The 55,316-nt window shown below is 52.5% G+C and overlaps 2 protein-coding genes across 2 annotated transcripts; one reads left to right on the forward strand and one right to left on the reverse strand.

The window, feature by feature from the left end:
- The first annotated feature begins 692 nt into the window (after nt 1–692).
- UBALD1 (UBA like domain containing 1) lies at nt 693–5,889 on the forward strand. Its single transcript, XM_058570139.1, has 3 exons — nt 693–865; nt 4,375–4,437; nt 4,799–5,889. The coding sequence occupies exons 1-3, from the start codon at nt 746–748 to the stop codon at nt 5,150–5,152; spliced, it is 537 nt and encodes a 178-aa protein (XP_058426122.1). The 5' UTR covers nt 693–745; the 3' UTR covers nt 5,153–5,889.
- A 7,449-nt stretch (nt 5,890–13,338) lies between these two features.
- Nucleotides 13,339–50,981, reverse strand: C26H16orf96 (chromosome 26 C16orf96 homolog). The gene is made up of 17 exons (XM_058568882.1): nt 50,562–50,981; nt 41,613–41,717; nt 40,349–40,429; nt 40,047–40,133; nt 39,628–39,966; nt 38,529–39,528; nt 36,572–36,657; nt 36,095–36,205; nt 32,108–32,182; nt 31,508–31,672; nt 25,635–25,753; nt 24,833–24,895; nt 22,155–22,247; nt 20,979–21,159; nt 20,773–20,875; nt 14,618–14,698; nt 13,339–13,556 (listed from the first exon to the last, which is right to left on the reverse strand). The coding sequence occupies exons 1-17, from the start codon at nt 50,979–50,981 to the stop codon at nt 13,339–13,341; spliced, it is 3,327 nt and encodes a 1,108-aa protein (XP_058424865.1).
- Nucleotides 50,982–55,316: the final 4,335 nt, after the last annotated feature.

Below are 55,316 nucleotides of genomic sequence, written 5' to 3' on the forward strand. Positions count from 1 at the left end.
GAGAGCCAGTCGAGGTGGAGGTGGTAACACTTGCATCACGAGTGGGCGAAGTGAGCTTGTGCTCGAGGCGTTGGGGAGACCGGAAGGCTTCCTGGAGGCGGTGACATTGAGCGGTGACATTGAGCAGAATCCTAAAGGGCAGATTCATTCATTCATTCATTCACTGAGCGAGTATTTATTGGCGTCTACTGTGTGCCAGGCTTTCAAGGCCTTGCGTCCTAGTGCTTCCGATTTGTGCCAAAACTCCTAGGGCCCCTCTCCAAGGGTGCACCCACTCAACACAGAGGGATGCCTACCACACTGGGGTTCGAGGTCCCGGGGTCTCGGCAAAGACCCCTGTAGCCGGCGTTTGCGCCCATGTAGTCTGTGGCCCCCGCCTGCTGACCCTCATCAGTGCCAGGCAGGGGCGCAGGTGCCCCCAGAGCCGCGGGAGCGACCAGGACGTCCCCAGCTCTCGTCTCGGGCCTGGGCACGTGCGGCCCGGCTCCGCACACAGTGGGCCTCACGCTTCAGACACGCCCTCTCCCCAGCCCTGCCGGCGACAGCTCGCCCGCTCGGCCCGGCGCGGCGGAAGTGGCGGGACTACAACTCCCAGGGTGCCGCGCGGCCGCGCGAGGCGAGGCTCGGTGAGTCAGAGCCGCACAGTAAATATTTGTATTAGCCGGAGCCGGCTCGCTAATGGTGGACGCGTGAGGCGGAGGAGCACGGCGGGCGGGCGGCCGGGGGGCAGCGCGGCGGCGGCGCCATGTCCGTGAACATGGACGAGCTCAAGCACCAGGTCATGATCAACCAGTTCGTGCTGACGGCGGGCTGCGCGGCCGACCAGGCGAAGCAGCTGCTGCAGGCGGCCCACTGGCAGTTCGAGGTGCGCGGCCGGGCCGGGCTGGGCCGGGCCGGGGGGGCCGGCGCGGGGGTCCGTCCCGCGTGGCCGCGCGTGCCGGCTGGTGTGGACACGTGCCGGTGCGCGCTCCGCCGGAGCCAGGTCGGGCCCGCGCACTCGGCCGGGTGTCCCGGCGGCCGCGCGCCCCCGCGTCCGGGCTCCGGCGCGCACACGCGGCGTGCGGGTCGGGCCCGGCGGCGCGGCCGCGTCTACGGGGCCCCCGGAAACGCTGCCCGCGTGGGGTGGGCAGGAGGGGCGACCGGTCCCTGCCCTCTCGATTCCCCGCTCCCTGAGTCCCCAAGCGGTCGGGATGCGGCCGCCCCCCCCTTTTGTTCGGGTAACGGCCAGGGCGGGGTGGCGCAGCGGCCCGGACGGACAGTCGGGCGGCCGGAAGGAGGACGCCCCAGGCCTGGGCCGAGCTGGGCCTGCGCCGTCCCCACCTAGGGTGCCGCGGGGTGGGGATGAGGGGTCCCGGGGCCCGAGGGCGCAGCCGCCGCGAGCGTGTGGATCTGAGGGTCTGCGTGCCGGTGTGTTCACGTACATGTGCATTTGTATTTACGCACGCGCCGCGCTACGTGTGGGCATGTTGGCGTGTGTGTAAACACGCAGTGCACCCGGGCCGCGGGTGCGGCGTGTGTGCGTTCCGAGTACACACACGTCGCCGTTCTGCAGATGGTGCCCACGAGTTTGCACAGACGAGTGTACCGGTGGTGTGTTGGAGCCCCACACTACAGCTCCGGCTGTGCATCTGTGTACTCCGCTCCAGAGCCGTGTCCGGGTTCCCTCCTCGTGCTGGCAGGGGACTTTTCCCGCACGGTGCACGAAGTGGTGTACACGGTTCAGTAGCTTTCAGCCAGCTGGGCAGGAGGTGGGGCTGCCCCAGTCTGGCCCCCACTCTCCAGGCCTCCCTGACCCGTAGAGCTCTAGTGCCCACGGCTTGTGCTGCCAAGAGGCCACCTGGCTTCCCTAACTCAACTGGCCCCATAAATAACTCAGGGTGGTATCCAGAGATGAGGCCAGAGCTCCCTGAGCCCCACCCCTCACAGGTGTAAGGTCACAGCCCCAGCCGGTCTGTAGTGTCTTTGCGCAGCGGGGGCCCAGAAGCCGGTTTTACCGGTGGGGAGCCATCCCAGGGAAAGTGTTTGTGCCTGCAGGAGGTACCAGGAGCCAGGGCACTCTGGGGCTCAGCTTCCTGGGGGGTGGGATGGAGATCGCCAGTTCGGACAGCCTGGAGGAGGCAGTGGCCTGTCCACTCAGAGGAATCCTTGTATTCTTTTCTACCAGAGATCTTAGCGGAGACCAGCGGCCCTGTGTGGTCCTCCCACCTCAAGATGGGAGGCTGCTCTGTCTCTTTGGGCAGTCTCTTTCTCCTCTGGTCTCAGTTTCCTCCTCTGTACCTTGGGGGTTTGAGTGGACCTCTAAGGAGTGAATGGCCAGCTCCAGCCCCGCCATCCCCCAGGCTGGCAGCCCCACCCTGCAGGAAGCTCCCTAATCAGCCAGTTTGTCTGAAGGGCTGGATGTGGCAAAACTTGCAAAACCACATTCATGGCAGTTTGCTTGAGTCCCACATCTGCAGACATGGCCTCCCTGCCTGGGGCCGGGCAGGCAGGTGTCTGGTGGGAAGCGGCACTCTCAGCCCAGCCCACAGAGCCTGGCACCAGCCAGGCCATCGCTCAGGTAGCACAGGTTGGTGTCCTTGGTCCCAGGAACTGAAAATGTAGAGTTGAGGTTTGACATGCCTGGGGAAAAACTCTGTCCCCAGGAGGGGCAGGAACAGCCTGCAGACTTGGGGGCTCTGGTGGCCCCCGGGGTGGGAATCCTGTGCCCTGGGCTCCCTGAGCCTCAGTTTTGCCATCTGTAAAATGGAGGATACTAGGGAGGCTCACTTAAGGTGAAAATGGGTTATGAACCCCGAAACCTTAGGTCCCTGCGTGGGAGAGAGTGAGGGGTTCATGGAATCCTGTTGTCCATGCCCTCCCCCGCTGGCTGGCAGCATACAAGGGCTGAGGACTAACCCAGCCAAAGGCCCTGTTTTGGGGTCATATTCTCTGTGATTCAGGTGTTAATGGGTGCGGAAGGCTGCAGGGGGAGTGGACCTGTGTGCTTTAAAGGGTGGGGCTTTAAAACTGCAGGAGAAGGGCAGGCTCTTCTCACTGGACTCCTCACTCAAGGTGGCCTTTGGAGCTGCTGTTGGGGAAGGAATGGTTTGGGTGTGTCCCTTGGGGCCCCTGGGGGGAATCATGAGGAGGTGCTTAGAGACCAGCACTCCGTTTCCCCCCCAGCTCCCAGATCCCTCTCTGGGGACACTGGCGTAGGGCTTCTCCAGCAGGAAATTCCCAGAATAATTCATTTGAATTTAGTTTAATAAAATAACAAAGCCCCCGGGGCAAGCCCTGGGAGCCAGGCAGGGTTTCTGGGTGTGTTGGGGATGGGGGAGGGGATCAGGCAGCGCAGCGCAGGGCTGTGGTGGTGGGGGAGCCTAAGGGGGTGGCGATGGAGGACAGAGCAGCCGGGGCAGCTGGGGCTGGGCCTGGGACTCGGCAGGGCCTGGTGGACCCTTCACACACTTGACAGGCTCCCTCACTCAGCACTTTCGCAAGAGCAGCCGGTTCTCTTATTTTCCTTGATGCCGCTCCTGCAGGGCCAGAGCCAGGACATACCACATGCCAGCCCCTCCCTGGAGCCCCCTCCCCCCAGTCTCCCAGGACCTCGAATGAACTGGTCTTGGCCCCTTCCCACTCTCCTCCTGATAGTCATGGGTGCAAACCCCACCTCTGTCATCCTCTTGCTCCGCCACCTTGAGAACATTCCATGGGAGTCTCAGGTGAGCTGGGCAGTGAGTGCAAAACCCAGGCCATTCTACTTAATTCCGGCTTTCCCAGCTGGAATGTGGATCGTAGGAGGTCACTGCAGGGAGGGGAAACTGGAAGGCACCTACTCCAGTCTTCTTGTGGTGCAGATGGAGAAACTGAGGCCCAGACCAGGGTAGGGTCCCTTAGTCAGCCAAGGAGAGGGGCAGGCAGATCACAGATCTGACACCTGGGGGCCTTTGCCATCCCCTGGCTCATAGATGGGGAAACTGAGGCTCAGAGAGGAGTGGAGACTTGCCATCCATGGAGTTGGTGACATTTGGGCTAGAATCTTCTAAACCAAAAGCTGAAGTCTTTTGGAGGCCTTTTCCTGTGAGATGGGTGAGGGTACTGCCTGCTCCCCCATCATGGTGACAACACCAGGTATGTGTGAGCCGGGGTCATCTGGCAGCCAGGTGGCAGGCAGCATCATGAGGGTCTTCACCACTCACCATATTTGCCCGGGGGGTCCACAGCACCTCCTTGAGTGATGGCAAGGGTCAAGTGACAGGCACGCTGCCCTGACTTGCCTCTCCCACTCGGTAGCAAGGCCTGGGGCCACACCAGTCCCCAGAGAGCCTGGGAGGGAGGGCAGCTGCAAGCCACAGGGGTCCTGAGGGTAAGCATGGGCCTTTCTTCCCGCAGACGGCCCTCAGCGCCTTTTTCCAGGAGACCAACATCCCATACAGCCACCACCACCACCAGATGGTAAGTATCCCCTGCAGTGCCAGGGGCAGCCGGATGGGGGCTCCTGGTTCAGGGCAGAGGAAGCAGCCCTGGCGGAGGAAGCTGCAGTGGCTTTCAGCTGTGGAGGGGCCTCTGGCTCATGCTGGGATGGGACCTCCTTGGAGGCAGCCAGTGGGTGTGGCGGGCTAGCCCATCTCCGCCACCATGCCTTTCCTCTTTGAGCCCCTGGCTGGTGGACCATCTTGTGGGGTCAGGGTGCATCTGGGGAAGGAGCACAAAAGCTCCCGATAGTGGCGGGGCACAGGTCTCCTAGGAGGCAGTGGAGGCTGGGGGCCCTCCCTGAAAGGGGTGCTCACCCCCACCTCTGTTCTTCCCCCTGCAGATGTGCACTCCCGCCAACACCCCCGCCACGCCCCCCAACTTCCCCGACGCCCTCACCATGTTCTCCCGTCTCAAGGCCTCCGAGAGCTTCCACGGTGGCGGCAGCGGCAGCCCGATGGCCGCCACGGCCACGTCGCCCCCACTGCACTTCCCCCACGCCGCCACCGGCAGCTTTGCGTCGCCCAGCTGGCCAACCGCGGCCTCGCCCCCAGGGGGGCCACAGCACCACCAGCCACAGCAGCCACCCCTGTGGACTCCGGCACCCCCTTCCCCGGTGTCAGACTGGCCGCCCCTGGCCCCCCAACAGGCCACCTCAGAACCCAGGGCCCACCCCGCCATGGAGGCCGAGAGATAAGGGAGGCCCCTCCCCCCTCCCGGAGGCCAGGACCCCGTGGGGCGGGGGAGAGGATGTCTCCGCAGGCCCCCTTCACCCTCCTCTGTCTGCACCCCCGATCCCCGGAGCCCTGGAGGGGAGAGACCGGACCCTCGTGCCAGCACACAGGCTGCCCGTGCGCGTACACAGAAGCGCAGGCACGTAGCACCCAGCTTGCATGGATTTGGTTGAGTCGTCTGGGTGCTGGTGGACAGAACTTCAGAGACCAAGCAGCTTTCCCCAGAGGACTCACCTGCCCCACCCCACCCAGGGGGCTGCGGAGAATCGCCACGGCTGCGGAGACTCGGCTGGCTCCTGCCTTGGAGCTCCTTGGGGGCCAGCAGGCCTAGATCCCCACCCTCGGGAATGCAGAGCCTTCTCCGCATGCGTGCGTGTAGCTGTGTCTGTATTTATATGTATGTCGCTCTTCAAGAAGCAACCTAGTTTATGGGCAGCTGGACTTTGCATGTTAGAGTGAGCCCCCAGCCCCTTGCCCGCCACCCCTCTCCCCAGGGCCCTGCCCTCTCCCCTACCCCTCGCCAGCCAGCCTTGCTGTTCCCTGCAGAGATGAGAATTGTGGGAAACTCCAGGACTCTTCCAACCCATCCCCCAGCGCTTGCCTGCTGGGGCTGCCTGCATGCCTCCCCCAGAGCCCGGGGCTACCCCATACCCATTTCCTTTCCCCTTTGAACAAAGGAGAAGAAAGAGTTCCAAACCACCACCAGGCTCTCTGGTCTTGCCTCGTATCCTAAGCTTTGCTGCCAGCTGGCTCCATGTGGAAGGGAAGGGCACCAATGGAGCCCAGGACAGAGGGCCACCCCTACCCCCCATGCTGCCCGGCTCCACACTGCTCCTGTCTGTCGCTGTCTTTTCAACCACAACATGCTCTGGAATCTTCCTGCCCACCCGAGGCTTTTCCCATGAAGTTAGTTTCTGGCCTGTGTTCCCAGAATCACAGCCTCCACCTGCCCACCCTTCCCCCTGCCCGGCTGGATGAATCCGATCTCCAGGGCTAACAGCTGCCTTCCGGTCTGCCTGGGTTTCACATAAGGACCTTTCTTCCTGTCTCAGGGCCCCAGTGGCTGACAGCAGGCTGGACCCTCCCAGCCCAACCTCCAGCAAACATGCCGGGTGGGGCAGGGCCCTCCCCTGGGGAGGTGCAGGCCATAGCACCTGTAGTTAGATAGCAGGCTTCGGTGCAGAGCCTGTGGGGGCTAGCAACAGGGATAGCAGGAGGCCAGGGCAGAGTCCAGCCTGCGGCTTAAGCCTTTAGTCACTAAGGAGACCGGCCACCCAGGGGCAATAGACTGGACTCCGGGCTCTCCTGAGCAGGGCTGGGGCAAACACCTGCTCTAGCCCCAAGGGAGAAGCCAGGGGCGCCCCCTTGGCCCCTGGGCTGCCCACGCTGGGGGGAGGGGTCCCTGGGGCAGCTTTGGGAGAAGACAGCCTCGGCCCTGCGCCCATTGTGAGGGGCCTTGACGGCGCAGGGGGAGGCCAGGGCCTCTGTAGCGACCCTCAGGCTCCGCCTGCAGCTCCTAACCGGCAGACCTCACTCAATAACCTGGCAGCGCACCCACCTAGCGCCCAGCCCTCTGCGGATGGCACTTGGGTTGGAGAGTTTCTTCTATTTGGAAGGTCTCCTGCTTGACTGGCATCTCAGCACTTGCCATCCACAGTCCTGCTCTTGCTCCCAGGGATGGCGTTGTGCTTTCTTACAAGGATGCCCCAGTGTTGCAGTGCCCTACCCAGCTTCATCTCCCTGTTGGAACCTGGACAGGCTCTGTTGACGAGGCCCTCCTGGAACAACTGTTTACTCTCTGGTTGTCACTGAAGACTGACCACTGGGCCCCTGCTCAAGCTGTTGCTTATGTCCCAGACACGTCCTCACCTTGAAACCCACCAGAAGGGTGGGTGATGGTCTCTTGGAGTCCAGAGGGGGTGAGGCTCTGCCTGGGGCGCATGTGAGGAGGGGAGGGAGGGAAGGGGCAGGATAAGGGTGAGGATATCTCTGGCCTCCGGAATCTTCACTGCAGCTTCTCCATTCTTTTGGATGGAAGAAAATGCTCAGGAAACCCACACCGCCCTTCAAGCGGTAGGAAAAATGCTTTGCAGAGCCAAGTGTTTCTGGGTTATCTGCTGTGTGGGGATGAGTGTGCCTGAGCTCTCCCAGTGGGCAGATTACTGAGGTGGCCACACGTGTCAGAGACATCATCTACAATTTGCACTCCTGGAGGCAACGGGAAGGTCGACCCCGGGCAGGCCCCTGGGTGGCCTGTAAATGAACCATACCCTTGCTACTCAAAGTGTGGTCCCCAGACCAGCAGCATCATCCAGGAGCTTGTCAGAGATACAGGACCTCAGGCCACAGTTTAAGAAATGTCTCTACACGGCATCTTTACTAAGTGCTGACCCGTTAGACAAGAAGCCCGTTTCTTTTCTGGGGGTCACCGTGGGCTGAGCCTGGACATCTCAGGAGGTCACATTAGGCTGGAAAGGGCTTGAGCTTCCTGTAGACCCAGGTTTTCCAACCTGAGCACTGGACACCTGGGGTTGGGTCATTCTCTGCTGTGGGGGTATCCTGTGCACTGTGGGATGTTGACCAGTGTCTCTGGGCCCTACCCACTAGATGTCAGGAGCACCCCCAGTTGTGACAACAACACATGTCTATAGACATGGCGAAACGTCCCTGCTTTAGACCCAGGATTCCCACAACTGGCTGCACAGCAGAGCCTCCTGGGAGCTCAGTAAAAAGACATGCAGACCACAGACCCCTGGGCCCCAGGGCATGGGATCTCTGGGGAGAGGCCCTGAAAGCATGATTTTAAATGTTCCCCAGGTATTGGTGATCGACTTGTAAATAAACTAAAACCTACTCACAAATGATACACTTTAAAAGAGTGAACTTGGGGCTGGCCCAGTTGGCATAGTGGTTAAGTTTGTGCACTCCACTTCAGTGGCCCAGGGTTTGGCACAGACCTACACACCGCTTATCAAGCCATGCTGTGGCGGGTGTCCCACATATAAAGTAGAGGAAGATGGGCATGGATGTTAGCCCAGGGCCAATCTTCCTCAGCAGAAAGAGGAGCACTGGCAACAGATGTTAGCTCAGGGCTAATCTTCCTCACCAAAAACAAACAAAAAAGGTGAACTTTATAGAATGTCAATTATATGTCAAAGCTGGTATTAAAAGTGAAAAAGCTCCCAGGTGATTCTGACACCATCACCTAGCACATGCCCCTCGCAACAACTGGGGACCCCCAAACTTGTGGACCCTAATGGTCCCCTGGGTGTTTGAAGCTACTGTTCTGGAGGAGGGCCCAGGAATCTGATTTTTAATAAGTGCCCCCGGCAAGGTGGGAACCTGGAGCAGGAGGGGCAGAGGGCAGGGCTGGAGCTGGGCCTGCGGACTCGGGTACTTTGCAGCAACGCACAGGCCCTGCCAGGTGTGCTGGGAGCCCCTGGGTCCGAGCATCCCTCCAGCACGGGAAGGGCTGCAAAAATGGGCTGGACAAACTAGAGGGGAGTTGGAGGTGGGCCCCCACACAGGGTGCAGAGAACCTGGAACCCTCCTCAGCTGCCCCAAGCCTGGAAGCTCAGAAGCAAAACTGAAGGCGTCAGTACCCATCTAACACACATTCAAGTGTACACTGGCTAAAAAGCAAAGGTGCTGACGTACGAACAGAACAGATGGGCACAGCCATCCTCTGCCGTCCTTCCTCTCCGGCACTCCTGGGAGCGGCCCAAGCAGCACACTCAGGAAACCCAGCCTTATTACCTCAATGTCCAGCCTCTTCTGGGCTTGGTCACCCCCTACCTGACCACCAGACTTGAGCTCTAAATGGTTTTATTTCCAAAATTCCACTCTAAAAAACACCATTTAAACCCACGAAGTTGCTTCAAAGAATGTGATTTGAGTTCTGTGTCTCATTTCTGAAGAGTGGACATGGCAGCCTTTGGGAATGATAGTCTGGCCTCCCCAGGTGACAAGTGGTGGATGCGCCCTTATGGTCTGTGGTTAAAACATCAAGGCGTGGTTATCTTAGGAGTTTGTAAACTCGCACTCCCGGTTGGCTGGCAGGGTGTTTTATGTCTTTCTGACCTGTCTGCCAACATTTTAAAATCAGGAGGGTTTACGTGAAAAGCCTCGCTTCTGACGTATCCTGGAAATTTGTAACATCTGCCCAAGTTCCCTCAAGGCCACAACTGGCTGAAGCAACCATCACAGTGGGGACACAGTCTCACCTGCCCCAGCCAGCCAGCCCACTGCACTGGCCACCACGTACACCCACATGTCCAACTCTCATCTTGGAATCGACTGGAATCGCTGAAGGGGATCTTGCTTTTCACCAGGAGCCGTGGAAGTAAATGCTCTGCTCGGTGGGGTGGAGGGGGCACCTGGGGGACGCGGGCAGGCAGGGCTCCTCCTTCAGGCAGCTTTCAAAAGAGAAGAGTTGTTCTCTGGCCAGATTGTCTTAGATGAAGGGGATGCTCCCAGGGCCACTGAGGGTCCCCAGGGTCTTTCCAGGGTCCTCTGAGAACAGGTCGCGGCCGGCAGCAGAAAAGCATGCTGTTCCTGAGGCTGGCCCCTGAACCCGGCGGCAGGTGGGGCTGCTGTGGCCCTGGAGCCTCTGAGGGGCTTTTCATAGCGGGGCTCATCTGAGGATAGACGAGTGCTGTGACTCCGCGTCCTTCCTGGTGCCATTGTCAGGAGGCCACCTGAGTTGGCCGAAAGATCTTTTGAAGCATGACTATTTCCAATTCCTGCATCTGGAAATGTCTCTGGTTGCTTAGCCACAGCTCATGTTTGGGCAATATATGTATTTCCAGTGAGCCTTAAAATAACACAGCTCTTTTAGGCCTGGAGGGTGCTGGGTCCTCCAGGGGAGGGTGGGGAAGGGTCCACTTCCAGGATGGCGAGGCCTTGTCAATGGCACAGCACGAGGTGCTGGGAGCCTGTTGGCAGAGTTCTGCTCTGCTTCTTGAGACCATTTCTCTTCCCCTGGGGAATAACAGCTGTTATTGTATAATGGTGGGTTCATTTTCTATGGATCCTGGTGAAGCCATGAGCAAGAGAAGAAAGGGAGAGAGAGAAGAGAAGCCCTTTTCTGGCGGGGGTGTGTGTGTGTGTGTGTTTGGAGGGTCTCTGCCTAGAGCCCCCAAATCCATGGAAAGTCAGGGGTCAAGCTAGCCAAGATGGTGTGACAGGCGAGCCAGTGTGTGCTGATTTCAGTGGCTCTAAGAAGTCCCTGCACAGAAGGTCCTCCCTGCAGAGCCTCAACTTCCACCTTCTGGCAGCCTGCTGTTGGGTACTGGTGGTGCCTTTTTCCAATGCAGATCATCTTATTTGAGACACACATTTGCTGTCATCGGTTGTTTATACCTTAGTTCATGGTCTTTCAAAGGGAGAAAATGTTCAGTGACTGTTTCACTTGCACTGGTGGGTTGTGGGGCTGGGTTTAGGGGTGCCGAGTAGTCACCACACAGCATCTCCATTCCAGCAGCACCTCGAGGCAGGACCCTGGCTTGGCAAGAGGCATTTCCCTCCCCTTCCCGCCCTGCCCATCCATGTAGCCCCACACACCAGGCCTCCCTCTCCACCTGACCAATTTATCTCAGTCTTCAAACGGAAAGTTCCAGAGACCCCTTCACTCCCAGGCAGACAGGCAGTTGGTCACCCTACTTCCTGTCCAGCCTGGCCCTGCTGCTGTGTCCCAGGCCAGGAGCCGTGCCCCTTGCAGAGGAGGAGACTGGACCCTGTGCCTTCCGAAATTCCCACTCCGCTGACCTCATCCCTGCTTCTGTCGGCTCCCCAAGCGCCCTCCCCTGCTGAGATGGGGTGGGCCACCCTCCTGAGGCAGCGGCCCTGGGAGGAGGCGCAGCACCTCCCTCCCAGCTTCCAAGGGCTGCAGGTCCCACCCCTGGGGCTGGGAGCAGGGAAGGGGAGTTCTGCCTCTGTCCTTGGCAAGGATTCTGCTGCAGCTCCCAACTGGGACCAGGCCAAAGGCCGGCTTGCTCCCCACCCCCACCCCCACGGGGGACAGGACTGTCGTCTTCCGGGATTGCTCCTGACTGGCTGCAGTTGATCTGCAGTTCTCCACCTTCCAAAGCATGGTGGAGGCCTGTTGGAATGCAGATGGTTACACAGTGACCTACCTGGGCCTCACTCGCTCCCTGGGCTGCAGGAACCAGCTCAAGCACTGATTCCCTTTGTAAACCCGAGAAACGGCTGGGAAGCAGCTTGGAGGGGCCGAGTGGGGATTGATGTGAGGCACCGGGAGACTGGGGGCCTGTTGGGTCCCTGTGTGTTGGGCTGTAGGGGACAAGCCTGAGCACGGGTGGCATGGGGTGCATTCCCAGGAGCCCCCACCTCCCTGGTTTGCCTGAGCCTGGCCACACCTCCCTTTCCTGCTGGGGGAGAGGCAACAGAAGTCAGAGCCCTCACACCTGTGTACAGCACCCAAGAAGTACAGCCTCCTGGGTGGGGGGCGAGAGAGCTGAGGCCTCACGTTGTGGCCCTGGGTAAGTCACACCACCCCCTTGGCCCACAGACCCTGATCTGTCCAGCATAGAGGGCTGGGCCAGCTCGGGACACTCCGCCATGGTGGGAAGTGTGACGGAGGAGGGAAGGTTTGTTGTGATTCTCCGCTGAGGCAGCCACAGTGACTCTGGACAGTGGCTCTGGGAGGCTGACCCTGGGGTGGGGGCCTGAGGAGGGACCAACAGCTCTGCTCACCCATGTGGGACAGGCAAGGTCACCCTCTACAGAGGGGCCTGAGCCAGTTACCCTCATCCACAGTCAGAAAAGTGAAAGATTTTATTCTGAGGAGAAGTTGCCAAAAATACTCATCTGTGATAAGGGTGTGGGGGTGTGGGCCAGGGCTGCACTGGCCGGTCCCCACTCAAGGTGGTGTGGACAGGTAAGTCACCTGGGTCAGGAAGAGCTTGGCCTCATTTAGACACAGTCCTTGGAGAAAGAGAAGAGAAGTCGGGGCTGAGGGTGGTTGCCGGTGAGGAGCTGGGGGAAGGGGCCGAAACCATTAGGAAGGGCGTGGGCACACAGCATTCCTGGACTCCAGAGGCCGCCAGGTCCAGCGAGCCTCCTCTGTGCCAGCTCGCTGGCAGAGCCTGGAGCCCCCAGTCCTCTCCCAGGGCAGACTCCAGGCAGCTCATCCCCCACCCCACTCTCTGGCTTGCTCCTCCACCCCAGGGACCTCTAGTGGATGTTGGGGGGGTCATGCCCCAAAACCGTGCAGAGGGAGATGAGATAGTAGTGTCAGAAGTGCAAAAAGGAGGGAGGGCACAACTGGACAAGCTAGGGAACAGAAAAGGCAAGGGAGCGAAATTGAGGGGGAGAAGGAAGGACGAATAAACCGTCACAGGGAAGAAATAAAGCCAGGTGTGCGGGATGCCTGGAGGGAGGTGTGAGCTCTCTGCTCTGCACTCCAAGGCTGGCCACTAAAGTGCCAGGACGAGACATTCTGACCTCACGGTTTGCTCTCTGTGCCACCACGAACGTGGGCAGTTAGCATGAGAACCAGAAAGACATCCAACAGGCGTGCAGGACCCCGCCCTTGACGGGACGGAGCGGTCCTGGAGGATTCCAGGGCGTTGCTCCATGTTCCTCATGGATTAGCCACGGAGTAAATATAAACAATCAGGTTCTTTAAATATCCAATTCGTAACAGTAATTACTGGTGGAAATAAGCAACACGAAATAAAAAAGGATACATGCAGTAAAATTTGGTTCCCACGAGAAAATTGGTCTTGGTAGAAAAAATGGCCCCCGAAGAAAACTGCAGCGGCAGTAGCTGTAATTGGAACGGATTCTGATGAAATCATTTCAGCGAAATGAACAGGAAAGTGATTGTTTTTAAAACCACTTTAGTTGTGTTGTATTGAAAGTTGGTCAAGGAATTAAATTGGCTTAGTGGAGACTTCAATCTAGCAAGCTGTCTTCTCCGTGAAATGTAGGATAAGAAGGACTGTATTGTGTGTATTTATATGCACAGAGATCAAACAGCCACTGGGTCAAAATGAGGCCCTTATGGAGACCCCTCCCCTACGTCCAGGGCCCCTGCACCTTCCCCAGGCCAGGCTCAGGGCCCGGTCTTTGCTGGCCAGGGGAGTGGAGAGGACACTGGTGGCAGTGAGGGCACAGGACGCAGGGCTCACGGGTTGGCGGGCTCCTCGGCAGGCTGCGTGCTGGCTCGGGACACAAGGCGCAGAGGCCTCGGGTTCCTAGCGGGCTCTGGGGCCTGCTGGCGGTCCTGCAGAGATGGCATCACTGGTGGCAGCAGTGGCAGGGGTGGCAGAGACGGAGGCCGAACTGGCATCGTGGAGTGAGGGCCCGAGGCAGCTGAGGGGACGCTGGTTCGGGGGTGCAGGGCTAGGAGGGACAGGAGAGACCCATAATGTGTCCCAAGAACATTCCAGGGAGAAACTGGCCTGATGGGGTCACCCTTGCTGAGAAGAAGAGAAGCCCCAAGACTGGAAGTGCTTTACAGCAGCTTGCCCAGTCCCAGGCACCCCAGACATCCTGACGGGGGTGGTGGGGGACACCCAAGATAAAGGACACAGGAGCTAGAGTGGAGCTGAGCACCTTGGAGGACCCGGGGCTTGGAGTCCAGGATGTGGGCTCTGGTTCCAGCTCTGGCTTCCCCCTGCTCAGGTCATTATGCCTCAGCTCCCCACTCTTTCAAATGGGCAGTACCCACCTCACCCCGCTGGGGTAAGAATTGGATGGGATAAGAGGGGAGAGTGGGGGCCGCCCCATGGTGTAGCAGTTAAGTGCACGCGCTCCGCTGCTGGTGGCCCGGGGTTCCCAGGAGCAGATCCCAGGCGCGCACCGATGCACTGCTTATCAGGCCATGCTGTGGCGGCGTCCCATATAAAGTGGAGGAAGATGGGCACAGATGTTAGCCCAGAGCCAGTCTTCCTCAGCAAAAAGAGGAGGATTGGCATGGATGTTAGCTCAGGGCTGATTTTCCTCACAAAAAAAAAAAAAAAAAAAAAGAAAGAAAAGAGGGGAGAGAGGGGTCTTAAGACTGTAAAGTGCCCACAGATGCCTGGTACATGGCGATATGAATCAGGGGCGTCCTGAGCTCAGTTCCCTCAGCCTGGCTTACAGAGCCCCGGGCAGAGAGGCCCAGGGGAAAGAATGGGCTCCCTCATCCCACCCTTGCAGCTGGCTGGACACCTGGGGACAGATGCCTGGCCTGGGCCCCTGGGATGGCGCCCGGGCCTGGAAGCCCCACTGAAGGGTGAAGCAGGAGCCCAGGTCAGCTGGAGGCCCTGGCCAGGGAGCTGGGAGCCGGGAGCCGGGTAGGGGCCACTCGCGGGACCTTCTCAGACCCTGGCACTGATGGAGCAGGTGAGATGGACGAGGTGGGGCAAGGGAGTCCCTGCCGGGATGCCAGCTGGGCGGGGAGTTGGGGGGCAGGTACTCACGGGGGTAGATGGCACCAAATAAGGCACTGGGGCGCACACGCTCATACAGGTTTCGAGTCGGGGGGCGTGGAAACTTCACAGCTTAGCAGAAAAGAAAGGGGACAAAACCAAAATGGGAAGGTGTGGGGGCTCTTGCAGACTTCCGCCCACCCTGGAGCCCCCTCCTGTCTTCTGGCCCCTGCAAAGGCCTTCACTCTGGTGGATAGGCCCACCCCACCTCCTCCATGCACCCGACCCCCACAGTCGTTCACAGAGGAGCTTTCCTCCCTCCCTGCCTTCTCGAGTCTAGAGCTTCTCAAGGGTAAGATATGAGAAAAAGTCTTTTCCAAAGTAACTCAAGGCCAGCAAGGAGAGAGATGTTATTTTAGCATCATAAGACATAGGTGAACCGCCGGCAGGCCTAGTTCCAGGTTAGACGTCTGGCAGTTCTTCTTTCCCACAGGGGGCCAGACTACCATAGTGCCCCCACTTCCACCTTCCTGTCCTTCATCTTCTGTTTGTGCCCAGTTTTTGGCGGTAAAAGTCACATAACATAAAATTAGCCATTTAAGGTAAACACTTCAGTGGCATTAAGTTCATTCACAAGGTTGTGCAACCACCATCTCCATCTAGTTCCAGAACATTTTCATCACCCCAAAAGGAAACCCCGTGCCCATGAGGCAGTCTCTCCCCATTGTCCCCTTCCCAGCCCCTGGCAACCACTAATCTGCTTTCTGTCTCCTTGATGTGCCTGTTCTGGACATTTCACAGAAGAGAGATCATACGATATGTGACCTTTTGAGTCTGGCCCCCTCCTTCACTTTTGAACCCAAGGTGTCCCCTTCTCCCCATCCAGCCAAGAATCACCATGACTGGCCACCCAGACCAAAGGCTGCTGCACAAGAAGAGGTGGGAGCGTGAGAGCAAAGAAGAAGGAAGAGGAGGAGAGGGGAGGGACTTGCAGGCAGCAGGGCAGGGCACAGGAGTCTGGAGGTGAGGGTCCAGGCTTGGTGCCCGGGATGAGTTATGGGGCCACTAGCTCCTTCTCCATGCAAGACATCTGACTGTTCCTCCTGCCTGGATGGCTGTGTCCTTCCCTAGCTATGTCCTGATGATTCCCGCTTCAATGTCCCTTCTCAAAGAGTCCTTTAGACCACCCGCTAGACAGGGACCCCCACTGGTCATTCTCTCCCCTATTCCTATGTTTCATCTTATTCACTCGCTGAACTTATTTATTTGTATTTTACTGTTCTCATGGAGTAAAAACTCTAAGGGGACAGCAACTTTATTTTGACCACATTAAGTCTCCCCAGTGACATCTAAAACACACCTGGAACCAACAAAGGCTTGAGAATGACCAGCTGAATGACCAGGGCCATGTGGCAGCAGGAGGTGCCTCGTGGATCTCCCTTCAAGAAAGAACTTGCTGTTCAGCTGCTGGGAGTACAGGGACCTGACAGCCTCCACCTGTTAGCATCTCAGGCTCTGTTGGCACCTCAGGCTCTGTTAGCATCTCTCTCAGGCTCTGTTAGCACCTCAGGCTCTGTTAGCATCTCTCTCAGGCTCTGTTAGCACCTCAGGCTCTGTTAGCATCTCTCTCAGCATCTGTTGGCACCTCAGGCTCTGTTAGCACCTCATGCTCTGTTAGCACCCCAGGCTGTGTTAGCACCTTAGGCTCTGTTAGCACCTCAGGCTCTGTTAGCATCTCTCTCAGGCTCTGTTGGCACCTCAGGCTCTGCTGGCACCTCAGGCTCTGTTAGCACCTCAGGCTCTGCTGGCACCTCAGGCTCTGTTAGCACCTCAGCCTCTGTTAGCATCTCTCTCAGGCTCTGTTAGCACCTCAGGCTCTGTTGGCACCTCCGGCTCTGTTAGCACCTCAGGCTTTGTTACTATCACTCTCAGTCTCTGTTGGCACCTCAGGCTCTGTTAGCATCTCTCTCAGGCTCTGTTAGCACCTCAGGCTCTGTTAGCATCTCTCTCAGGCTCTGTTAGCACCTCAGGCTCTGTTAGTATTTCTCTCAGGCTCTGTTGGCACCTCAGGCTCTGTTAGCACCTCAGGCTCTGTTAGCATCTCTCTCAGGCTCTGTTAGCACCTTATGCTCTGTTAGCACCTCAGGCTCTGTTAGTATTTCTCTCAGGCTCTGTTGGCACCTCAGGCTCTGTTAGCACCTCAGGCTCTGTTAGCATCTCTCTCAGGCTCTGTTAGCACTTCATGCTCTGTTAGCACCTCAGGCTCTGTTAGTATTTCTCTCAGGCTCTGTTGGTACCTCAGGCTCTGTTAGCACCTCAGGCTCTGTTAGCACCTCAGGCTCTGTTAGCATCTCTCTCAGGCTCTGTTAGCAGCTCATGCTCTGTTAGCACCTCAGGCTCTATTAGTATTTCTCTCAGGCTCTGTTGGCACCTCTGGCTCTGTTGGCACCTCAGGCTCTGTTAGCACCTCAGGCTCTGTTAGCACCTCCAACCAGTGACAAGAGCACAGGGCCTGGCCACCTGCTGGGCAGTGTTTGCTCAGAAGCTCCCCATTGGGCTGGCCTGGACCTTCTCAGGTCTGCACACGATCTGAGGGTCTCTGCCTGCTCCCTTACTTTCCTTCTCTTTTTTACCACACCTCCCAAAACCTCTTGCATTCCTAACTCTGTCTCAGGGTCTGTGCCCTGGAGGACCCAACTAACACAGGCCACCACCCTGATTCTCCATTAGCTTTTGGGGTCCATATAGCTCAGATCATGTCCCTTGAATCTGAGCCAAGAACTACTTCCCATGTGCTTTATGGGTTCTTCGAGAGAGCACATGCCCAGCTGAGGGGTGGTCCCTGGCCCCCACTCTGATCCCCACTTGGCACCTGAATCCTTCCACAGGTCAGACGTGGGACCTGCCAACCAGATGACCAGTGAGACTGTCCCACTCCTTCCTTCCAAGCTGAGGGATGTGGGCCCAGGGTACAGGTTCAAAAGTGAGACCCAGTGAGGACTGGGAACCCAGATCTGACCCAGCACTCTCCTTGATGTCCTCCAGGCGCCTTGGACTCTACATGTCCCAACCCAAACTTGCCACCTGACCCTAATACCTGCTCCTCCTGGGCTCTCCTCCATGGTTCTCCTACCTCTGCATAAGCCAGAAGCCGAGGAGCTAGAAGGCTCCCAACGGGAGGGGACACCTGAGCCCTGGCAGAGAAGAAAGGTTCTCCAGGGCTTCCAGGCCAAGCACACAGCGTGGACAGAGGCCCAGAGGTGGGAGCCTGGCTCATTGAGACAGCAAGTGAGTAGTTCTGTGAGGCTGGAGGGAGGAAGCAGACGAGGCCAGGGGGACCAAGGAGTCTGGACTATGACGGCAATGCCCCTTCAGATGTCCCCGTCCTAATCCCCAGACCCTGTGAATATGTCACCTTACATGGCAGAGGGAACTTTGCAGAGGTGATCAAGTTAAGGATCTCAAGACAGAGAGATAAACCTGGATTATCCGAGTAGGCCCAATGTAATCCCAAGGGTCCCTACAAGAGGGAGGCCGAAGGGTCAGAGTCAGAGAAGATGTGAGGACGGAAGCTGAGGTCGGAGGGATGCAGTTTGAAGATGGCGGAAGGGGCCACGAGCCAAGAATGCCGGAGGCCTCTGGAAGGTGGAGAAAGCAAGGAAACGGATTCTCCCCTAAAGCCTCAGAAGGAGGCCTGCTGACACCTCAGTTTCAGCTCTGGAAGACTCATTTCGGATTTCTGACCTCCAGAACCAAGATAAAATAAATGTGGGTTATTTTAAGCCACTCAAGTTTGGGGTGACTTGTTACAGCAGCAATAGGAAACTCATACCAACGGGTTCTGAGCAGGGGAGGGGCCTGTCAGGTGCATGTTTTAGGCGGGTCACCCAGGGCCGGTGAGGAAGGCGGAGGCTGGCAACACATCTCCTCCTCCCTCCGTTCTCCCTTCTGACTCTGCACCCCTGCTGCCTCCGTCTGGAGGATTTTCCCTGGCCACCTCCTCCTACCTGAATCCTGCCTGTACTCAGCCTTCTTTCCATGCTGGACTACCTGAAAGTCCAGCCTGCTGACCGCCAGCCTTGGCACGTGCACCTGCCCTCCTGCTGGGGCACCGCTCACTGGGGATAAGGTGTTCCTCGGCCCCGGCCCGAGCCCCTGACCACAGTGCAGGTGTCTGGAGGGCAAAGGCTGGCTGGACACCCCTCAGAGGCCCCTGCGGGCGGGCGAAGAGCTGGATGCATGGCAGGGCACAGTGGCTCCAGTGGAATGAAGAGAAGAATGCGCCTGGGACCAGCTTGGACCTGGGTGGGGCTCACACCCACGAGTTTAGGTTTGGATATTGAGTCTGTTTCAGATTAGAATGCTCTTTTGAGTAAATAAAAGTGATAAGAGCAAACTGGTCAACAGGCCTGGCACAGGCAGGTTCCTGATTGATTTCTAAGGCTAGTTAGACATCGTGGCCCCCAAGCAAGATGGAGCAGCCGAGCTGTCAGGATTCAGTCCTGCTTTGGTGCCTGGGTCTTGAGAATGAATGAGCCAGGTGGAGAAAAGCCCCTCCCTCTGGGAGACAGCCCTGGGGGGGAGGGGGTGCTGTCCGGTGAATGGATGACAGGATGGGGCCCCTCGGCCAGGGCTGTGCTCCAGTCAAGGCCCTCACCTGCTCAGTGCCTCAGCTGTTGCTGGGGCTGAAAGGAGGCAGGGAGGGCCAGCAAGAGGTTGGGCTCATTATTATTAGCCACCTGAAGCCCAGCTGAGTCCCCTCCCAGCAGCATCTGCGGCCAAGCCTCTTCCAGGAGGGGCCTTTAACGGCATGCCCATCCATGCCCCGAGGGAACGTAGGGTTTGAGATGGTGTCCTGTGCTCCCGGGCAAGGGTAGGGGCCTGGAGTGGATTGAATGGTGGCCCCCCCCAAAAGACGTCCTCAGGAAGCTGTGAATGTAACCTTATTTGGAGAAAGGGTCTTTGCAGATGTAATTAAGTTAAGGATCTGGAGATGGGAACATGCTGGGTTATGCTGGGCCCTAAATCCAATGACAAGTGTCCTTATAAGAGACAGAAGAGGAGACACGGGAGAAGACAGAGGCAGAGACTGGAGTGATGCCAGGAGCACCTGGAGGCACCAGCAGCTGGAAGAGGCAGGAAGGATCCTCCCCTAGAGCCCTGCAGACACCCTGATTTTGGACTTCCGCCTCCAGAACTGTGAGAGAATACTTTTCTCTGGTCTGAAGCCCCCCACCATGTGGCCATGTGCTGCAGCCGCCCCAGGACACTAACGCAGGGCGCTTCCTTCTTTGTCCAGCACACCCAATGAAAGAGTCTCGTTTCCTTTCCTTACGTCTGATGTTTAGTCCTCAAGTCAACTGGGCAAGGCGGCGTGAAGAATTCCGAAGGGCAGAATTTAACCCTCTGGCCACCCTGCAGCTCCCGGATCACCCCCAACGGGGCAGTGTGTGGCTCCCACCCAGGGGCAAAACTGAGAACTCCTCTTCCCAGAGGGGGAAAAAAACCCCAAAGGGGCGTGCAGAGAAGGCGCCCCCTTTTATATTGCTGGCCCAATGCTGGATCCCAGAGTTCTGGGGTCCCTGGTAGGAGCCAGCTGGAGCCAGGGCCTCGGCACTGCAGCAACCAGAGCGACTGATTCCATATGGGACCGGGTCTCCCCCTGGCCCAACCCTCACACGCCCCTGACAGTTAGGAAACAGGCCTCCAGGGTCTGTCCATGTCTCCTCCTCATCACAGCCAACCCCTCCCCATCTCCCCACTCCAGGGAGCCCTTTCTGAGTTCCTAACTGTGCCTGGCTTCCTCCCACCACACGGATTTGGCACCTGGTGCCCCTCCACCTGGACCACTGTCCTCCCACCTGACCCCTGCATCCAGCTAACCCCATTCCCTCTTCAGAGGCCTCAGGGGAGCATCCAGTCCCTCTCCTTGGATTGGCATCCCCTGTCACAACTCTCCCATCACCAACTCAGCATCCCTTCTTTGGGGAGGCCATCCACCCCGCAATGGGCCAGCATCCTTTGTCACAATCTGTCCCGGTGCAGCACCTGGCATATAGTAGGACTCCATTTTTGCAAGTGGCTGTGTGAGGACCCCCCTAATCAGGAATGGTGCCGGCTCTGGGTCCCGCCTGCAACCCCTCGTGCTGCCCAGCAAATCCTGGACACCTGGGGTAGGGGTGCCCAGAAAGGCCTGACGCCCTCACCTGGCAGCTCCTTCTCCGCACTGGTCACAGGCCGCGCCCCGTCCTGCCTGCTCATTCTGCCCTTGTACAGGATCCCGTCCACTCCCAGGATGTCCACCTCAGCCTGTTGGACGGCCCGGGCCCGGGTCAGGGGTGTCCTCGGGCCTCTCCAGTGCTCACGAGGCCCCGCAGACAGAGCACAGCCTCCCCCAGGCCGCCAGACTCACTGTGTCATAGTCCAACACCTCGGGGTCCCCATAGGGGTAGAGCGTTGACAAGTTATATGACTTGAACTTGAGCTTGGTGTCGTTTCCGGGGCCATCACCCCAGTCCTGCTGGGAGGCCAGTGAGTCCAGGCTCCCTTTTTGGTCTCCAAGGTCCTGGAGCTGCTGCAGCCACTGCTGTTCCCTGGGGCAGAGCAAGGGGGTCAGCAGCCACCTGGGGACCCCTCCGCCCCAGAGGAGCCTCAGGAGGGGCCCAGGCCTGACCAGTAGCGAGGGAAGACTGGAATTTCTTCCAGCCTGAGTTTGGGTGTCGCAGCCGGGCAGGCCTGGGGCCTGGTGGGTGGATACAGACAGGCACAGTTGGGGCAGAGGGAAAAATGGAGGCCTATGTTCCCCCAGACCCCAGCCACCCCTGGAACCCTGGTCTGGCCTGCCAAGCGCATGTTCTTAACCTCTCCATCTCAAGGAGGAGTCAGGCAGGGGAAGGTGGGGTGTCTGGCACAGGTCCCCATGTCCCTCCCCTTCGTGTGGCTGTTGTTACCCCACCTGGCCAGATGTACCCACAGGCCCGGGTGTGGGAAGCACCCAAGAAGCCGTGAGATGTCAGGAGATTGAGGGGTGGAGCTAGGACCCAGGGAGCCATCTGGGTGCAGTGCAAACCTGCAGGTTTAGGCACCAGCTCTGCGCTTACTAGCTGTGACCTCAGGCAGGTCACTTAAGCTCTCTGAGCCTCGGTTTCTTCAACTGTGAAATGGGATGATAATAGAATAGACCTCAAAAGGAAGGTGTAAGGATTCAACGAGGTCAGGTGTGTCCAAGCGCCCAGCGCAGTGCCTGCCAGGCCACAGCAAGCCTCGCTGAGGACCACGGTCAGTACTCACCTCCTCCGGGGGGACGGGACTACCAATCCGAGCTCGCAGTGGGTTGTGAGGTGTAAATGAGAAACCCTCCCCCAGCGGTTCTTGGCTGATAATAGATGCCCAATAAATAGATCTGTTCCTCTCGCCATGATCATCTCATGTGCCCGTCTGCTGCCCCAGACACCTCCCAGAACATCTCCCCTGCAGAAGGCTGGCAATGCCCTGGGACAGTCTTTGGATCCTGGGACTGGGGGATATGTCTCTGCAGGGCTCCCAGGCTCCTGAGTGGCCTCCGTGGGGCAGCCCCCGGCCTGCTCACCTCATCTGCTGCCGCTGCAGGCACTCGTAGCTGGTGGCGCTGGCGGGTCGCAGCCGTGACAGCAGGTGGGCTTTGCGGATGGTGATGAGTTGTCTGTTGGAGGACAAGAGCTAAGAGGGAGGTGCAGTGCCAGCAGAGGGCCCCAGGCTCCCACCTCCTCCAGGAAGCCCACCCTCAAACACAGCCTTTTCTCCAGAAACGTCCACAGCACAGGGATCCAGTGCAAGGGCTCTGGGGGGGGGTCCCGATAATCTTCATAAGTCATAAAGAACAACTGTTCTGGGCCGGCCCCGTGGCTTAGCAGTTAAGTGCGCACGCTCCGCTGCTGGCGGCCCGGGTTCGGATCCCGGGCGCGCACCGACCATGCTGAGGCTGCGTCCCACATACAGCAACTAGAAGGATGTGCAACTATGACATACAACTATCTACTGGGGCTTTGGGGGGAAAATTTAAAAAAAAAATTAAAAAAAAAAAAAAAGAACAACTGTTCTGATTCTATAACCAGAATAGGTAAATCCTAGAAACAGAACACAGATTGGTGGCTGCCAGGGGCTGGGGGAGGGGGAACGGGAGTGACTGCTAATGGGCAGGGGTTTCCTTCTGGGGTGATGGGAGTGTTCTGGCGCTAGACAGAGGTGGTGGCTGTACAACATTGCCAACGCACTGGACGCCACGGAACTGTCCGCTTTAAAATGGTTAATTTAGGTTATGTGTATTTTACCTCAGTAAAAAAATAAAAATAAAGTAAAACATCAGCCTTCTGAGGAGCTGGAACTGTTCTGCATCTTGATCTGAGTGGTGGGCACAAAGGTGTGCAGATGCGTAAAAACTCATCAAGCTGTGCAATAAACGTTTATACACTTTACCGTACGTATTTAAGCCACAATAAATTTTTTTTTGATAATTTTATTTATTTATTTTTCCCCCAAAGCCCCAGTAGATAGTTGTATGTCATAGCTGCACATCCTTCTAGTTGCTGTATGTGGGACGCGGCCCCAGCATGGCCGGAGAAGCGGTGTGTCAGTGCGCGTCCAGGATCCGAACCCAGGCCGCCAGCAGCGGAGCGCGCGCACCCAACCGCTAAGCCACGGGGCCGGCCCGAAGCCACAATAAAATTTTAAAGTAATACATATCGTCAGCATTTTAGAAAGTATAGAAAAGCAAAAATAAACAAAAAAAGCACTGTAACCACGTCACAAATATTTTGATATGTGTCCTTCCAGTATTTTTCCATGTTTATGTATTTTTTTTTAACAAAAATAGGATCATAACACACATCCTACTTGATTTTCTTATTTAAGTTATTGCAACCATATTCCCAGGTCATTAAATATTCTTCCAAGACTGTGCCATCCAATTTGGCAGCCACTGGTCACATGTGGCTACTTAAATTTATGTTTAAATTAACTAAATTTAAATAACATTTAAAATTCAGTTTCTCAGTTGCATTAGCTATATTTCAAGTGCTAGATAGCCATATGTGGCCAGTGGCTACTGCACTGGACAGCACAGCTGTAGACCATTTCCACCTGAGAGGTTCTATTGTATGGTGTTCGTCTACAGCATGACTTACACTGACTGATGTGAATGTACTTTGCGTGTGACTCATTTACCACCTCACATTGTTTCCTTTCTTCTTCTTCTTAATATTATAAATAATGCTGCAACTAGATATCTGCGGTTTGAAAGGAAAATTCTGGATAGATAGCTCCAAAGCCTCCTCCATGAACATGGACCAGCGTGGGGTGGCAAGCTTCACCAGTCACCAGGGCCAGGCTAGCCCTGCAGAGGCCGTGGGCTCTGTAAGATCCCAACTCTTAAACCATATTAGAGTGTTGTTTCCACTCCTAGGTTTGTACCCAAGAAAACTGAAAACAGGTGTTCAAACAAATATATGTACACGCATGTTCATAGCAGCACTATTCACAATAGCCAAAAGGTGGAAACAACCCAAATGTCCTTCAACAGATAAATGGATAAACAATTGTAGTCTGTCCATACAATGGGATATTATTCAGCCATAAAATGGAATGAAGCACTGACACGTGCTGCAATGTGGATGAACCCTGAAAACATGATACTCAGTAAAAGAAGCCAACACAAAAGACCACATATTATAGGATTCCATTTCTATGAAATGTCCAGAACAGGCAAATGCATAGAGACAGTGGATGAGTGGTTTTGGAGGCTGGGGGGAGGGGGCAATGGGACTGACTGCTTAGTGGGACTGGGGTTTCCCTTTGGGGAGATGAAAAGGTTTTGGAATTAGAAGATAGTTGCACACCATTGTGAGTGTACTAAATGCCACTGAATTGTTCACTTTAAAATGGTTAATTTTAGGTTATGTGAATTTCACCACAATAAATAAATAAAAGCATTAGACTATAAAAATACGTGCAAGGAAGTCTCACAAAGTTCTGCTTTTCCCCACAGTTTCTTTCCATCCTTTTTCTTTTGGAGTTGATCTCGTCCCTGGGCACCAGACAGGGCTGGGGAAGGAAGCCATGCCAGCCCCCCCGCCCGGAACGGGAGGCAAATGAAATGATGTGTACACAACGATGTATACGGATGTGCATATAAATGACGTATCTAGAACCCCGCAGGTGCGTAGTGTTGGGGGCGTGGGGGGCGCGGGATCCAGAAGGGAGAGGCGGGCGCCCCCTGGCGACGGTACTCACGGGCCGGTCATCATCTCCACGGGCCGGTCGCAGGAGATGCATTTCACCCGCTCAAACAGTTTCCTGGAAGACACCCAGCTGCGTCAGCCTCCGCACCAGCCAGTCCCTGCGGGGCCGCCCCTGCCCCGGGCAGCGCTTGGTAGAGGCTGTAGGTCCGTCTGTGTCTCAGAGCCAGGACTTCCCCACCTGCCCTACTCCCGCTGGCCTGGCCCGGCTCAGCTCTGCGCCGCTGGCCCCTGCTGACCCCATCTGCCGCCGCGTGGGGCAGAGGCAGAGAATAGAAGTGTGTGGAGTTTTCTCCCACCCCAAACACGTGGAGGTCTTTAAAACCAGGGGCGTTCTGGAAAGCTACTCTTCACAGTGGCCATTTGGGGGCATGAGGGGTGATCTGAGGACAGGAGCCCCCCAGGAACTTTGAGCCCCTCTGCCTGGGGCTCTGTCTGCATGGGGTGTGGGGGCTGGCTTTGGTCCCAAATATGCACAGGCTCCCCGTGTGGCCTTGCATGGCCCCTTCCCTCTCTAAGCCTGGGTTTCCTCATTTGTGGCAAAAGGGCTTTGGAGCAGATGTGCTCCTGGAGCCCCTCTGCCAGCCAAGTCCAGAGCTGCCCGCTTCTGAGCCCCTGGTGCTCTCAGCCTCATCCCCACACCCCCCCCAACCTGAGCTGGGAAGCCCCCCTCCCCCAGGTCCACAGGTCTGGAATCCCTCCTCCCAGAATCCGCTGGGATACCCATCTTGTCTCCTCTCTGGAGAGAGGGTCTCCCCAGCCTCTGGGAGCTGCACCTCTACCCAGGAGGGGCTCACTTCCTAAAGCCGGCAGCACTGTCAGGGTCATATCTGAGGCCTTCGATTAGCAGCTTCCTGACTGCTTTCCAGACCTCATTCACATCTTTCTTCAGATCATCCAGATCACTGTGAACCAGCTGCAAACAGCCAAAGGGAAGAAAAGAGTGTTTAGTCAGTTCACACTCTGCCTCGCTCCAGAAAAGGATTTGCAACAACCTGCAAAGTTACATAGGCTGTAACAAAATTAAACTAAAACAGTGAGTTGGTGAAGGAAAGGGAAAACGACAAAGCTTGGGTTAAGGTTTGTATCCCCAGTGCATGTTATTGCTAGAGGGGACCTGCAAAGTGAGCTTCCCAGCAGCCAAGGCAAAGAAACATTGTCAGTGACTGCCTCCAGAAGATAAAACCAACCCTACTGCTCAACTGCAGGCCTGCAGGCCCGAGAAACATTTCTCCCAGTGCTCCCCAGACACCTGACATTCACGCATTCAACACATTTATTGAGTGTAAAGTATACATTCAATGGTTTTTAGTATATTCACAGAGTTGTGCAACCATCACCACAATTAATTTTAGAACACTTTCATCACCGCAAAAGAAACGTCATACCCATTAGCAGTCACCCCTCATTTCTCCCCAAACCCCCAGGTGTAGACAACTACTAATCTACTTTCTGTCTCCATGGATTTGCCTATTCTGGACATTTCATAGAAATGGAATCACACAATCTGTGGCCTTCTGTGTGTGGCTTCCTTCACTCAGCATAATGTTTCCAAGGTTCATCCACGTTGTAGCACATGTCAGTGCTCCATTACTTTTTATGGCTGAAGAATATTCTACTGTATGGTTGGACCACATTTTGTTCATCCATTCATCTGTCGATGGACATTTGCAGTGTTTCTACTTTTTGGCTATAAAAAATGCTGTCATGAACATTTGTGTGCAAGTTTTTGCGTAGACCTATTTTCATTTTTCTCGGGTATATACCTAGGAGTGGAAGTGCTGGGTCTTATGGCAACTCCATGTCTAACTTTTTGAGAAACTACCAGACTGTTTTCCACAGTGGGAGTTTTTAATTTTTAAAGTGTTCCTTCCAGTGATCTTTAAACACCATTCTCCACTAAAAGGAACCAAGACTCCACAGAGAAATGGCTGATTCAGATCTGAGGAAGGGAATGTTAAAGATGAGCCTGGGACATCTTGTCATTTAAGGAAGCGAGACAGCTGTCTGACACAGAGGGTCTAGTCAGAGGGCTCAGAAGCCAGCTCATAGGCCAAAGATGAGACCATGTGAGCAACAAAAGAAATAGTAACTTGATTGAACAAACTGAATATATAAAAATCCATGATGCATATGACACTCATGAAATCAAAAAATAAAAATAGAAACCTTTGGGCCGGCCCCGTGGCTTAGTGGTTAAGTGCGCGGGCTCCGCTGCTGGCAGCCGGGGTTCGGATCCCGGGCGCGCACCAACGCACCGCTTCTCCGGCCATGCTGAGGCCGCGTCCCACATACAGCAACTAGAAGGATGTGCAGCTATGACATACAACTATCTACTGGGGCTTTGGAGAAATAAATAAATAAATAAAATTATAAAAAAAAAATAGAAACCTTCATTTGCCATCATGTATTAGAGGTGGCTATTGCACTATCTTACCCTGAAAACTGGTAATTAAAGGAAATAATTCATCATTGCTCCTGTCTTTCCTGCAAGAACCATATTTCAGGGTAATCAGCTGAAGTTGATGAGGGAAAGCTCTTCTTTACAAATTTCAAGCTGATAAATGTAGAAGCAATGCTAGAATTAGAAAAATCACCATTTTGCAACCATTAATGAAATAACTGGTTCACGCAACAATCCTCAATATATGAGGAAACTACTAGGAGAATGGCTAATGAAGCAATGGACATTCCTAGGGTGCCGAAGTCACCCCCAAATTACTTGCTGCTTATAAAGGGAGAATATCCTTTATGCTAGTGGTATCAGGCCAGCACCCCTGGGGCCCCAATGAATCTTTGCTTCACAAGTGAAGGGACCACCCGCCAGCATGAACCAATGCCACAGGAAGTGCACGGCATCCAAAGAAGATTCTTGTACCCAACTTTCTTTTTTTTTTGCTGAGGAAGACTGGCCCTGGGCTAACATCTGTGCCCATCTTCCTCTACTTTATATGGGACGCTGCCACAGCATGGCTTAACAAGTCGTGCGTCAGTGCGCGCCTGGGATACGAACCAGCAAACCCCAGGCCGCCGCAGCGGAGTGCGCGCACTTAACTGCTTGCACCACTGGGCCGGCCCCATCTTGTACCCAACTTTCTATTTTGAAAACTTTTTTTTTTTTCTGAGGAGATCAGCCCTGTGCTAACATCCGCCAATCCTCCTCTTTTTTTGCTGAGGAAGACGGCCCTGGGCTAACATCTGTGCCCATCTTCCTCCACTTTATATGGGACGTCGCCACAGCATGGCTTGCCAAGCAGTGCGTCGGTGCGCGCCCGGGATCCGAACCAGCGAACCCCGGGCTGCCGCAGCGGAGCACGCGCACTTAACCGCTTGCGCCACCGGGCCGGCCCCTATTTTGAAAACTTTTAAACCTACAGATAAGTTGCAATAATAGTCCAAAGGACACTCATGTATCCACTTAAATTCATCAATTTTTAACATTTTGTCATGTTTTCTTTATCTATACATTTGTGTGTGGATTTGTTTTCTGAACCATTTGAGAGTTAACTGCAGATATCATGATATATCACCCTTACAAAAAGTTAAACACAGAATTACCATATGACTCAGTAATTCCATTCCTGGAATGGAATTCTACCTGAAAGAACTGAAAACAGGTGTCCAAACAGAAACTCGTAAATGAATGTTCACAGCAGCACTATTCACAACAGTCGAAAGGTGGAAACAACACAAGTATCCATCAACAGACGAATGAATAAACAAAATGTGCTCTATCCATTTGATGGAATATGATTCAGCCATAAAAAGGAATGAAGCACTGATTCATGCTACAACATGGATGAACCTTGAAGCATTATGATAAGTGAAAGAAGCCAGTTACAAAAGGTCACACACTGTATGACTCATTCACATGAAATGTCCAGCATAGGCAAATCCATAGAGACAGAAAGTAGACTGGTGGTTGCCAGGGGCTGCGGGGGAGGGAAGAATGGTGAGTGGAGTGACTGCTCAATGGGTACAGGGTTTCCTTTTGGGGTGATGGAAGTGTCTTAGAACTAGATAGAGGTGGTGCTTGCACAACATTGTGAATGTACTGAATGCCACGGAATTAGTCACTTTAAAATGGTTAATGGCTAATTTTACGGTGTATGAATTTTACCACAATTAAAAATATAGAAAGAGGGGCCATGCCGGTGGTGCAAGAGGTTAAGTGCGTGTGCTCCGCTTCGGCAGCCCGGGGTTCACAGGTTCGGATCCCAGGCGCACACCGACGCACCGCTTGCAAGCCATGCTGTGGCGGCGTCCCATATAAAGTGGAGGAAGATGAGCACAGATGTCAGCCCAGGGCCAATCCTCCTCAGCAAAAAGAGGAGGATTGGCAGATGCTAGCTCAGGGCTAGTCCTCCTCACACACAAAAAAATATATAGAAAGAAAAGAAAAGCAATGAGTACAGGATCACTTAAAACAACAAAAAAAATTTATTTTTATTTATTATTTTTTTTTGTGAGGAAGATCAGCCCTGAACTAACATCCATGCTGAATCCTCCTCATTTTTTTTTTGCTGAGGAAGGCCAGCTCTGAGCTAACATCTATTGCCAATCCTCCTCCTTTTTTTTTTCCCCCCAAAGCCCCAGTAGATAGCTGTATGTCATAGTTGCACATCCTTCTAGTTGCTGTATGTGGGACGTGGCCTCAGCATGGCCAGAGAAGCGGTGTGTCGGTGCACGCCTGGGATCTGAACCCGGGCCGCCAGTAGCGGAGCGCGCACTCAACCGCTAAGCCATGGGGCTGGCCCACAACAACAAAAATTTAAAAAGCTTCTATTAGAAAAACTTCAAACACATAGAGAAATGAAAAGATTAGAATTATTAACCCCCATATATCCACCATCGAGATTTAATCATTAACGTGTGGCCATATCTGCCATATTTTTTTGATGGAATATTTTTTAAAAAGTTACAGAAATCATGACATTTCACTCATAAATATTTTAGTAATCATGAGGACGTTTTCTTACATAACCACAACACTGTTATCACACAACACAATGAACAGTGACTTCCATCTAATTCAGCCCATTTTTAGAGCTGGTGCAAGCGAACCAGGATACAAGTAAAATCTCCTCATGTGTTACATTTGGATGTTTCGTCTCTTGAGATTCTTAATCTAGAACAGTCTCTCTGTCCCCATTTTTTTTCTGTGTGTGAGGAAGATTAGCCCTGAGGTAACATCTGTTGCCAATCCTCCTCTTTTTGCTGAGGAAGATTGGCCCTGGGCTAACATCCGTGCCCGTCTTCCTCCACCTTATATGGGATGCTGCCACAGCACGGCTTGATAAGCAGTGCATCAGTCTGAGCCTGGGATCTCAACCTGCAAACTCCGGGCCATGGAAGCAGAGTGCGTGAACTTAACCACTACACCACTGGGCCGGCCCCTGTCCCCACTTTTGTCACTGAATTATTGAAGGAAAAGAGATCAGTTGCTCTGTAGATAGCTGTAATTTTGCATTGATTTGTGCGGTTTTTACGACTAATATGTCACCATGAGAAACATGTCCCATATCTGTTTTGCTCATCATTATATCCCCAGTGACCAGCATCGTAGGTGCCCAACACATGGTTGATGAATGAATAAATCCTCATTTCACAGAAGAGAAAACTGAGGCTCCGAGAGGTTATCTAACTGGGGGCATGCTGCTGCTCATGGTGGAGCTGGGCTCAAACCCAGAGCTGCCTGATTCTAAACCCAAGCTCTTCTGGCCACACCAGCCACCCCAGCCGCAGGAACCACACAGCACTGTCATTGTTGGTCTGCCTGTTCCTGTCTCTCTACTGGACAGTACAAATTGAGGCAGGGGCTATGTGGGCCGGCCCCGTGGCTTAGCGGTTAAGCGCGCACGCTCCGCTGCTGGCGGCCCGGGTTCGGATCCCGGGCGCACACCGACGCACCGCTTCTCCAGCCATGCTGAGGCCACGTCCCATATACAGCAACTAGAAGGATGTGCAGCTATGACATACAACTATCTGCTGGGGCTTTGGGGGAAAAAAAAAAAGGGCAGGGGCTATGACTCCTTGTCAACATTTCCCCAGGGTCTGGCTCATCACAGGTGGTTCGTAAATGATGAATGAATAAATGAATGACCAGCAGACCCCACCCCACCCCACCATGTCCCTTAGCTTGCCCAGACAGGAGAGTTATGGTAGTCAGCCTCCAAGATGCTCCCCAACTATACCTCTTGGTATTCACAGCCTTGTGTAGTCTCCTCTCACACTGAATAGGGGTGATCTATGTAAGCAGGTCATTACAGAAGATATTACAGAAATAATGGAGTGTGGCTTCTGTGGCTAAGTCATAGAAGACATTGCGGCTTCTGTCTTGCTCCCTTGGATCACTTGCTCTGGGGAAGTAAGTTGCCATGCTCTGAGGCCACTCAAGCAGCCCTAAGGAGGAGTCCACGTGATGAAGAAGTGAGGAGTCTTGCCCACAGCCATGTGAGAGTGCCATCTTGGAAGTGGATCCTCCAGCCCCACTCAAGCCTTCAGATGACTTCAGCCCCAGATGACATCTTGACTGCAACCTCATGGGAGACCCTGAACCACCCAGCTAAACTGCTCCCAAATTTTTGACCCTCAGAAATTGTTGTTTTAAGCAGCTAAATTTTGGGGTAATTTGTTATGCAAAAAGTGATAACTAATACAAGGTACTCACTTTGGTGCTCAGGTCCTTTCTCAGCTGCTCTAGAACCTTCTTCCAGTCATCCTCGTGGGTCACAACCTTGAGTAACATGCCCTGAATCATCTCATTCAGCTCCAGTGCCATCGTTTCCAGGTCAACCCGGCTTGCCTTGCCTGCCAGGGTGCTCCTGTCGGCTTTCTAGAGAGAGAGGGGACTCAGGGAGGCAATGCTGCTGGGGTGGGAGCGGGAGGAAGCTGGAGGAGATCACTTTGGTCAATTTTTTGTAGTTTGGGACCCTGGTCATCTAGCCTTGCCTTAAATTCAACCTTGGGGTCTATATTGGCTCCAACACAACCATCAGATCTAAGCCGAGGTTTTCCTGTGATGGAGAAGTTCGTGCATGACTTTTAAGTTTACATAACAAATTGTCACTAATCCTGAGTCACTGAAAATAGGAGTTGATGAAACAACTTTTGACAAGCTTCTCCAGCCTTTCTATATGAATAAAGGTGAAAGGAAACTCTGGAAGTTTCTCTGCCTGGTTTTTTCTTGGCTGCATGATTCCATTTCCCTGGGAGAGCTGGGGCTCAGGACAGGGGAGAAGGAAGGGGAGAGGAATCTCTGCTCACTCACCTCTTTCAACTCCTGCTCCATCACACTTTTGTCTGCCTTATGCATTTCTAGGTTTTTTATTTGAGCACGGATAATCTAAGAATAAAAGCAAAGGGCACGTCAGCCATCTTCGGAAGCCCTGAGGATAATGTCTATCTCCCACGTCCACCCTTGCCATGCTCTAGGAAGGGACAATGGGGCCAAGTGGATAGCAGGTAGGGTGGGCACATTGGAAGGCTTGGGCTCCAGGGCTCTAGGAGCCCAGATCAGAAGGGAAGGAACGTGAGACTTGGGACAAGCTGTCCCCTTAGAGGTGGCATCATAGGAACTTTGCTGCACAGTGGGGCAGACCTGAGTAAGGAAAGCACAAACCAATGCTGACGCTTTGGCTCCCTAGATGTTTAAGGCAAGTTCATCTCTTCTGATCTACACTGGCGTCCCAGCAAGAAATGCAGTCTATTCATCAACCAAGCACTTACATGACACACACTGTGCCCCCGTGTCAGGGGAAAACCCTATTTCCCATCCCCATGACTTCACGAAGAACCAACTCCTTCCATCAATTGTGCCTTCCCTCCACTTACTGGACCCTCCCTATGACGGCAGCAGCAGCAGCTAACCTGCTTCAGAAGAGCCTCACAACCACTGGGCCACGTCCCCAGAAGGTGGAGTCACTTTTCCTCCAAAGCTGGAAACAGGCTTCTACTTCTCCCTTTATTATCTTGTCTCTCTCTCACCCTTATGAAGAGGATCCCAGCTTTTAGCTGGCATCTGGCCACCCAGAATCATGACTACATTTCACAACCTCTCTCATAGCTTGGTGTGACCACTGGGGTGTAAATGGAAGTAGGTGTCCTCTTCACTACTGGTTTGAATGCAGAGTTAATGACTGGAGTGCCAGCAGCCATCTTGAGGTGACCTTGTGAATGGAAGTCACACACCATGGAGTTCTATACCTCTGGACCAACCATTACTGAGTTTCCTGAACACGAAAGAGAAATACACTTCTACCTTGTTTAAGTCAGTTGTTTGGTTTTATGTGATTTGAAGTTGAACCTAACTGTAATTAATGCAAAGCTCCATCACAGCTACCTTGCCCCCAGGTGGGTCCCAAGGTCTAGAATGGGAGGTGGAGGTATGGAAGGAAGCTCCTGCTTTGACCTCGAGTCAGGCTGCTTCCTCCAACCCCACATTAGCAGGGAGCTCTGACCTTTTGGAGTCATCAGGCCCACCGTTAATACTTGGATCCCCACTTGGCCCTTTCTAGTTAAAATCTAGAAATAAAGAGGAGTGATTAGCGAGGACTTTCTAACTTCCACTGCCAGGGTCACCTGTGCACTGGGTTTAGTGTCTTCCCCAAAATTCATGCCCTCCCAGAGCCTGTAAACATGCCTTATTTGGAAATAGGGTCTTTGCTGATGTAATTAGTTAAGTTAAACGAGGTCATAGTGGATTAGGGTGGTCCTAAATCCAACAAATGGTGTCCTTATAAAGAGGCCCTGTGAAGACACAGACACACACACACAGAAGAGGCCATGTGGCAACAGAGGCAGAGGCTGGAATGATGCATCTTGTGAAAGAATACATGTCTATTGTTTTAAGCCACCCCGTTTGTGTCATTTGTCACAGCAGCCACAGGAAACTGATGCACCCCGTAAGTGGCAGAATCGGAATTCAAACCCAGGCCTGTCTCACCCAAAGCCCGTGCTCTGAACCACAACACCAGGCCACCTCCCAGCCGGGTCAAGTCGGCTGGTTTCTTTGCCTGGATCTGTTTCCTCCTCTTTCAAATGGCATTAATCCTACTCCTTTCCCAAAGATGTCAAGAAGCCTAGAAATGGGATCTATAACCTTCCTGGCAGAGTTAGCATTCGATACACATTAGCTATCTTATCAGTCTTCTGCACGAGCCAGAGCCCTGACTATAACAGTTTGTTCCAAGAGTGGTTTTGGAATGCATCCTCGGGCTTATAAAAGATAGCTGTAGTCAGTACAGTATGATGTGGATAAAAAAATCAAGTCATTTGCATAAAAATAATTGATTCTGATAAAAATAATTTCAGTGAGTTAAGAATGAAAGTGGATAAACTAGGGGAAAAAAAAGACCACTTGTGCACTTGCAAAGGGCAAATAATGTTTTCCATAGAGAGGATCAAGAAGAGTTCTGTCCTCGCTCACTTTCCTGGGGGGTTCTTGGTGGGAAGCACTCTGAGAGAAGCCCTCTAAGGGGATGGAAATGCTTCCACCTTGACTGGGTGGTGGTGACGTGGGTGTATAAACAGGCAAAAATTAATCAAGCTCTTATACTTAAGACTTGGGCATTTTACTACTCGCTAATTATACTCCGATTAAAAACCAACAAATACCACCACGCCCCCCAACACAGAAGGGCCTGGACAGTGTCTGTCTTGTTGAGTGCCTATCGCTGGGTCAGAAGGGTGCCTGGTGCAGAGCAGAGGCTCAGTAACACCGGCCGAATGACTCAGTGAACAATGAGGACTTCTTGCCCCACCTGGTACGTTTATAACCTTTGCTCGTGGACATCCAGGTAAAGCAGTAGGGCGGCCTTTCTTCTCTGTTCCAGATGTTGCGGCACAACCGTGGCAGACATGGCTGCACTCCCTCATTTCTCTACTGGCAGGGCTCGACGGGGTTGCTGATCTCTTGCAGTATATTCGTTTAAGAAACATTTAACGAAATGTGTCGTATACAAAGCCCCGTTCCAGGTCCTTTCAGGGTGAACTTTTATAAGCAACTCATTCATGTTGGCCCGAGGGGCAGGAAGGCAGTCGGGACAAAGGCTGACTTGCTCCTTGCTACGTTTGCACTGTTTGGTCGGCCTCGTCCTCTTGAGATTCTCTCAACCAGCAACTGCTACCTGGAGGCAGATACTGTGACCCTTCCTCCCCGTGCAGGGCGGGGCATGATGCCGGGCACACGTCAGACATGCTGAATGAATTGGCTCCGGTCTCCTTCGAGGAAGGGCCCCAGTACGTCCCTAGCACACGGCAACTTGGCCTCTCTGAAGAGCAGTGACTAACCGAGGGCACAGAGTCCAGGAGCCGACGCAGCTCCGGATCTTGGTACTCACTGAGGTCTGAGCTGTAACCCTGCACCCTGCAGCCACACACGGCCTGGAGCCCACCCCCGCCTTAGGCTGGGAATTGGTTCCCCTTTTAGGAGTTCTTTACAGGTCCAAGTTGCCCTGTGTGTGTCCCAGCCTGATTACTCTGCGTGATGATGTTGGAAGGGGGAGCTATGCCCTCCTCTCTCACCCCCTACATCCTAAGCCATCCCACCAACAGCCCCCTGACATGGAATGAGAAGCCTGAGTGGAAACCACCTCGGGTGGTCCTGTTTGGGATTTTGTCTCTGTATGCTCTGGGGGAATGTCATCTCCTCCCACTGGGAATGACCTTGATCCATTCTCGAAAGGTTGGGGACACCGCCGGGAAAAGGCACAGACTAGACTGGTCCTGAGGACCCATCAGGCCAGGGTCATCATGCCAGCCCAGTGAGGCAGGACCCTTCAGGCCCCTCAGGGAGAAGGTGGCTGGTTGGGTGAGCCCCTGGTAGGGGCTTGGTTTCCGTCTTCACATTCCTCCTGTCAGCAACTCCACTGTTCCCAAAGGGCCCTGGGGCACTGAAAACTTGGAAATGAGCTGGTTTAGGGCAAATGTAATAGTTGGCGCAAGAAATCCTCTTATTCATTCATTGATTCATTCAGCACATTCCGAGCCTTCACTCTGCGCCAGGTACCCTTCTAGGGGTGGGTGACCCAGCAGTTGACAAGGTGGACCCCGTCCAAGCCCTCTTGTTGCTGTGTGTGTGGGGGGGGGGATGGCAGGATTTGGTTGTTTTTAATTGAAGTGTAATTTACACACAGTGAAGTGTTCTTGGTTCCCTCCGCCTTCAGTGCATCTGTGAAGCCTTTGGGGAGAGTGTGAATGTCCCGATGAGAAATCCTCCCCTCAGCTGCCCATCCCGGGCTCACCCAGACCTCCGAACCTTTAACTCATTCAGGCGAATCTGGAGCTTTTCCACCACCTTGTCCAGCACGACGTAGTGATCCTTCATCGTCTCCATTTGGTGGCCCCAAATTCTCTCCAGCTCCTCCTCCTAAACGAGGGAGACACAGACCTCCAAGTCCTCTGCTTCCGAGCTTGCCATGGCCAGGAAGGGGCTTGAAGAGTGTACCAGACCAGTGTGTCTCCAACTTGCTGTCTCAACAGCCACCTAAGATACTCATTAGGGGAAACCAGGCAGACGCCCGCCCACTAGGACCTCTGCACCAGCCAGAGCAGACCCGCCTCCACAGGGCTGCAGCTGCCTTCTCCTTCCCCTCGTCCCCAGGCCTCCATTCAGCTACAGGACAAATGCTGCATGGGGAGGGCAGGAGCTCCCTCTGGTTCCAGGTCATGGAGTCTGCCATCAGCTTGCCTCAAGCCATCTTCTTCTCCGGAGCTGCCTGCCTGGGACACTGACCTTCATCCTGGATTCCTGGAGGTTGCCAATCTTTTCTTGCAATACGTCCACTGTCGTCCCAAGACGGGAAGAGGCTCCCATATTAGCTGAAAGCAAAGGAGGCAGCGGCTGTTGGGGGCAGTGATGGGGGGGAGTGCCTTGTCCAGAGCTCCCGCTTCTGTTAGAAGCTATCTAAGGTGGTGCTGTCCAGAAAGAGAGGCTGTGAGCTTGGGGGCCTTTGAAGTTACTTAAAATTTTCTAATAGTCACAATTTAAAAAAATTTAAAAAGGGGGCCGGCCCGTTGGCATAGCGGTTAAGTGCGTGCACTCCGCTGCGGCAGCCTGGGGTTCATGTGTTTGGATCCCGGGCGCGCACGGATGCACCGCTGGTCAAGCCACGCTATGGCAGCGTCCCACATAAAGTGGAGGAAGATGGGCATGGATGTTAGCCCAGGGCCAGTCTTCCTCAGCAAAAAGAGGAGGATTAGCATCAGATGTTAGCTCAGGGCTGATCTTCCTCACACACACAAAAATCTAAAAGGAAACAGGTGAAATTAATGTTAATAAAATATTTTATGTAACCCAATATATCCCAAATAGTATCATTTTAATATGTGATCAAAAAATTATTAATATTTCACATTCTTATTTTCATACTAAGCCTTCAATATCCAGTGCGAACTTAAAGCACTTAGAGCACATCTGAACTTGAACTTGCCCCATTTCAAGTGTTCAACAGCCTCATAGTTACCATATTAGACACTGCAGGCCGAGGGAAACCTCTGGAATTCACTCTCCTCCAGGAATGGCCTTGAGCAAAACTAAGAAGTGCCTTATGTATGAGAGTATGTGAAGCATATTATCCCACCACAAGACAGAAAGGGGATTTAACAAAAAAGGAGAGAGGCTAAAAAAAAAGTATCCTAGATCCAGTTCTGGATGAGAGGCCACAAGGTGATGTACAGGACACAGCAAGGTGGGTATGAAAAATCACACCCAAGATACGTTTACAACCTATCTTTAGTTTTCTTAACAAAAATGGCAGCTGGTCAGAAGTAAAATTTGGGCTATTTTGGCTTTATGTTTTAAATTTAAATGTATTACTTTCATCATCTTAGCTGTGCACCAGTATTCACTGACATCAACATGGTGCTTTTTAGCCATGTGAAGTTCTACTTTTGCTTTTCAAGATTTGTGGAAGGGCACTGCCAATCAGGGGTGACGCCACATACAGATTTGACTTAGGTTAATTCCACTGTTGTACTTGGCAGAGAGAGAAAAAGCAAGACAGTGGTTCAGAGAGGGCAGGGCAGTGGATCTCAAAGAGGGTTCCCTGTGCCAGTTGCGTCAGAATCAGCAGCATCACGTGGAATGGGTTAGAATGCAAATTCTTGGGCCCCACTCAGATCAACCGAGTCAGGGACTCTGGGGGTGGGGCCGGGTAGTCTGCGCATTACCAAGCCCCCCAGGGATGCTGAGGTAAGCTCAAGGTTGAGAACCACTAGAGTAGGCCATTCTGTCCTCCACTCCTGGCAGTGAACACACGCCCATCAGGGGCATGAAATGGGAACATAAATCTCCTGATGCCACTGCTGCCCAGAACGTGACTGTGGTCTTTAAGGATATATATGTTTGCCTGGGAGTTGTTCCTAATCCCAAATTGACCACTTCATCTGGGGTCTGTTCAGTAGTACTGTGTTTTATGGGCTATTGAAAGGGAATTTTCAAGAGTAATTTTGACATGAGATTTTCTTCCCTAAGCGCCAACTTCCATAAATGCCCCCAAGATAAGACGTCACTGTACATTCACTGTAAAAGAACAGAACAGTAAGAGGCTAATGCTTAAGCCAAAGGAAGGAATGGCTAATGGCTGAATGTAGATTTTGTTGGGGGAGCTAAATGACGGAGGCTCTTCTCGAACACCGAAGGGAGGGCCTGAGCCCTTGCCACCCACCCCTCCCAGAGCCAGGTGGGCCACCTAGATAAGTCAAGTGCTGCTGCAGGCTGGATGACAGCTGGGCAAACTCTTCTCTCAGGGAGTCATGTCTAACAGGCATCTGGGCTATGCGGCTCATAGAGCACTTGACGGCGTTCCTCTTGTCATCAGGGGTCACAGCCTGTTTGGCGGCCAGCATGGCCTGGGACAGGGTCACATCGGGAGGGACGCTGGTGGCAGAGTACAAAGGAGAGAAGAAGTCGTACTCCATCTCCTGCAAGTCTTCCACCTCACTGTCATCGGTGAAGGCCACGGAGGCCGTGGCCCCATGGGAAGATCCTGCACCCAGGACATCTGCAAAGACCCCTAAGGGCCCAGATGCAGCCATGGTCGTTGCTACACTGGCCAATTTGGTGGCAGGGGCATCCTTGACCACCTTGGCGGCGGCCTCGGCTGCCCGGGCCGCTGAGGTCGCAGCAGCTGCGTAGGCAGCAGCGGCAGCGGCTGCAATGGCAGCAGTGGTTTTCATCCGATGGACAGACCGGGGACCTTTAGGGGGTGCTTCCTTGGGGGCGTCAGCCCTGGGGGCCTCGTCCTGAGGGACTCTCCTGGAGCGGGAGTAATACTTTTCCGCTTTTTCTGAGATAGCTGGGAGCTGGTGCGTCTCTGCCTTGTGAGACCGTGACTGCAGTGGACGAGGCCAAGCTGAGCCCAGCTCCGTAGCCTGTGGCGGGGCCCTGAAGCCCTGGAGCTGTGCAGGTGGGGGGCCTGACGGGCCTGGGCCAGGCTGCAAGTAGCCTAAGCCCCAGAAAGGCCAAGTGCTAGTGCCGGGCCAGCCTCTGGGAGGAGGCCAGCCCCCTGGCGGCATAGGCCAGAATCCTGGTGGTGTGGGCTGAGGGCCTGGGGCAGGCTCAGGTCCGGGGGCAGGCCCAGGTCTGAATGTAGGCCAAGGTGCTGGCATGAACCCAGGTGTCAGACTGGGCCCCAGTGCAGGTGTGGGCTCCAGGCCCGGCACAGGCCCCAGTGCAGGGTGGGGCTCAGGCTCCAGCCCCAGCACAGGTGTGGGCCCCAGCCCCGGCACAGGCCCCAGGGCAGGCTGGGGCTCGAGCTCCAGCCCCAGTGCAGGTGTGGGCCCCAGCGCAGGCTCAGGCTCAGGCTTTGGCCCTGGAGCGGGCCTAGGCCCAGGTCCAGGCACAGGTGCAGGCCCAGGCTCGAGCACCTGAGGCTGGCCTGGCCCCTGCTCCCCGGAGAGCAGAACTGCTTGGGCAGACTCCTCCTCCTGTAGTTGCCCTGGGACATCATAATGCCAGACGGTCTCCAGGAAGTGGGGGCGTGGGATGGTCTCTGAGACGTGGACATGACCGACAGCATCATGGTACTTGATGGTCTGGGGAAGGTCAGTCTCTGGGAGCTGCTCTGTGACCTGCCACAGCTCGGAATCCTCCAGCTGTGGTGCAGCAGGTCCCAGTGGAGAAGTTTCCTGTGGAAAAGAGGTCTGGGTTGGCCAGGGCTGCTTCCCCGACCCTCCACTGCTGCCCCTCCTCTTCCTCCTTCACTCACCGGGGGGAACATGGCCTCATGGAGGCCGCTCCAGAGCACCACGTCCTCAGCTTTGGGGATGGTGACCATCTTTTTCTGGAGAGAAATCTAGGGGGGCGGGGGAGGAGGTTGGGAATGAGGACCGTGAACCTAGAGGGTGCGATGCCCTTCGGTGGCTCCCTCGTCCACGCTGCCCTCCACACTTGCAGATAAATGGGCCTTTCTAGATTGTTTCTCCTCCTAACCCCTCCCCCTAGCACCCCTGGGTCTGGAGGTCAGGGGACCAGGGTGGGACACGGGGAGGACGGGGCCGAGGCCCGTACCACTTCCTGCTGCAGTGCACTCATCTTCCGGTTCTGCCCTTTCAGGTCTTTACAGAGCGTGTCCATTCTTTCCGGCTGTATCTGTCGAATGAGCGGAGCTCATGAGCCAGAGCTGCAGGTTCTGGTCCTGGCCCTGCTTCTCCCACAGCTCAAATACAGGACTTAGCTCTAGGTGGCTAAGAGTTGGAGAAGGAAGAACACATTCCAAAGCAGTATTGCCCAGTGAGTGGGAAAGGGATAGAAAAGGGTTTCATGGGCAAATAAGTTTGAGAAATGCTGGGCTTAAAATGTATTGAACAGGTTTCGGTACTGCAAGACTTCTCAGAGACTTTAATGGGCAAAAGTACAGTAAGAATCTCCAAGACGTGGGCTGAGGAGGCATTGTTTCTCAAACAGATTTGTCCAAGGGTCGTTCTTAGCGTTTTGTGACATAGCTTCCTGACAGTGCCCTCTCTGCTCAGGTGGGAGCTACCCAGCCCCAGGCTGAAGTTCTCACAGTTGCCACGACAATCAAATGTGTACACTGACCTGTGCTTTGGGGATGATACATTAGATTATGTTATTTGAGTGCAAGTTGTAAAACTTCCACCACAACACCAGCCTGGGGCTGTGGAGACCGGGCTCCTGAGCCCAGCTCTGACTCACCAGCTGAGACCTCACACTTCCAGGATTCCATGTCCTTCCGCATCACGGTAAGGAGTTAGAATATGCCCAGGCTGATGTCCTTGTGGCTAAAGAGGGAGCTAGAATGTATGCCTGTGCTAGGTGTATTCCACTTTTCAGTGTGGACAGAGCTTTCTAGAAGAGGAAGAGGTGTTCTCTTTCTGCTACGTTGATAAAATGTAAGCCTAGAGTTGCCAAGACTTGGGGAGTACCTGCTTGAGAATGAAGCAAACCCAGAGGAAAGCATCACTGAAAGAGAGACGTTGGTGTGGTATGAGCACCTAGATCTGGCTGCACCTGAAGGCATCCCTGGACTTTTTAGTAACTGAGACAATAAATTCTCTTATTTTGCCTAAGCCAGGATGAACTAGGTTTCTGTTACTTACATATGATGTCCTAACACAGAAGGGTAAGGAGCATGGTGGAAGCCTCGGAGAGTTCAGCAGGACAGACCTCGTGGCTAGGCCATGTCAGTCTCCTTCTTCTGCCCCCATGGCTGTGTTCTTTGATTAAGAACAGGCTTCATAGATTTACCCTGTCACCCCAACCACCAGAGGTCCGAGCAGCATGGCCATCATAGAGGACACTGGGGAGGGTCTACCTTTTCAAATATGTCCTTCAGCATGTCCACATCCTTCCTGAGGGTTTCAGTGGTGACCTTGAGTGCACAAATGTCAGTGAGCAAATCCTGCAGGGTCTTCATGGACTAAAGATGGGGAGAGAAGGCGAAAACATGAAGTTGGGTGTAGTGGGGGGAGAAGGTAAGTAATGTGCAGAAGCTCTCTGGTGACAGCCATGGTTCACTACGTCCTCTTGGCTCTCTCAAGGCCGAGGCTGGAACACACTCAGAGGCCAGCAAATGACACTAAAGTCAACGGTGCTCTGAGGTCTCAGGTGGTGTGGGTGGAAAGGAGGCAACTCTGTGTCTGAATGTATTCAGTAACCAGGAGTCACTCATCATGAAGCATCTCATGCCTTTTGGTGGGAGCCATTGGAGGATCACCAAGGAAATTATGATAGGATCTACATTTTTAAAGGGTCCCTCTGGCTGCATTTGTAGATTGGCCCTGGGAAGGTAAGGGGGGAAGCCAGAGGACCAGTGAGGAAACTTCCAGGCAAGAGCTGATGGGTGCAATGCTGAGCTCATAGCTCAGCTCCACTGCTGACTAGGGCTGTTACTTCATCTTTCTAGGTTTTAGATTCCTCAATCATAAAATGGGTATTTAAAAAAAAGTGATAATGTATATAAAGGGCCTAGTGCATAGTTAGGCACTCAGCTAATAAAAATAACAAACAGTAAAATGTCAGAAGTCCTTATCAGTAATTACATTAAATGTAAATGGATTAAACTTTCAGTTAAAAGGCAGAGATTGGAAGACTGTATAAGAAAACATGATCCAACCTCGTGTTATCTATAAGAGACACATCTTAGATTCAAACATACAAACAGGTTGAAAATAAAAGAATAGAAAAAGATATACCATGTAAGCAGCAAACAAAAGAGAACTGGAGTGGCTATACTATCAGACAAAAGAGATTTTAAGATAAAAATTGTTACTAGAGACACAGAGGGACATTTATAATGATAAGAGGGTCAATCTTTCAGGAAGATATAGTAATATAAATATGTATGCACCTAACAATGGAGCCCCAAAATACATGAAGCAAAAATTGACAGAATTGAAAGGAGAAACAGCCAATTTAAGCAAGAATAGTTGGAGACTTCAATACCCCACTTTCAATAATGGATAAAACAACTAGACAGAAGATCAGCAAGGAAATAGGAGATTTGAACAAAACTATAACCCAACTAGACATAACAGACATCTATAGAACACTCCACTCAACAATGGCAGAATATACATTCTTCTCTAGCACACACAGAACATTCTACAGGATAGACCATAGGCTAGGCCATAAAACAAGTCTCAATAAATTTAAAAAGGACTGAAATCACATAAAATGTCTACTCTGACCACAATGGAATGAAATTATAAATCAATAACACAAGAAACTATTGGAAATTCACAAATATGTGAAAATTAAACAACACTCTCCTAAATAACCAACGGGTCAAAGAAGAAATCACAAATGAAAACACAACACACCAAAAACTTATGGGATGCAGTTAAAGAAGTGCTTAGAGAGAAATTTTAGCTGGAAGTGACTATATTAACAAAAAAGACAGATCTCAAATCAATAGCCTAATCTTCCACCTTAAGACACTGGAAAAGGCAGAGTGAACTAAACTTGAAGGAAGTAGAAAAAATGAAACAATAAAGATTAGAGTGGAAACTAATGAAATGGAGAATAGAAAAATAATAGATGAAATCAGTAAAACTAAAAGCTGGTTCTCTGAAAAGATCAACAAAATTAGCAGATGTTTAGCTAGACTGACCATGAAAAAAAGAGAAGACAAGTTACTAGAATCAGAAATGAAAGAGGGACCATTACTATTGATCCTACAGAAATAAAAAGAACTATAAAGGAATACTATGAATAATTTTATGTCAACAAATTAGATAAGTTGGATGAAATGGACAAATTCCTAGAAAGACATAAACTACCAAAATTGACTCAAGAAGAGATAGATAATCTGAATAGACCTAAAACAAGTAAAGAGATTGAAGCAGTAATAAAAAAAAATACCACAAAGAAAGGCCCAGATGGCTTCACCACTGACTTCTATCAAACATTTAAAGGAGAATTAATACTAATTCTTCACAAACTTTAAAAAAAAATAGAATTCCAAACTCATTCTATGAGGCCAGTATTACCCTGATATGAAAATCAGACAAAGACATTACAAGAAAACTAGAATATGGATGCAAAAATCCTCAACAAAATACTAGCAAACTGAGTCCAGCAACATATAAGACAATTAAAAATGAGTGAAGATCTGAACAGATATTTCTCCACAGATAGCCAATAAGCACATGAAAAGATGCCCCACATCATTAGTCATCAAGGAAATGCAACTCAAAACCACAATGAGATACCACTTCACACCCGCTAGGATGGTTAGAATCAAATGTCAGACAACAGTAAGTGTTGTCGAGGATATGGAGAAATTGGAATCTTCACACACTGCTGGTGGGAATGTAAAATAGTGCAGCCATTTTAGAAAACAGTGTGGTTTCTAAGGTTAAATACAGAGTTACCAAATGACCCAGCAAGTCCACTCCTAGGTGTATATTCAAGAGAATTGAAAAGGGCCATAAAAATGTTCCCGAATGTTCATAGCAGCATTATCCATAATAGCCAAAAAGTGGGAACAATCCAAATGTCAATCAACTGACAGATGGATAAACAAAATATGACATATTCACAATATTAAATATTATTCAGCCACAAAAAGGAATGAAGTACTGATGCTAAAAGGATGCTAAAGTACTGATGCTAAAGGAATCTTGCAAACATTACACTAAGTGAAAGAAACTAAACACAAGAGATGACACACTGTATGATTCCATTCATACGAAATGTCCAGAATAGGCAAATCTATAGAGACAGAAAGTAGGTAAATGGTTGCTTAGTGCTGGGGATGGGGTGGGGAGGGGATTGAGGGTATAGAGTGGTGATAACTAAAGGGTAACAGGGTTTCTTTTTAAGGTGATAAAAATTTCTAATATTGACTATGGTGATGGTTATACAACTCTGTGAATATAACAAAAACCATTGAATTGTACACTCTTTAAATGGGTGAATTGTATGGAATGTGAATTATATCTCAATAAAGATGATTGATAAATAAATATATAAAAAGCACTCCATGTTCTTGGATTGGAAGACTTACTTCCCAAATTGATCTACAGATTCAGCTCAATTCCTATAAAAATGACAGTTGTTTCTTTTTTGCAGAAATTGACAACCTGATCCTAAAATTCATATGGAAATGCAAGACGCAGAATAGCCAAACAATCTGGAAAAAGAAGCACAAAGTTAGAAGACTCATGCTTCTTGATTTCAAAACTTTCTACAAATCTACAGTAATCAAGACAGTGTGGTACTGGCATAAGGAGAAACATATAGATCAACGGAAGAGAATTGAGAGTCCAGAAATATACATTTGCAGTCAATTGATTTTCAATAAGGGTGCCAAAACAAATCAATAGGGAAAGAATAGTCTTCAACAAATGGTGCTGAACAGCTGGATATCCACATGCAAAAGAATGAAGTTGCACCCCTACCTCACACCATATACAAAAATTAACTGAAAATGATTCATAGATCTAAATGTAAGAGACAAACTATAAACTATTTACTCCTATGTAGTAGAAGAAAACATAGGAGTAAATCTTCACGACCTTGGTTAGGCAATGGTTTCTGAGATACACCACCAAAAGCATAAGTGACACCCCCCCAAAAAAATGTGACAAAAGAAACAGATAAATTGGACTTCATCAAAATTTAAAACTTTGTGTATCAAAGGACACCATCAAGAAAGAAAAGAAAAGACAACTCACAATAATAGAAAATATTTACGAATCATATATCTGACACCATACATCAAGAATATATAAAGAACTGTTACAACTCAACAATAAAAAGACAACACAATTAAAAATGGGCAAATTATCTGAATAGACATTTCTCCAGAGAAGATATACAAATGGCTAATAAGCACATGAAAGATGCTCATCATCATTAGTCACCAGGGAAATGCAAGTCAAAATCACAGTGAGATATGCTTCACATCCACTAGGATGGCTATACGCAAAAAGGCAGAAAATAAGTGTTGGTGAGGATGTGGAGAAATCGGAACTCTTCTCATACACTGCTGGCAGGAATATAAAATGGTGCAGTCACTTTGAAAAACTGTCTAGCTGTTCCCCAAACTTGAAACACAGAGTTATCATATGATCCAGCAATTCCACCTCTAGGTATATAACCAAGAGAAATAAAAACATATGTTCACAGAAAAACTTCGACTTTGATTCTCTAAAACCCCAAGTGTCTTTCATGCCCTTAAGCTTTGTTAGGAAATTCCCAAAGACCAATTACAATTTAAAATCATTTTAATTGTGGGATATACAGCAGGAGTTTTTGGTTGGCAGAGTCAAATGAGGAGGGAGTTTTGAAATCAAAAAGCAACAACAGGTTACAATCCCCTAATGGGGACCCACGAGTTTATTTATGGAAACAGAGTTAGCCAGAACAATCTTTTTTTTTTTTTTTTGTGAGGAAGATCAGCCCTGAGCTAACATCTGCCAATCCTCCTCTTTTTTGCTGAGGAAGACTGGCCCTGGGCTAACATCCGTGGCCATCTTCCTCTACTTTATATGGGATGCCGCCACAGCATGGCTTGACAAGTGGTGCGTCAGTGCACGCCCGGGATCCGAACCAGCGAACCCCAGGCTACCGCAGCAGAGCGCGCGCACTTAACCGCTTGCACCACCAGGCCGGCCCCAAGAACAATCTTAACAACAAACAGCTGACACAGTCCCTCCTTTTCTCTTGTGAGGCCTCCACGAGACAGCCAGGGACTTCCAAATGCAGCTTCACATTCAGGGCCGCTTCGGAGACGCAGGCGGGGCCTGGGAATCTGCAATTCTGGAAAAGGTCAGGCAGGTGCGGGAAGCCCCGGGTCGGTGCCGTGCACAAAGCGGGGAGCCCAGGTTTTCTAAACCAGCAGTTCTCAACGGGGCGACTTGGCCCCCAGAGGGCATTTGGCAGTGTGGAGACACTTCTGGTTGTCACAACTACAGGGCACTTCTGGCACCTAGTAGATAGAGGCCAGGGACACTGCTCAACATCCCACAGTGCACAGGACAGTCCCCACCACAAAGAAGTATCCCGCCCAAAGGTCAACAGCGCTGAGGGAGAGAAACCCTGCAATCTAAGCCCGCTGAATAAGGACTGTTGCAGTGCCCAAGCCCCCACATCTGGCGGTGTGCTGACCAAGGGCACTGGCCCTCAGGCCACGCCTCTGAGTCCTCCCAAACCTCCTCTTGTGAAGCCCCCTTAGTGACTGCCCTAGTTTCCCTGGCACCATGCACCCTGTCTGGGGTGGGTGCTAGGGCTGGTGGGCTTGTCTTTCCCCACTTTGAGTCCACGCCCCTTGACAGCTGCCCATAAAGGGCGGCATTTGGTCTGCCAGCCCGACTGGCTGGGGAATGCAGACACTTAGTTAAGCAGCTTGCATATCCTAGAACCAGAGACCATGGCAACCCCCTGCAGTGGGTCACTGTGGTAACCCAGGCAACCTCAGCCACGCAGGGCAGGGCGACATTCTCTCAGGGTGGGGACACTCCTAGGTGCACAAACAGTCCTCTGAGGGCTGCAGAGCCAGGTCCAGACCTGCCCACCAGCCCCCTTGGTGAGCTGGCCGGGTCACTCGAGTACTCATGCATTCCAGAAGCCTTCATCCACCAAGGGGGGCCAGGGGTAGGCTGCTCCGGAGGGGCTGGCACCTTGGACATTTGTGCCCACCTCTCTGGCCTCCGAGGCCCTCCCTAATCTGCCCTCGGCCACCCATGCAGCCTTCTTTGTCTCTAGCAACAATTTCTGTCTTCAAGTTATCTTGTCTGATACCAGTATAGCCACTCCAGCTCTCTTCCGGTTACGGCTTGCATGGAATACCTTTTTCCATCCTTTTACTTTCAACATATATGTGTTTTTGAATCTAAAGTGTGACTCTTGTAGACAGTATATAGTTAGATTATGTTTTGTTTGTTTTTTAAATCAATTCTACCAATCTTTATTGGTTTGTGTGCGGTAAAAACACATAATATTAAAGTGAAAAAATCAGTGGCATTTAATACATACACAAGGTTGTGCAACCATCACCACTATCTAGTTCCAGAACATTTTCATCACCCACAAAAGAAACCTTACACCCATGAGCAGTCACTCCCATTGCCCCCACCCCCAGACCCCGGTAACCACTCATCCACTTTCCATCTCTACAGATTTGCTCACTCTGGACGTTTTACATATACGGAATCATGCAACATGTGGCCCTTTGTGTCTGGCTCCTTCCACTTGGCTTGATGACTTAAGGTTCATCCATTCATTCACGTTGTTGCTTTGCCTCTCTTGCCCAGCATCAGCCTGCCTTGGCCAGAATGAGTTCCCCGTCTCTCCCACAGACACCGAGCGTGTTCCTGCAGGGCTCCCAGGTGCCTGACTTTGCTGAGGTCCCAATCCAGCCCATTTCCCTGCTCACGTCGAATCTCTGAATAATGATAATAACAGCAAGCACTCTTGGGCACCTAAAATACGTCGGGCTCTGAGCTAAACACCTCCCGTGCATTATCTCCTTTGGCTGTAATTCTCGCAAGAATCCTGGGAGGAGGAAATCGTGACCATTCCCCCGCTTTTCCAGGTGGTAAGTGGCAGCACGCTTAGTGCCTCACGTGCAAATGGTTTAGAACTGGATAGAAGTGGTGCTTGTGAAACATTGTCAATGTACTAAATGCCACCCAATTGTTCACTTGAACGTGGTTGATTTTATGTTATGTGAATTTCACCTCAACTTGAAAAACAAGAGTGCCAACCTAAGATATCCTACTCCTAGTCTTGCCACCTGCTACGGAGATGCAGCTGGACACCCCAGTGAGCACAGACTGGCTCAAAGAGGATCCGGGACGTGCGACCTCCACGGACAGGAGGACGATGACCCCTGGGATGGATAGCTAAGCCCAGATGGCCCATCACTACCCTATCCCCAGCCACACCAGGCCCAAGGGACCACACAGAGGGAAATGTGGGTGCCACTGTGGCCTCCACCAGCGATGGTTGTCTGGCCCAGTCACCCTGGTCCTTTGTCAAGCAACATCTGTGTTGGTCTCGATAAACATGTTGTATGTAGGCTGGAGTGCAGCTGCAATTTCCAAGCTGTGGGGTCTGTCCTCGGCCTCTGGTCCCTGTCTCTCACGCCCTGGCTCCAGCTGCCTCCTGTCTCCCGAGTCCTGGGCCCGCATCTCTCCCTGTCTGCTGGCCCATTATCTCCCCTGGAACATCTCATCAGCATCTCGACACAAGGGTCACCTCACCCTACCAGCTCCCCTCGCACTCTCACGTCCCGCCCACGGCCCTTCCCTCAGCTGGTGTCCAGTTCTCTGGACTGAAAGAATCTTCTCGAAAACAGCCCTTCCTTTCTGCCCCCACCACACCTGATGTGCTGTCCTACTCTCTGGGCCAGGTGGTCATGGCTCGTGGCCTCCCTGGCCTTCCTACTCCTAGTCTTGCCTCCTTTTGCTGATCCTTCCCCCTGAGGCCAGACCAGCCTTCTCCGGGGGCAGCTCAGCTCACATCCAGGTCCTTACGGGAAAGACTGCATGCCTCCCACAGTCCATCTGCTGGATGAGAACAAACGCCTCTCCCTGGCATCTGAGGACCCCCAAGGTGGGGCCCCAGCCAGCTTTCCAGCTCATTGTCCACCACTCTCCTCCAGGGATGAGCCAACAGGACTGTCCCTTATGCCCCAAACATGCCCAGTGCTGGGTCCTGCCACTTCCTCCTCTGGAAGGCCCCCTTCTACTCCGCCTGCTGAACTTCTATCCATCTTTCCAGAACCATCTCAACCTGCTTCACCCCCAACTCCCTTCCCCCAAAGCTCTGTTCCTAGTTCTCATTATGGCTCGTGCCTCAAAATGGTCCCTCGGAGTGATGGATGTTCTCCATCCACCCCTGCACATCCACCCTCCACCCCTGCCACACGCTCAGTGCCCTTGGAGGTTGACCCACGGCACTGCACTCACCAGACCCCTGGCCCTCTGACTTCTGGCTCCCTGGTTTGGCCAATGGGAGGAAGGGGGGACGGAGAGGCTGGGTATTTATTTCCCAAGATCCAAACTCTTCCCGCAAGGCTACAGCTCCTGATGGATCACTGTGTGCTGGGCGGCAAGGCAGGCCCCGGGTCACGCAGGCTCGGCTCGTCTCCTTCTCCGCCATTGCTGGCTGCTGCGTCTTCAGCAAACTGATGAAGCTTTCTGAGCGTCAGTTTCCTCACTTATAAAATAGGGATAATGCTCTCCCCCTTTCCACGTGGCTAGTTCCTATAGGTTTTTATTCACTTGCTTTCTGTCTGTCTCTCTCGCTAGACCACAAGCTCCTATTCACTGTGACTACCGTGGGGCCTCGCCCATTGTATGTCCTCAATCATTTGTTTTTTATGCAGGTGAGATTCACATAACACACAATGAAACATTTTAAGGTGGATAATTCAGTGGCATTTAGTGCATTCACAGTGTTGTGCAACCACCACCTCGATCTAGTTCCAAAACTTTCTCATCATCCCAAAAGGAGACCCCGTAACCACTAAGCAGTCTCTCCCCATTCCCCTCCCCCCCAGCCAGATGTGCCTGTTCTGGTCATTTCATACGAACGGAATCACAGAACACGTAGCCTTTTGTGTCTGGCTTCTTTCCTCAGTACTTGATGCGGGATCCAAGCTGGGAGCTTTGGTGCTGAATGACACCAAAGCCGCATTCCTCCCCCTGTTTATGGGGAGGGCCCATCACAAGGGGGCACAAGGGAATAGTGGGTGAGATGCCTGGGATGAGAGCAAAGGGGACAGGAAGCTTCTGGAAGCCAAGCGGCTTACCTTTGCTGTGGCTTCTTCGTTGCCCTCCACCATCTTCCGGAGCTTTATCAGGTGCCACAGTTCCTGGGCGGGCTGGCCCATGCCCCGGCTGCCCTCCAGCAGCTGAGAGGTGGACGGCAGGTCCTGCAGCGTGGCCAGCTGGCTCTCCATCTTGTCGATGCGGCTCACCACATGGTCAAAGACGTTGCTAAGCCTCTTCATGGGACTGAGGATGGGCTGGGCATCTCCTTCTCGGGGCATGAACATGACCTGCGAGGTCTGAAGGAAGTCTTCATCTCCCGAGAGGTCCTTCTTGAGCTCGGCCATGTGGATGTGCTCCAGGATGCCCTGGAGCAGGAGATGCAGGGCCTTGAAGTTCACCACCCCGCACTGCGGGATGGCGATGTTGACCAGCTCGGAGAACGTGAGCGAGAAGCTCATTCTGCCAGGGGGTCGGCTAGGCTGGGATTCTGGGCGTCCTTGGGGAAAGCAATGGCTTTCAGTGGACCTGCGAGCTGCACAGACAGGTCCACGAGGCCTAGAGAGGCTGCAAGTCACAGTGGTTAGGGAGAAAATGACCTTTGTCCTGGCCGGAGCTCAGATGAGAGTTTCTGGTTGCTAGGACACCAAAGAACATGGGCAAGTGGCCGTGCTTCCGAGAGCCTGGAGTGGGCAGAGTAGATGCTCAATTAATAGTTGATGAATGTTTGGACAGACGAACGGTCAGGCTTTTAACTCAAGCCCTTGAATTACATAAGACCAATAACCCTTTCCAAGAAGCATGCAGAGAAGGTGACCGAGAGATAGCTCGCTCCTCAGAACTCTCTAGAATCAGGACAGAAAACAGAGTTCTTGGAGTTAGGAACCCCAGGTTCCCGCTCTGGAAGCCCAACAAACCAGGTGAAATGTAAGCTCCTTAGCTGATCATGAAGCCCTGAGTTTCTTCTCAGCTGACAGAGGGGGAACTGATGCTTGAGTAAACACTTCTTCCTGCACCTATGTAAGTACTATGTAAATACCACAGGCCAAGTAGAACAGTTCGTGACTGGGCTTAAAAAAAATGAGCCAGCTGGGTATCTAGGGAAAGACCAGGCGTGTTTCCATGGCCTGTGTGTGGCAATCGAGGCCCTTGACTTCAGGATCTGGCACCAGAACCAATAGCTGGTTTTATTTCTGATCATGGCCTGTGTTGTGGGTGGCTGATGGCTTCTGACCAGAGTCTTAAGTCCTGCAACTGCCCCGTGAAAGGACTCGACAACTCACCCCGTGTGAAAGTGGGAGCATCTACCTGCAGTCCAGCTGCAGACCACATTCTCTGAACCTTCTCCTGACCCACCACATGCGGCGGTTGGGAAGCTCTGGATATCATAGCAGGGGTTCTGAGGTCTGACCTCGTCCACGCTTGGCTAGAAGGGGGTGTGGAGGAAGAGTAGAGCAGCCTTGACAGCGGGAACCGGCCTGGCACCATCAGCCCTGGAGTTACTGGGGGGCCTTGGCATGCGCCTGTGAACACAACTTCACAGAACACGGCACCCCTCTGCCCCACCCCCGTGATGGGCCAGGACAAAATAAGACCAGTCGTAATCAGGTCTGAACTCGACAAAAACAATACTGTCCAAACCCCAAACACCACCAAAGAGCCCGGTATCCCGGCTAATATGAGTGACTGCTGCTTCTTCACCCTCCAGAGCTTTAGTTCTGCTTCATTCCTCTCACTTTCTAGATAAGACTGACTAAAATACCCAGTCATAGAAACCTCTGCTTCCTGACAGTACCCAATCCAGAACACCCCCTCAATCCCCTAACATGGACCCCAATCCTATAAGTCCTTCTAACCTAACCCTGTGAGATGCCCCTAGGTTCCCCATTGTGTTGTAAGACCTACAAATTCAAGCACTGCCTTGACATCTTTGAGCTGCACAGCCCCCCTTGAGTCCCCCTGTTCTTGTCAGATGTACCCCCCACCGAGCAGGAGAGGGTCCCCTCCAAGCTAGTCCCCCAGACCAGCTGCACTCCACCCTGTCCTCAGTCTAAAGGGCCTCAGTCCCCCGCCAGCCTCTGAAACTTCAAACAAGCCAATCACACCCTCCTGCGGGAACCAGGGGGCACCCCACCCCTGTTACCACAAAGCCTGCAGCCCACAGCCCCTGCTGGTTCACTCTGTTCTTTTTTTTAATTTATTATTTATTTATTTATTTATTTATTTTTTGTGAGGAAGATCAGCCCTGAGCTAACATCCATGCCAAACCTCCTCTTTTTGCTGAGGAAGACTGGCCCTGGGCTAACATCTGTGCCCATCTTCCTCCTCTTTATATGGGACGCCGCCACAGCATGGCCAGAGAAGCGGTGCATCAGTGCGTGCCCAGGATCCGAATCCTGGGCCGCCGCAGCAGAGCGCGCGCACTTAACCATTATGCCACCGGGCCAGCCCCCGGTTCACTTTGTTCTTGAGTGCAACCCCAAGTGGCCCAGCGTGGCGTGCAGTGTCCTCCTTCCCGCCCGGCTATACATGTGTATATATATATATATATATATATGTAGAGTATACATACATGCATACGTAGAGTATCTGTGGCTAATAACTGCTGTCCATCTCTTCTGTCCAGTGCAGGTCTCGTACTAGTGAGGGTGGGGGTCCCTCCTACACCAATGGGGTGATTGAGGGGTAATCAGAACACCAATTAGAACACAATGTGTGTTCCCCCTCATTACAACAAGTCAGTAAGCTCAACTTTGCTCAACTACAGTGGGTTCCCGGTGGTCTTGGCTGGAAGGGTTGACCCACTTATGAAAACCCTTGCAGCAGCCAGAGCTTTTGGATTTGGAACTGCAGACAAGGGACTGTGGAGCTGTATTACTATGGAAGCATAAGCGAGACTTTCCTAGGTGGGCAAGGGAGGATGAGGGAAATGGGTAGTTCAGTGCAGCAACAAGACTGGAGAGGTGGGGCCGGACCAAGGGGCTCCCCGTGGGCTTTACAAAGAAATGTGAGTGACAGAATTTGAAGCAATTCTTGGTCACTGGGGGCCAGGCTTGGTAAGTGGGTGTAATGGCTCTGTCATTTTGGGGGATGGCCAGCATCTGAAACCATCCTGTGTATCGGGGGGGGGGGTCTCCACTTCAGGAGTCCTGGTGGGAGGTGGAGTGTCGGTTACTAGTTTCCCAGCTGACTGTTAAACCAGGGCGTGGGCATTTAGAGAAGTGTCCCAGTCAGTGATGGCAGCTTCTGGGGCCCATGCTGTGTGCTCCTCCAGGATCTAAGACAGGGAAGCTACTAAGTCAGCCCAGGTTGCAACAGTTCAGAGAGGTCTGGTCTCAGGCCTTCAGGGCAAGCGCTGCAGGCCGACTGCAGAGACACTCATTCACGTCCCAGCACCCGCCCCGGGCCTGGCACTGACTCTTCACTCTTCTCTTCAACTGATATTTACTGAGCACCTACCAGGTGCCAGATGCTGCTATTAATTACGGAGGAGAACACAGGGAGCAGGTCTGAGGAGTCTCTGATCTCACTGGGCTTGCAGGCTAGTGGGGGAGACAGACGCTTATTTTACAACAAAGAAAAAATAACTTCAGGTAGTGATAGGAGTTATTAATATAATAGAAAAGGACAAAATGGGAATGGGGGATGGGCACTAATTTGATAGGGCTGTTGGGATAGGGCCTCTAAGATGGCCCCCAAAGATACCCCTTGGGGTTCACCCCTCGTGTGGTCTCCTCCCACACTGTACCAGGGCATGGAGACTAATCACCAAAACAAAAAATAACAAGTGTTGGAGAGGATGTGGAGAGAAGGGAACCCTCATACACTGCTGGTGGGAATGCAAACTAGTATAGCAACTATGGAAAACAGTATGGAGATTTCTCAAAAAACTAAAAATAGAAATACCATACGACTCAGCTATCCCACTATTGGGTATTTATCCAAATGACTTGAAATCAACAATCCAAAGAGAGTTATGCACTCTTATGTTCATTGCAGCATTATTCACTATAGCCAAGACGTGGAAGCAAGCAACCCATGTGTCCCTCGACTGATGAGTGGATAAAGCAGATGTGGTATACATATACAATGGAATACTACTCGGCCATAAGAAAAGACAAAATCGTCCCATTTGCAACAACATGGATGGACCTTGAGGGTATTATGTTAAGCGAAATAAGCCAGACAGAGAAAGACAAACACCGTATGATTTCACTCATATGTGGAAGATAAACTAACACATGGACAAAGAGAACAGATTAGTGGTTACCAGAGGGGGAGGGGCATGGTGGGTGGGCACAAGGGGTGAAGGGATGCATTTATACGGTGACTGACAATAATGAACAACTGAAATTTCACAATGTTATAAACTATTATGACATCAATTAAAAAAAAGGGCACTCAGAGCACCGGTCTGCATCTATGTGCTCACATGCATTCAATCACTTCACATTAAGAATGGCAAGATTTGGGAAAGTTGTGTATTCTGCAGGTGATTTGATGCTGCTGAATCAAAACACTTACAATGAAAATGCAAAAAAAAAAAAATCCAATGTGTTAGATTTGAAAGGATCCATAAACTTTAAAATCATGTCATTTTACATCTGGAAATAAAACACTTGTTACACAAGTGAAAGACCTAAAGACCTGGCAGCTTGTGTGGAAGAGGCCACCGTGCCACTCCACAGGATGTCTTGGCTTCCAGGAGGATTTGCTGTCCCTGGGAAGGGACCCGGCCTTAAGGTCAACAGACAGCAGCTGAGATCTGGCACCATTCAGTGCTGATGGCAGAAGCC

The sequence above is a fragment of the Diceros bicornis genome, chromosome 26, assembly GCF_020826845.1.
Source record: "Diceros bicornis minor isolate mBicDic1 chromosome 26, mDicBic1.mat.cur, whole genome shotgun sequence".
Classification (NCBI taxonomy): Eukaryota; Metazoa; Chordata; class Mammalia; order Perissodactyla; family Rhinocerotidae; genus Diceros; species Diceros bicornis.

Coding starts and splice junctions, on each gene's coding strand:
- C26H16orf96 (XM_058568882.1), bottom strand. CDS start 50,981: ATGAGCTTCTCGCTCACGTTCTCCGAGCTGGTCAACATCGCCATCCCG. Junction 39,967..40,046: donor ATGAGGCCATGTTCCCCCCG/GTGAGTGAAGGA, acceptor TCTTTTCCACAG/GAAACTTCTCCACTGGGACC. Junction 22,248..24,832: donor GTGGAGATGATGACCGGCCC/GTGAGTACCGTC, acceptor GTCCTCCAACAG/ACAACTCATCACCATCCGCA.
- UBALD1 (XM_058570139.1), top strand. CDS start 746: ATGTCCGTGAACATGGACGAGCTCAAGCACCAGGTCATGATCAACCAG. Junction 866..4,374: donor CGGCCCACTGGCAGTTCGAG/GTGCGCGGCCGG, acceptor TTCTTCCCGCAG/ACGGCCCTCAGCGCCTTTTT. Junction 4,438..4,798: donor GCCACCACCACCACCAGATG/GTAAGTATCCCC, acceptor TTCCCCCTGCAG/ATGTGCACTCCCGCCAACAC.